The following is a 72,089-nucleotide window of genomic DNA, read 5'->3' as shown; positions in this document are numbered from 1 at the left end:
TATGAACACATTCTCAATTCATTAACTTTCTAATCTTTCCCCACAACTAATATGTACTTTATGGACTCCTCTCAACATAAAAAAATGTAAAGAGGTACCAACTCTTTTGAAGTCTGTTTCTTACATTTTACCCAAGTTTCATTCAAGAATCATTGTCCACAAACAATCATCAAATCCTAAACCTTAAAGTGTTTCTAAAGGACTCTAGATATTAATAAAAATATCTTTAAAGAGAGAGAATAGGAAGATTAAGGATCAAGAATAGACTAGCATAATGCCATCTCTTGTGGCAATAGAAACTATATCAGCACATGAAACTACCCCTGGACAAGCCTTTTCAAGCTCCTCCTTGATGAAATCAATCTTATTGAAAACCCTCAAGGTCTGAAATGGTTTTTATTACAATTGTTGTCATCAAAAAGGACCAAAGCACCACAACCCTGATCAAGAAAATCCCACAAAAAATTAAGACCAACAAATTAGTACCTAAAAATAAATGGCAAGAAATTAGACACCAAAATAAGAACATACAATTTTTTATCATCATCTGGTCATGGAATGTCAGCCAGTGATCTAAATTATGAATGAATGCTGCTCCTCCATCATGTTAGAGAGATAGAAAGGGCCACCAGCCTGTACATAAGAGCACTCCAACAAAAAGAATTACTAAGAGTTGTTCTTTATTGTTAGTTTAACAGAATTTGGAATAAGAAAAGTATTTCATTTTTTTTTTTTTTGGAAATTTTAGACCTGAAAAACCATAACAAAGAAGTTCTTGAAACAACTAGTAAAGGTGTATGTAACAATTTGTGGAAACCAATACAACAAAAATCACTAGGAACATATATTCAATTCATTAAGTTTCTAAGCTTTCCCCACAATCAATATGTAACTTTAGAATCTTATCTAATTGAAAATATAGAGGAAATTAGTCTACTCCTCCAAGCATCCTAGGTAGCACTAGGGTAATTAACACCGCTCTTTAGTAAATAAATAAATAAATAACCACTCTTCATTCAATCCAACCAACAAGATCTTTAATCTGTAAAAGGAAGGTAATATTACAAGGATGTAATAATAATTATAACTGAAATATGTAATAGAATATAACTCGATTATTTGAAGCTGCAACTAAGCTGTGAAGTTGCCCCTTTAAAAAAAAAAAAAAATACATTGACCACAAGATGTATTTAGAATTGCAATGGAGTAGAGAAATTTCTTCTCACACTAGAGCATAAAGCAAGGTCATTAAATGAAATCTGACATAAATAAAGCATTAAAATGTGGTGGTTACATGGCAGTAGCCTATATACTCTCTGGTATGACTATACCTTAAACATAAAAGGTTTCTTTTTTTTTTTTTTTTTTTTTTTTTTTTTTTTATATAAATTTTTTTTTATGCCTTACACATGGATTGTACCATTGTTGTCTTCTCCATGAGTGGCTCCCAGCTAAAGCATGACTTTGGATGTGCGGGCATGATAAGTGTAATTGAATACTAATTGATGACAATAAAACATAATGGCATCTGATTGAAAGCTATGCCTATGAGTCACTTTTATATTCTACTTGGTGATTAAAGAAATAAAGAAAATTATAGACAAATCAATTCTTTGTTTCATGACACAGAATTGTAGACTTTCCTATTTCTGAAGTTCAAACTCAAAAAGAACGAACTAAAATCTCCTTCAAATGATGAATAATCAGCCAAAACTCGTTAGAAACACTGACACCCAATTAAATTAATTTGGATGTTGCAGCATAGATTATGATCTCCCCAAATATTAGTTAACTTTTGGTAACATTCCAAACATTTTAATTCTATATTTCTAAAGAACTCAACAGCCATAACATATTTCATCATTGTGTCTAATGTCTACGCTAAGCCATTGCCTTTATATATAGACTCAAATTAGCATAGGCAAGAAGTTTAAAAGTCAATGCATCTACAATTAAACATTGAACATAAAGAGAAGCTTATATGAAAACATAACGATGTCAAGAGTTCATTATGGTCAAGATTGTCACTTAGGAACTGACAAAAGGCAAGGAGTAGTTGCGTCGGACCTGACCTTGAGATCCAGCCAAAACATTAAGCACTGGCATCTTCATCATTGCCCATGCAAAGTCCAGTCTTGCGGTTGGTTGATCTGTCATCTGAAGCATAGGCCCTTACCAGTCTCGTGGTCTTCTCATTAGCCAGCTACTGCTGATCAGCGAAAAGGGGTCTTCTCCTCTTTTTAATGACTGGCTGTGAATTCATGCAGACTCACTCATTTCCAATGATTACATGGGTTAAGAAGAAGGTTGAGTGGTGGTCCTATTACTGTCTTGGCACCTCATTCTCATGTCAGTGAGGAAATCAGAAGCTATGGTTGGGTCAAGCTGCCCTGTACCCTTGCAGTCATAAAGGTGTTTGTGTATGAACTCACAGCCAATCTTCCCAATTTTGTGTGCACCTTCAGATGATCAAGAAACCAATGCAAACCAAAGTAACATTTTAAACCTTTTTCAATTCCATATAACAAGGGCATAAAATGAGAAAAGGCAGAGAACTAGTAAGTACCTAAAAGATAGACTATTTCTCTTTCATCAAAACCTCTAATGCCAAAAAGGTAAAGTGTTTGTATAATATAATCATCCGGTCATGGAATCTCAGCCAGTGCTTTGTTGAGGTATGAATGAATGCTCAGCCTGTTAACACTGGATAGAAAGGGGCCACAAGCCTGTGATGTCAAGTAAAATAGTTTACATCAGAGAACTCCAATAAAAAGAACAGCAAAATATTGCAAAATAAATAAATAAAGAGAGAACAGAGAGAAGCATAAAATAGCTATCCTCAGCTTGGCTGCTGTGAAGTTGAGGTGAAGGATTTGGAAAGCATAGAAAGCACTATGTTTGGTCCCCCAATAAAGGAGAAAATATTCAACTAAATCAAGTGTAATCTAATTTCTTGGCTGCAAGAAGTTGAAGAATCAATCAAGAACATCAAATTTGTTTGTTTATCCTTTCACCTTTAAAGAAACTGGAATAATGTGGACAGGGATGAATCAACTGGGAACAAAAGATATATAAGGGAATCTCTAATATATATATCATGAGAGAGAGAAAGAGAGAGGAATGGATAGTAAATCATAAAAAGAAAATTATTAAGATTGTGAGAGAATCACTAAAGTATCCCAAGCAGAGAGGAGCCATGTTACTCAAGTGATTATGAAACAAATCAAGGACATTAAGGAAAGTCATTACAAATCAAGGAAGGAATTTTTCCAATGAGAGAGAGAGACAAGAAAGAGAGGTGAGACGAGAGAGAAGAGAAAGAATGTTCAATTCAAAATGAACACTTACCGGCATTTATCTCGCTCATAGCCTTCTTCACATGTTCATCAGGTTCAGTGTCCACAATGACTATTTGAACAATCTCAAATCCATAAGCTGACATGGCCTATGCATGTGAAATTCAAAGATATTATAAAGAAACAGATTTACCTTGTAACTTGACTAATACTAAACCAAATTAGCGGATGGAGAAATACCTTTCAAGTTCCTCTTCCACGGCTATCACAATCTCATTCTTTTGTTCAAAAACAGAATCCAACACCAACTTCGGAACACTTGCACTAATAACTAGAAGAATAGAGACATAAGCCTGTTAGTCTCTCAAAACGATATACAAATAGGTAAAATTGTCTCCAATGGAAATTATGACATAACAAGTATATGCATTGATAGTGACAAAAAACTTGCCCCAACCTCAAAGATATTCAACACAGCAAATTTCATAACCACTATAAGAACTTTTTTTTTTTTCTTTTTTTCGGTTACTATGCACCATTTGTCCTCATAATATTCACATCAGATACATTACCTCCGTGGTCCTCTCCACATGAACATTATTGTTAAAATAATCACTTTTCCAAGTCATGTCTTGCACATAGTTAATCATGATGCTTTAAGCAAATCATAAAGATCATTAAAACATAAAACGATTATCCTATATAGCTGTTTCACTTAGAATAGACATTTCAATTGTTTTTGCATAAACTTCAAAAAATCAATGTCCAGCTACAAAAGAAGTCATCACTTCTCAGCATAAACTTCAAAAAGTCAATATCAAATTAGGAAAGTCCATACTTCTCAGAATTTATTTATTTTCCTAACAGATATGGACCCATGTGACATTATTTAATAAAAAAGGAATTGACTCTTAAATTTCATTATAAGGGCAAACATGGTGACTTTCTTCAAGGTCCAGTTACACACCCATACCATCAAAGACAGAGATAGGATCTGTGCTCTGGTATTGCTGAGTTTGTAAAAAGCATTAGCAGATTTGTCTGTCAAGGCCCAGTATTGAATAGAAGTAACAACAGTAACAAGCACATTATCATGAAAATATATATATATATAGATCAGAAGAGGCCGAAGAATCATGCTTTTAAGCATATAAAATAATTTAAAACAAAAGAATAGTGCTTAGCCTAATATATTCATGCTTTACTGCTTTTAACTGAAAAAAAAAATTAATAAATAAAAAGTTCTAGATAAATTCTGCAATCACTCATGACTTGACAACAATAAAGCAAAATATATCTTCAAACAAACATTTCTTGCAATCTGTATAATACTAATTCTGTCCAATCAGTTTTGGGTTCCCATGCTTCAAACCAAGAAAAGAAGTAAAGACATTTATACTGAGACAAATTGATTGTTTTACTCTCTCTGATTGCTACAAAACAGAAAAATTATTGTAAAATGCAAATTTAAAATGTTGCCTTTGTCTTCCCATATAATATCCAAAGTATATGAATCTTTTTTTCACACAATTACTAATTCAAAAAAATTAAATCCCTCTAAGACTCAATGATACTATGTGGCTATCATATAATACAATAGATTACAAGCATGTTCTAGTTGAATTCCTAAGAAGAAAAAGATATGAGAAATCAAGGAAAAACAAATATGCAACAAACCTTTTGTCTTTGTTTCACATCAAACATCCAGCTGCTGCACGCGCAATGAGGTGGCCAGCTAACTGTTGTCCCAAAACCCAAGGCAAACAGTGGCATCTGGGCCCAAGCACATCATCAAACTTTCCAAGAGTTGTTCTTTACTGTCAGTTTAACAGAATTTGGAATAAGAAAAGTATTTCTCTTTTCTTTCTTTCTTCTTCTTCTTCTTCTTCTTCCTTTTTTTTTTTTTTTTGAATTTTTTGAAATTTTAGACATGAAAAACCATAATTAAAAAATGCTTGAAACAAGTAGTTGGCTAATTAAAGGTGACTAACAATTTGTGGAAACCAAAACAGCAAAAATCACTAGGAACATGTTCTCAATTCATTAACTTTCTAAACTTTCCCCACAACTAATATGTACTTTATAGACTCCTCTCGACATAAAAAATGTAAAGAGGTACCAACTCTTTTAAAGTCTGTTTCTTACATTTTACCAAAGTTTCATTCAAGAATCATTGTCCAGAAACAATCATCAAATCCTAAACCTTAAAGTGTTGCTAAAGGACTCTAGATATTAACAAAAATATCTTTAAAGAGAGAGAGGATAGGAAGATTAAGGATCAAGAACAGACCAGCATAATGCCATCTCTTGTGGCAATAGAAACAATATCAACGTATGAAACTACCCCTGGACAAGCCTTTTCAAGCTCCTCCTTGATGAAATCAATTTTATTGAAACCCTCAAGGTCTGAAATGGTTTTTATTACAATTGTTGTCATCAAAAAGGATCGAAGCACCACAACACTGATCAAGAAAAGCCCACAAAAAATTAAGACCAACAAATTAGTACCTAAAAATAAATGGAAGGAAATTACAACACCAAAAATCAAAACATACAATTTTTTATCATCACCTGGTCATGGAATGTCGGCCAGTGATCTAAACTATGAATGAATGCTATCCCTCCATCCTGTTAGAGAGATAGAAAGGGCCACCAGCCTGTACATCAGGGCACTCCAACAAAAAGAATTACTAAGAGCTGTTCTTTATTGTTAGTTTAACTAAATTTGGAATAAGAAAAGTATTTCATTTTTTTTTTAATTTTTTGAAATTTTAGACCTGAATAACCATAACCAAAAAGTTCCCGGAAACAACTAGTAAAGGTGTATGTAACAATTTGTGGAAACCAAAATAGCAAAAATCACTAGGAACATATATTCAATTCATTAAGTTTCTAAGCTTTCCCCACAATCAATATGTACTTTAGAATCTTATCTAATTGAAAATATAGAGGAAATTAGTCTACTCCTCCGAGCATCCTAGGTAGCACTAGGGTAATTAACACCGCTCTTAAATAAATAAATAAATAACCACTCTTCATGAAATCCAAACAAGAAGATTTTTAATCTGTAAAACGAAGGTAATATTACAAGGATGTAATAATAATAATAATTGAAATATGTAATAGAGTATAACCCAATTATTTGAAGCTGCAACTAAGCAGTGAAGTTGCCCATTTAAAAAAAAAAAAAAAAACCTGACCACAAGATGTAGTTAGAATTGCAATGGAGTAGAGAAATTTCTTCTCACACTAGAGCATAAAGTAGGGTCATTAAATGAAGGTTGACATAAATAAAGCATTAAAATGTAGTGGTTACATAGTAGTAGCCTATGTACTCTCTGGTATGGCTATACCTTAAACATAAAAGCTTCTTTTTTTTTTAAAGGAAGCATAGAAGCTTATGCACCCAGTAACACAAGTAAAAAGCCTCACATTAACACAAGTACAACCATTCCAAACTAACATAAAGGAAATTAAAAATGAAGAATCTTCTTACCAATATAAAGACACAGTTTTAAGGAAGCAAAAAATTATGAAATAGATATTTTCAAATATATTAGCATATAAAAATATACCTAGAATCAGTATTTTTATCCACTAAATTCTTCTTCAATGAGTTTGTCCATGAGCATTCTTCTAGGATCTTTGCAACTTGCTATGTCTTCCTCCGTAAACAATATTCACTAGCCATTTCGGTTTTCCACTTGAGAACACAAGATAACCCAAACCCAATCCAAACATGAATCCACAGCCATACCCCAACAATACAACTTTCCAATGAAACCCATTATCAAATTTGAAATCATCTTCTTGAATGGTTGATGATGGCGATGGTTGTTGTCCCTCATCATTGCCACAAGCTTTTGTCATTGGAAATCCACATAACCCAAGGTTCCCAACGTAAGAATCATTCATAAAGGTATTGAATTGTTTACCTTGGGGTATATGTCCAGAAAGATAATTTTCTGATAGGTTTAAAAATGCTAGCATTGTGAGATCTGCCAATTGCATAGGAATTTCACCCGTGAGCTTGTTTGAGGAGAGATCTAACCATTCAAGATTGGTTAAATTTCCCAACGATTGAGGCATACAACCTATAAGATTATTGTGTGAGAAATTAAGCCCCTTCAATGATCGAAGCTCTCCAATTACCTCTGGAATTTCTCCTTTGAAATTATTGTTGGAGAAATCAATGGTTGTGAATAGACTTTGAATTTTCACCAATTCTATGGAATACCCTTTCATCACCACTGTCACAGAATCTTGATAATAACTATCACCCATATATTTCAATTCACCTTTGTCTACATTCGCATTCATCATCGCTTTTAAATACATGAAAAAGTTTGTTGGCAAAAGACCATGAAACTCGTTGTGAGAGAGGTCTATGATTCGCAAATTAGGGAATGGGAATTTGGTCTTGGGATTGCCTATGGCACCATGAAAGTTGTTTGATCGCAAGATAAGAACCCGCAACTCTAGAAGAGTTTCCAACCAACAAGGAAAGGTGCCAATAATCTTGTTGTTACCAAAATCTAGAATTTCCAACTTTCTACAATGGACCAATGATCGTGGCAATGCCCCTTCCAGTTGGTTCCCATTGAGTTTCAGACTTCTCAAGTGACATCCCTTTGCAAATGTTGTTGGGATAGTGCCATTAAGATTATTACTTTGTAAATTCAAGTCTATGAGATTATCACTGAAGTTTCCCAAACATGGAGGAATCACGTTATTCAAGTGATTATAAGAGAAATCAAGGAATTTGAGGGAACGGAGATTGCAAATCAAGGAAGGGATGTGTCCAGTTAAATTATTCCTTGAGACTGAAAAGTAATACAATGAATCCTTCCCCACCTCCATTACCCAGGATGGAATATTGCCTTTGATATGGTTGTTGGAAAGGTCTAAGTATGCTATATATTCTGCAGTTCCTAAAAACTGTGGAATTTCGGTTATGTTGGAAGAAGACAATTGTAATGAGTGAATTTTGGACAAAATATTGGTGGCAGATGTGAAGGAGTGTAGTGATAGGTGAGGATTGTTTGACATATCAAGAGATTGAAGACTTTTGAGCTTTGAGAATATTTTTGACTCCACATTGCCACTAAAATTATTGAAGGAAACATTTAGAGAAACCAATGAGTTATGCTGAAATTCACCAATATGCCCAGTGAATTTGTTATGATCAAGACGTAAGTAATGTAAAGATGGTATTGTATACACCCAAGATGGTATTGTCCCATTCAGTAAGTTACCAGATAATAAGAGATATTTTAGATTGGAAGGAATCTTGTTGACTAGTTGACTACTAGATGAATTATTTGAAGAGAAAATTTGGGTCAATTTTGTCGTAACTTCCGGAAGTTGCCCTATGAAATTGTTGTAAGAGAGATCTAAGTAAGTCAGTCCTGTATTGTTTAGGAGGGACCATGGACACTGACCACCAAAGTTACCATGTGAAAGGTCCAAATCAGTTATTTGTGTGAGATTTGAAAGAAATGTTGGATATGATGAACCTATGAAATTGCATCCACCGACAAATAATTCTTTTAAGGACATGAGGTTGCTGATTAAATAAGGTAAGTCAATAGAGAATTCAGTTTCAGTGAGATACAAGGCCTTGAGAGGAGTACTCCAATTATACGTTGGAAGGGAACCAGTGAGATTGTAGTTGTGACCTACACGGAGTTTCTGGAGGTTTGGAAGGCGGAATATATTATCTGGAAATTTCCCTTTCAATTGGCAATGATTAAGACGAAGAGATGTTAAAGAAGACGACAAGTTCGTGAGACAATTAGTTGAAACAGAAGACATATCAATCCCATATAAAACAAGTTCAGTTAGATGGGTTAGGTTTTGAATAAGCTGCTTCAAATTAGGCGTTTCTATTCTCATGTCAATATTCCCAGAGAGATCAAGTGAAACTAGTTTGGATAAGTGGGAGATTTCGGATGGGAAATTACCTGCAAAGGAGGAGCCAGCAATAGAGTAGCCAACAAAGGAGGTGCCAGCAACGGCGGAGTAAGTGAGGTTGAGATGTGTCATGTTTGCAAAGCCACCAAACTTAGATGAAATTGTGGAGCCATGGAAATCGTTGTAAGCAAGGTTGAGCCTCTGGAGATGGCGAAGAGAGAAAAGGGTGCTATTGGGATGGATGGGTCCATGAAGCCCACTGCAACTAAGGTCAACACCAATGACATGACCTGTCATTGTGTCACAGGTGACCCCACTCCATCCACAACAATCTGTACCCATTTTCCACGAATTCTTTGGAGGATAAGAATACAAATCACAATAATAACTAGAATAGCCGACATCAAAAGAGTTTCTGAAATGGAGCAAAGCAGAGGATTGGTGTGAATGGCAAAGAGGTGTTGATGAATTAAAAGAAAAAGAAGAGAGAGATGAATTAGGTACAGAAAGGAAGAGGAAGAAAATGAGAAAGAAGAGTACCATAATTGCTCTGGATTTGAGAGAAATGAGAAGGATATATAATATATTTTGGGTGTTTTGGAATTGAGGTGTCGTAGATACATGCATCGATATTTATAGGCGGCACGATTATCAGAAGGGACCATAACAAGGAAAGGATTATGTGGCTCACTCTATTAACTAGCTTTGAAAGTCAAAAAATCAGGATATCCGGGCTATGTATTTATAAAAAACTCTCTATAATTAAGTATAATAATAATCCTATCTACTTTATATTTCAATTCACTCATTCTGACACCTTTAGTGGATAGATTTTTATTAATATATATTATGTATATATATAAATATATATATATATATATATTTTATCTTTTATTATAAGTTTTGTCTTTACCTATTTAGAATCATCAGTTTATGGAAATAATTAACTTATTATGACATTTATGCTACACATTTAGCACATTGTCAAGGACCCAGCAAATAAGTCAAAGGCATCCTCTTGGCATAATTATTAATTAAATCAATGTAATCTAGGCACATGCTAAATGCACAAATAAAAAAGGCCAGTACTCAAGCCATTGGTTTAAAGGGAAGTTTACTTTAGTAGAGTGGAAGCACTTGTGAAAAAACACCCTTAGGAATGAGAAATTATAAGATCCACATGGTGGACAAGTGATGTGGTCCACCATTCCAGTAAAAAACTTCGACCTGTTTAAAATTGTTAGGTAGAAAAAATTTTTAAACAAAAATTAATTACTGACTCAGCAATTTTAAACAAATAGAAGTTTTTTAGTGGAATGGTAGACAAATGACGCGGTCCACTAAAGAACTCTATAATTTCTCCTTAAGAATATTGTGTCCAAGATCACTGTAAAAGCAGAAAATTTCTTAATAATCTTAGCAAAAAAAAAAAAAAAAATCTTAATAAAAGTTGAACATAAAGTGATAAGGTCTAGAGGATCCAATTTGGTATTATATTTCATGCATACAATGGCGTAGCCAACAATCATCTTTCCTATTTTCATTAAGTAGAACTATTTTTTTCTCTTATGTACCTAATGTTATTTCTATTTCTTAATCTTTGATTCCCCTATTACTAAAATTTTAAAGATACTATAAATTGTACTACATTTTTGTTTAGAGTAATAAAGTGTATTGCAAAAAAATGATAAATTGGTAACAAGAATGTAATTGGTGCAACTTAAAAAATACAGTACATGATTGTTTGGATTGATATTTCATAATATGGACTAGCTTTTTCTAAATATGTATACATACATTTCTAATATTATTTTAAGAAGTTACTGGGGGGAGTGGACTTATGGGGAAGACAAAGTCTTCTGAAATAACAAGTAAGAAAGTTTAATTAGTAATTTTATCTCTTAAAATTTTGTGTGGAAGAAAATAATCGTGCCTTTTTTTAAGTCATTGATATGCCAGATACCTTTAATCATGAAAACTTTGTCACCTAGTCTTTGGTCATTGTTCAAAACCTCGAAAGTCTTTTGGTCATTGTTTGAACTTTCAAAAACTTGGAAAGTTATAATCTTAAAATTTTGGACTATATAATAATTGTTTGATGTAGATTGCATAATTGCAGATTAAATGTATGGCAATTATCAAACGTGTAGCAACCTTGTTAACGTCTCACCAAGTCTTTGGTCATTGTTCAAAACTTCCAAAGTCTTTTGGTCATTGTTTGAAACTTTCAAAAACTTGGAAAGTTATAATCTTAAAATTTTGGACTATATAATAATTGTTTGATGCAAACTGCATAATTGCTAACTAAGTGTATGGCAATTATCAAACATATAGCAATCATGATATCCGGGTCAATTTTACGTCATCCATTACTTTTTCGTCAAACAAAATAAAAACAAACTATAATTACATATCTAGTTTTCTACTCATCCACATCCCATGTAGTGATCATGAAATTTGTTTATATATATATAACATATTTACTTAAGTTTAAACTCCAAATTACATCCTCCAACTTTAACTTATTTTCAAATTATTCATTTAAGTTTCATATTTTTTTTTTCAATCTTTAACTTAAATATGTTATCTATTTAGTCATTCCATCATAATTATCCAATCTTGCTATTAGTTTAATATCATCCAATATGGATTGGATGGAAGGTATTCAATGAAAACAAATGAAAGTTAGAGGAATGAAATGAAAAAGAGTGAAACTTAAAGAACCGAATTAAAAACAAGTCAAAGTTAGAGGTGTAATTTGTAAATTAGAGACTTTTTAGAGTAGAATATACATATTAATTAAAATTTGTTCAAGGAAATTTAATCAAACATAAATTGAAAATTATTTAATGTTAGATTGCTTTATTTGAAAAGATAGTGTATTCTAATTAGATATAACTATCATTGGAAAAATCAAGAATCCCAATCTTCCCTCTTTCGTTATAACTATTGAATTAAAAACAAAAAACCAAAAAAAACTTCAAAACATGTGGTACTATTAGAGAAGACTTTAATCCTAATAATGTTGCAAGTCTTTGGTTAGTGTTCGTAAAATATATTTATACTTGGAAAGTAATGGCCACATGGTCCCACAATCGACTAGCGTGACTTTTGAGCTATATAATTTTTTGATGATGTACAACTACTCTTTTCAAGTCATTGATTTTCTAAATTCATTCAAACTTGAAAACCCATGTTATGTGGGAATATACTTCAAAATCTGTGCCAAGATTTTTGTAGCTCAGTTAGTTGACACCTCCTAGTGTCTCCATGATTCAAAGCCTCCCTCCTTTGTTATAACTATCCAATTATCCAAAATATTTCAAAACATGTGGTTCTATTAGAAGACTTTAATCCTAATTACATTGAATGAATCTTTGGTTAGTGTTCAGATGTTCTATTTAGACTTGGAAAGTAATAGAATCATGGTCTAGCTACTAGCTAGCATGACTTTTGGACTATATAACAATTTGCTAAAGATTCATGCTAGAATGAACTAGGAGAAATTGTTTTAATTATCTTGGTATGTTTCAAATTAGTGTTTTAATAAGATATATATGGTGAGCCAAACACAATACTTTCTTTGAAGGGAGGAAACTAAAGCTAATCTCTTTTTTTTTTTTTTTTTTTGGGGGCGGCATATCCAAAACTGCCACTATAAGAGACTAATCTCATTTGGATTTTACTAACTTATGTACTCAGGTGGGACCTTAAACACTTTTTTCTACCACATAATCCTGTATGCAGCAATTGATACATAGGGGGGAGTGGACTTATGAGGAAGATAGTCTTCCAAAATAACAAGTAAGAAAAGTTTACTTAGTAGTTTTATCTCTTTAAATTTGTGTGGGAGAAAATAATCGTGACTCTTTTTATGTCATAGATAGGCTAGAAACCTTTAATCATGAAAACGAGTGACACCATTAGAAGACTTTAATGTTGTTAACGTCTCACCAAATCTTTGGTCATTGTTCAAAACTTCCAAAGTCTTTTGGTCATTGTTTGAAACTTTCAAAAACTTGGAAAGTCATAATCCTAAGATTTTGGACTACATAATAATTGTTTGATGTAAATTGCATAATTGCAAACTAATAGTGTGTCTGTATAAACTATTAGAAAACAATGTTTTGAGTTTAAAATGAGCATTTGTAAAAAAGCTATGAGGAGTAGTGGTTGCAAAATAGCATTTTGGGTTTTTAAAAGAACGTTCTTTTAAACTCCCAAAACACCTAACCAAATGGACCTTAAATGCATGGCAATTATCAAATGTGTAGCATATTTGGGTTAGTTTTACACCATCCATTACTTTTCCCTCAAATAAAATAAAAATAAAAATGGATTAGAATTACATATCTAGTTATCTACTCATCAACATCTTATGTAATGATTAAAAAAAAATATTTTTATATAAAACATTGTAAGGTCACAATTTGGAGCTCGGGCCCAATAGGTATGGGGTCTTGGTCCAAGGAACCTGGAAATAATGAATTTGTAGAGAGTGGGCTATAGAACTAGGCCCCAACGAAGTGGACACTAGCTAAAGTTGGGATACACAACAATTAAAAATAAGCAAATCCTCTTAATGTCCATAGATTCTCAGTCCGAGGAGATGAGATGAATGTATGCGGGTCCTTGTTCAAAGACTATGGTTACTTGTAATGTTCCTCTGTTCTACCTCCCTTTTGTTCCGTCCCCCTCCTCATGAGGACTCCCTTCCTTATATAATCTTTTTGAAGCCATCATGGCCTTACACTTATTGATTATCTGGACCCTCACTTGAGTGCTTGTCCCATCGGACACCCCCTCCATCTTTTTGTGAGTTGTGGTAGCCAAGACAACACTATTCACAGGTCCTCTCCACATTAATGCGGCCAGAAAAGTAGTTGCAACGCATTTAATGTGGCAGCTGCAGTCTCTCCTTATACATCTTACGTTTCCTTCTTTGCCGCGGGTTTGTGGGACTCGTCATTGTTACTAATGTCCGTTGGGGTAGGTCCTTCTAGTAGGCAAAGTGCATGTTTGAGCCATACTCGTCACGTCTGAGGAGACATTTCTCCTCGGACCGCCCTTTAAATGTCTTCATGTCCATGAGAACTGGGCTAGGAGCCCTTTTGGCACCCAAGTCTTCTCTTCGGACGTGGTTGATCTTCCCGTATGGGGCCTAAGGCCCATTGTATGATTTTGGGCCTTTGCCCCTACAATAGCTCCTTAAAATTCCGGTTTTTCCCTCTTATCCGAGGAGAAAAGGTGGGATTTTGATATTTATTGGATAAATTATCACAATTTTTGATTCACGCGTGTGGGAGTATAGTCTCACGTGCCTCATTATTGCTACTGGAATTTCCTAGCCCACGAGGCGCCATTAATTGCACTAGGCGGCTCTATGTTCCCTCGCATCCAACGGTGGGGTGCTTAATCAACGGTAGATGCTCCTCCAATTCTTTGGGCAGGAGTGATCCCGTTTATTTTTTCCTTGCTATATAAGGCTTCTGAGGGAGATTACTTTCCCTTTTTTAGAAAAGACACTCAAGCGTTCCAGAGCACTTCAGCACTTCCTCTCGCAAAACACTTAGAAGTCCATAGCCATTTCTGTAAGGATTCCCAGCAGATCCTTTGAAAGTTCGGGAGATTTAGAACTCGCACTTCCCGTAATTATTCATTTCCCCGTATTCCCTAACTCTCCTTCTTTGTTGTTCTCCTTGGCCTCCTTTCATTAGCAAACCTTTTTCCGTGCCACCTAGGGTTAATAGGATTGGTAAGTTTCAAAACCTAGTAGATTCTCCGGCCGGCATGGAAGGTTTTAGGGCCAAATACCGTATCCCATAAGGAGTGGGTCTAGAATATTGCTCCTCGGACCAAATCCTAACCAAGAGAGAAACGTGGCAGGTCGTCATTCCTATGATCGCTTTTATAGAAGGAGGAATGATGATTCCCATGGGGAGGATAACTAGGGATTACTTATGCAGCCATAGGTTAGCCCTACACCAGTGCGCCGCTAACATGTTTCGAATCCTAGGGTGCGTAGACACTCTAAATGAACAGATGAACCTCGGCCTCTCATGGCACGATGTAGTTCACTTGTACGAGTGCCATTGCCTTAATGAGTCGTATTACCTGAAATCCAGGTCGATGAGGTGAGGCTAATATCTTGCCTTCCTAAGTCCAACAAAGGCTTGAAGGACGATTATTTGATTGTCTCCGAAGCATGGCACAACGGTCTTCGCAGCCCAGTTAGGGTGGGAGCACTAGGTGGGGCACTCTAGGATCAAGTCCCCCGGCGGGGATCTTAGTTTTGAGTTTTCCTTTCACTTGTTTTGGTCTCGGTTTTGATTATTTTCCTTCTCGAACTGACATAACCCTCCCTTTGGATATTTTGCAGACAAAGTACACACTACTCCGAGGATAAGTTTGGTTAGCGTCCAAACTCTCAACTACCTCCTAAGGTCCGAGATCTTTGTTAGCGAGGACGGGCAATTGCGTGCCCCTCACCTCATCTTGGACTACGAGCCTCTCTCTCTCGTGCTTTTGTGGACGTGGGTCAGGCGATAAGGGCTGGGAGTCCCCGATTAGCCCATATTGACGTTTCTAAGCTGGGCTTCCTTGCTCGGAGAGACCTACCACTAGTCCAACCACCCACTCAACGTGTTCTCCAAGAGGTAGCCGTTCCAGGGTAGGGAATTGACTACTTGCACTCGTCCCTCGAAGCTGAAATCGATTATTTCCACTTCAACGAGGAGGGCGAGGTATCAACAAGGCTCGTAGAGCTTTCAGATTCTAGCTCAGATCTTGATCGCTTCTCGGCGGCTCACTCTCTTGGACTAGTAGTTACTCGGCAGGCCTCTTAATGTCCTCTTAAAAATAAGTAAATCCTCTTAATGTCAATAGATTCTCAGTTCGAGGAGATGAGATGAATGTATGCGGGTCCTTGTTCAAAGACTATGGTTACTTGTATTGTTCCTCTGTTCTACCTCCCTTTTGTTCCGTCCCCCTCCTCCTAAGGACTCCCTTCCTTATATAGTTTTCTTGAAGCCATCATGGCCTTACACTTGTTGATTATCTAGACCCTCACTTGAGTGCTTGTCCCATCGGACACCCCCTTCATCTTTCTGTGAGTTGTGGTAGCCAAGGCAGCACTGTTCACAGGTCCTCTTCACATTAAAGTGGCCAGAAAAGTAGCTGCAACGCATTTAATGTGGCAGCTGCAGCCTCTCCTTGTACATCTTACGTTTCCTTCTTTGCCACGGGTCTGTGGGGTCCTTATTACCAATGTCCATTGGGGTGGGTCCTTCTAGTAGGCATAGTGCATATTTAAGCCACACTCGTCACGTCCGAGAAGACATTTCTCCTTAGACCGCCCTTTAAATGTCTTCATGTCCACGAGAACTGGGCTGGGAGCCCTTTTGGCACCCATGTATTCTCCTCGGACGTGGTTGATCTTCCTGTATGGGGCCTAAGGCCCATTGTATGATTTTGGGCCTTTGTCCCTACAAACATATTTATATAAACGTTTAAACTGCAAATTACATCCTCCAACTTTAACTTATTTTCAAATTATTCATTCAAGTTTCATTTGTTTTTTCAATCTTTAACTTAAATATGTTTTTAGTTTAGTCATTCCGTCAATATTGTCCAATCTTTATATTAGCTTAATATCATCCAATATGTATTGGATGGAAGGAATACAATGAAAACAAATGAAAGTTAAAAGAATGAAATGAAAAAGAGTGAAATTTAAAGAACCAAATTAAAAACAAGTTTAAGTTAGAGGTGTAATTTGTAATTTAGCCTTTGTTTAATAAGTATTAATAAAGAATAAGTCAATTAGAGACCTTTTAGAGTAGAGTATACTTATCAATTAAAACTTGTTTAAGGAAATTTATTCAAACCTAAATTAAAATTTATTTACTGTTAAGTTGCTTTATTTGAAAAAAAGTGTATTCTAATTAGATATAACTATCAATGGAGACATCAAGGATTCCAATCTTCCATCCTTCGTTATATCAATTGAATTAAAAAAAAAACAAACTTCAAAACGTGTAGTACTATTAGAAGACTCTAATCCTAATAATGTTGCAATGGGTCTTTGTGTAACGCCCCGAAATCATAGGCAATAAAAGTCTATTTAATCTGAATAATCCATAAAAAATATTAAATAAAAGGAACTAGCAACCTTGAATCTGATTACAAAAGTCAGAGCTCTAATTCACCAAATACAAAACATCCACAAAATAATTCTCCAATACAAAGTTTAATGCCATAAAATAATAATAAAATCCTCAGTTCCACAAAAACAATTTGTAACTTCTGTCTCCCAAGAATCTCTACTCCAGTAATCCACCTAATGTATCTGTAATGGGAAATAAAGGGGGGTGAGATAACTCAATAAGTGGAATTCACTAACATTGGGGTGTGGGAACAAACCTTTCAAATAAATAATTCTTTCAATAGATTCACAACTTATAACTCACCAATATTTTGTCAGCAACTATTTCATGTAAAAGAAAATAATATCTTTATATTGTGAGCCATCATAATATATATATATATATATTGATACCATCACATAAACAATTCCCTAGACTTTTCTCGTGGTCAACGTTTACGCCCCGTTGACAGGGTTGTGCTGTCCCCTTTTTTGGACTGGAACCTCCTTTCATCCCATTTCTCAAGGATGACTCCTTTGGAACCTAAAGGTACACTCCCTTGCTAAGGAGCTTCCTTTTGGATCCTCAATAGTATGCTCCCTTGCTAAGGAGCTATCAAATGTGCACTGTCCCCTTTTGGGACCGTCCCTTGCTAAGGACTAGCTGCAGCATGATTGTCCCTTACTAAGGACTAAATATCATACTGAGCTTCTAATCACGACTTGCCATAGGTTTTCAAAACATATTCAATATGCTCACAAAATAATCCATTCATACTTCTCAAAATATAAAGACATATTCACACATAAAAGTTTAAATAAAATTAGGTTGTCCCACAAGTTTTTCGTAAAACGAATAGCCAATGTGCACATCAAACATTTGTAAAATAATCATTTATATATAGAATATCAACATATTCTTTCATATAAAATAGTTTAATATTTAACACTGTTTTGGGAAAACCCTCAAAATTAGTAAACACCACTTACCTCTTAGTTGCAAAAATAAAGAAAATCAACCTCCCTTGAGTCACAACAATTCAGTAGAATTAGAACCTAGCAATACCAAAAATAGGTTCATCAATACACAAATTCCCACTTAAAAATCTATTTTCACACTTAAAATGGTTTTATCCTAGAAAACATTGATTTATCCAAAATCCTCTATTTATTCACCTAACTATCCAATTTACTTTCAGCTTTGATCAGATTTTTGGACTTAAAAATATTGCTGCCTAATTAGAATATTCATGAAACTTCAATCAATCTCAGAGCCAATAGAGGTATGACTATACATACTATTCATACATAATCAAATTTCAAAGCCTGGACCATACGGCTATATAAACAATTCTTATTATAATATTATAATCATCACTCCAAAGACCCAAAATCTATTACACGGTTGAACTAGTGTGAAAGCAAAATAACCAGTCAACAATTGTGGCTTAGTGTGAATGCAACTAGTGTGAAAGCAAAATAACCAGTCAACAATTGTGGCTTAGTGTGAATGCATAATAACTGGTCAATGGCTTAGTGTGAATGCTTAGTGTGAATGCAATAACAACCGGTCAACAATGGTGGCTTAGTGTGAATGCAATAACATAAGCATTCTTTTCACTTTAACATGGTGACCAAGTCCAAACATATTACTCTATTTGGCTCAATCTCACGTCTGTGTTCCTTCCTGACATATTGACCAAATCTCTATCTAATATAATACAATTATAGGAACCCTTTTTCTATTAGAATAATGATAGTCTAGGTTCATATCAATTGCAAGCTATTTGACTAATCAAACTTCCTAAATCTTGAGCATGAGAAAAATCATACCTGAAGACTCCCACCAACGCCACAGTGGAGAAAGGCAGAATTCAATTGTCGGCTGAAGCAAAAAGAAATCCCATCAGAAAAACACGTGTGACCTAAGAGGAAAAAGGCTAGGGTTTTCAAGGCCCATATATGTACTTATGTCACCTCACTTGGGTTTCATATTCCATAGAATTTATCTTCTTTTTAATACCTTAGGCCCAAATTTATTTAATCCATTTTAATTATAGGCCTCCATTAAAAATTTACGTATAATAATTTAATTGGTATCAAATTATGGGGTGTTACACTTTGATTAGTGTACATAATATAAATTTAGACTTGGAAAGTAATGACCACATGGTCCCACTATCGACTAGCGTGGCTTTTGAACTATATAATTGTATTATAGTGATATATAACTACTCTTATCAAGTTATTAATTCTCTAAATTCATTCAATTGAAAACCTGTGTTATGGGGGAATATACTTCAAAACCAATGCCAAGATTTTTGAAGTTCAATTAGTTGACACCTCCTGGTTTCTCTATGATTCAAATCCTCCCTCCTTTGTTATAACTATAAAATTATCCAAAAGACTTCAAAACATGTGGTTTTGTTAGAAGACTTTGATCCTAATTACATTGAATAAGTCTTTGGTTAGTGTTTAGAAATTCAATTTAGACTTGGAATGTAATGGCATCATGGTCCAATTTAGACTTGGACAATATAACTATTCGCTAAAGATTCATGCTAGATTGAACTAGGAGACATCGCATTTATCTTGGTAAGTGTCAAATTAGATTTTTAATAAGATATCTATGGTGAGCCAAACACAATATTTTCTTTGAAGGAAGGAAACTAACACTAATCTCATTCTTCTTCCACTACAAAAAAAATAAAAAATAAAAAAAGGGTTTGGGCTGCACAAGTCTCATTTTTCTTTGACAACCTCAAATATATATATATATATATATATATATGAGACCACAAGATTACTATTGAAACTTATTGCTGAATGTAGCTTGTGACTAAAATTCATAATACCTACAATGGCATTGTCATAAAGATGACAAACAAGTCGAAAAGGTCTACTCCAAATTAAACTTTGTTGCTATCACCCATCTTTCTCCTTTGTTCCGTAATTTCTTATCACTTTCTCTTTCATTGTAGAATTTCTTAATATCACTACAATGACATTTGGAGTACCTACAACACCTACAATAGCTTGTAACTGAAATTCATAATACCTACATTTGGAGTACCTACAATAGCTTGTAACTGAAATTCATAATACCTACAATGACATTGTCATAAAGATGACAACCAAGTCGAAAAGGTCTACTCTAAATTAAACATTGTTGCTATCACCCATCTTTCTCCTTTGTTCCATAATTTCTTATCACTCTCTCTTTCATTGTTGAATTTCTTAATATCACTAATTTTTTCCCCACATTCTTTGTTGAATCTAAAGCCAACAACCCCTCATCACCAACATCTTTTTCACCCTTATTTAACTCCACCTCCTTAGACGCTAATTTTAAATGCATTTCAGAACCTTTGTTAAAGAGTTTAATTTTGAGCTACGAATCCATCAAATACTCACCAAGTTTTTTTTTTTTTTTAAAAACTAAAATTGTGTATATATATGTGCATGAGAGAGAGAGAGAGAGAGAGAGAGGAGGGCTGAAGCTCAAGTAGTGAACACATACAAACCCATGCCTTCAGAATCCAATTTTGTCATTGGAGTAAAAGAGAAAAGTAATGGTAGTCTTAAACAAAAAAAAAAAAAAAAAAAAAAACCAAAAGTATTTACTACGAGAGACCTATATATTATTTTTTAGGCACAAAGAATTTTTTAGTATTACGCTATTGAATTATTTTATTTGTTTTACACTAGCATGTCCTTTGTTTTTGGTAAATACACTAGCATGTCATTGATCAAGTGCTAACGTTCCTTTATAATTTATCAATGGGACCCCTATTTTTGTCGTAGAGTTTTCCGATTTATCCTAAAATTAGGAATATATAATATCACTTAAATTTAATCATGGGCATGGTTTATTATCCAAAAAAAGGGGGTAAGATAAGCACAAAATAAAGTCAAAATATAGATTTGTTTTTTTTTTTTTTGGATGAAAACAGATTTGTATTTTGTATCATAATAAAAGAATAAAAATGGTTTTTTTAAAAGTATATTAATATTGGCTATAGTTTTTCTTTCTTATAATAATAAAATGTTATAAGAATTATATATTTCTCCTAAAATAAATAATAATGTTCAAATAACACACAATTGTAATTCAATTTATTTATAGCACACCAATGTAATTCATTTTTTTTTTTTTTTGAGAAACAAACACACACACACAAGGGTTACATTCAATTGAATTGAATTGAATGTAATTTAATTTATTTATATAACAAATAAGAGGAAGAAAACAATTACAGATAAAATCATATAAATATATATATAAATATATATATATATATATATATATTTAACTTAGTTTTTTAGATATAAATATGAGTTAGTTATTAATAAAAAAAGGGTAAACTATATATAGTTGGTCTCTATCCTTTAGGTTGTTTGTTAGTTTGGTCTTTTACCTTTTGGTATTGTGTTAAAATGGTTATTATCATTAAGTGTTGGTTAAAAAATGCTGACATTGTTAATGGTGATATTAAAATATTATTTTTATGTCAAATAAGGTGCCACTTGGAATTTTTTGAAAATATAACCAAAAAAGTTAAAACTTTATGAAAATTAAAATCACAAACATATTTTGGGTTTAAAATTTTGGCTAAAGAAAAATTCTTCAAATTTAGGCTTAATATTTTGGAGTTAAAAGAACTCTTAGATTAGATTTTCTTTGCAGCTTCCTCCTTAAGTTCTTTTCATTTAATTTTCCTATCATCTCTGTAGCTAATGGAAGAACCAAAATCAACTATTAGTATATTAACCCAAAAGGGGGGTCTTGCATTCCATGGAATCCCACATCGCCTAGGGAAGCACATGGGAAAGTGTTTATAAGGAATGACCTCCCTTTAATGTGTAAAGGCCTTTACCCCACTGCTGTGTGCTTTGGGGGAGAACAAAACCGTGAGGGGTATGAGGCCCCAAAGCAGACAATATCTACACAAGTGGGGTGGAGTCGTTACAATTAGTCACACCTAAAGCCTTCATGAGTTCTCATAAAAAGAAAAATAAATCTAAATGCAAAGTCCATTGAAAACTCATCTAACATATAGCCTATCTCTACTTGAACTTTGTTACTAGACTTAAGCAGTTGTATAAGCCTTCCAAAATACGCGTACATACATTTTGTAATATTTTAATTAGTTAATAGGGGGAGCAGGCTTATGGGGAAGACAAAGTCTTCCAAAATAACAAGTAAGAAAAGTTTAATTAGTAGCTTTATCTCCTACTTTGTTTGGGAGAAAATAATTGTGACTCTTTTTAAGTCATTAATATGCTAGATACCTTTAATCATGAAAATAGGTGACACCATTATTAGAAGTCTTTAATCTTGTTAACCTCTCACCGAGTCTTTGGTCATTGTTCAATACTTCCAATGTCTTTTGGTCATTGTTTGAAACTTTCAAAGACTTGGAAAGTTATAATCTTAAAATTTTGGACTATTTAACAATTGTTTGATGTAGATTGTATAATTGCAAGACTAAGTGTATGGCAATTATCAAACGTGTAGCAATCATCTGGGTCAATTTTACGTCTTCCATTACTTTTTCATTAGAGGTGTAATTTGTAATTTAGCCTTCGTTTAATAAGTATTAATGAGCAAAAAGGTCAGTTAGAGACCTCTTAGTGTAGAATATACATATTTATTAAAATTGGTTCAAGGAAATTTAATCAAATATCTCTTAAAATTTGTATGTTTGGAGAAAATAATCACATTTTTTTAAGTCATCAATATACTACATCCCTTCAACCATGAAAACAAGTAACACCATTAGAAGACTTTAATCTTGTTAACGTCTCACCAATTCTTTGGTTATTGTTTGAAATTTCCAAAGACTTGGAAAGCTATAGTCTTGAATTTTTAGACTATGTAAAAATTGTTTGATGTAGATTACAGAATTACAAACTAAACGTGTGACAATAATCAAACTTGTAGCAATTATGTTATCATGACCAGTTTTACATCATCCATTACTTTTTCCTCAAATAAATCAAAAATTAAAATTGACTATAATTAAATATCTAATTATCTATTCTTTAGTATGCCATGCAATGATCAAGAAAATTCAAGTTTAAACTCCAAATTACATCGTCGTACCTAAAATTATTTTAAAATCAATCATTTAAATTTTTTTTTTGTTCTTTCATTTCAGTCTCTAACTTCAAATATGTTTTCAAGTTAGTAATTCCAGCGTTCAATCTTGCCATTACTTTAATGTTTTTCATATTCTTAAATGATATTATTTTAGTGAACTTAAGGATGAATTGGATGGAAGGAACTAGCGTATACTGTGGACTATATATAGAATTCAAAGGTCATTCTGTTAACTAGCGTACACTATGGACTATATATAACAGAATTCTTTGATGCAGATTCATTGATTAATAAAAACTTTTTTTTTTAAAAAAAAAAAAAAAAACTAAAAAACTAACTCTAAAAGTCAGAATATCAGGGTGAGATTTATAAAAACTCCTTATAAACAAGTATCATAATATAGAATCCTATCTACTTTACATTTATATTAGCCCATATTGATACCTGTGGTGAATATATTATTATTATTTATGTTTTGTCCCTCTGGCTATAACGAACTGATGACTGTTGTCAAGGACACTGCAAAATAAGAAAAAGGCATCATACTAGCATAATTGTTTAATTAAATTATTTTAATTTAGGCACATGCCAAATGCAAAATTAAAAAAAGACCAACTAATATCTTAGAGGGTTTGGGAATTTCTAATCATTGCTCAGTTCCCATTCATAATGATTATGGTTTTGAAATTCCTAATCATTGCTTACATATGGTGCAGCTCCTGAAGGAAGTTCTTGGCCTCCTGGTTTCCCACATTTTTATTGTACTATGATTTAGTACGCTCATGACCAACATGGGAATGCTCCAATTAATAAAAGTTAGACATAAATGTACTTTTGGTCCATACATTTCAGGCCGTTTTTCTATTTGATCCTTAAATTGATTTTGCTCTTAGGTTAGTCCTTGATTTTTTCGTTTTTAAAATGGTCCTTACCTTCAACCCAGTTACGGAAAATACTGAAATGACAAACGGATTTCACTGTTTGCTGACGTGGCTAATAAATAATATTTAAAAAATACCACGTCAGCATCCATGTCAGCATTTTAATGAAGTCAGCATTTTAATTAATAAAAAAATAAAAATAATTTTAAAAAATTAAACTGAAAAAATTCAAAATCAAAAACAAAAAACAAAAAACTTCTTCAAATCCTCTCTTTCTCAGTGTTTGTGTCTGTATCTTTCTTTCTTCTTCTTTTTTTTTTTTTTTTTGTTTTGTTTTGTTTTGTTTTGTTTTTCATATCCTTTCTTTCTCTATCTCTTGGTGCGTATTTGTGTTTGTATCTTTCTTTGTTCAAGCTTTCAATCCCTCTCTCTCTCTCTTAATCTCTGACATTTTCTCTCTCTCTAAACCTGACTCTCTAATCTCTAGGTTTTTCTAGTTTTCCGTGGGGTGGTCGGTAATGGAGGTGGAGATCGGTGGTCGAGGTGGAGATCAGTAATCCATGGGTCTTGGATTATGGGTTTGGTTGGAGATGGAGATGGCTGGGTTTGGTTGGGGAGGCTGGGTTTTTCTGGGTTTCAGTGGGGGTGGGCTGTGGCCGTGGAGATCGGTGTGGCCGTGGAGAAGGAAACGGTGACGATAGTTGATCACGCTGTTGGTTGTGGGTCTTAAGTGGCACTTCTGAAGAGATGAAAGCCATAAAATGGGTGAGTCCAGACCGAGCTCATTGAAATTGAGTCACGAATGCCATCATTGTTGGCCTTGCAATTCAGTGACTCGGTGTGACGTTTCAGATCTAGCCATTGACGAAGTGGATGACCGAAGCAGAGATTTTGAGGTCTGGGTTTGTTGATGACTGAAATAAGGAGCTGCTTATGGTTTCTGGGTTGTTCATCTCAGTGGGTTTGTTGCTTGATATCTCTATATGTTTATTTCTGGGTTGTAAATTTGCGGGTTTGGTGTAATTTTTCTGGGTTTGTTGTTTGATATTGATTTATGGGTTCGATGTTCACTTCATTTTTTGGATTTCATGTAAATTTATGGGTTTGATGTTCATCTCAATTTATGGGTTTAAGCTGATGAGGTTAACCAAAAACAAAAGCAAAAAGAATTAAAACGATTATAAAAAAGAATTAAAATGATTATAAAAAAGAATTAAAATGATTATGAATTTTTATTTTTTAAGACATGATTTAAGTTTAAATTAGATTTTAAGTTTTTTTTTTTAATTTAATTTAATTTAATTTTTTTAATTTACTTAGCTGGCTTTTTTTATTAATTTAAATGTTGACATGGCATTTAAAAAATGTTAAATATATTTTTTTACTATTATTTTATTAGCACGTCAGCAAACAGTGAAATCTGTTTGCCACTTCAGTATTTTCCGTAATTGGGTTGACGGCAGAGACCATTTTAAAAACGATTTTAAAAAATCAAGGATTAACCTAGAAGCAAAATCAATTTAGGGACCAAATCGAGAAATAATCCAAAATGTAAGGACCAAAAATGTATTTACGCCTAAAAGTTATATATATAATTCGTGTTTTAATTACAAAATTGTGTTTTAAAATCATTATTTTATAATTTAACTGAGATCATTGTTTAAAAGTAGAATTTCAGTTGACGTGATAGAATGTATAAGATGAGTGTGTATTACGGAGTATGTGCGTATTACAGAGTATGTGACGTGTATACTATGGTGGAGCCAACATCATACTCGGTTTCTTTTTGGGAGAAAAAGTAGGGGGGTTTAATTAATGATTAACTATTTACAATTTGATTCAATTAAAAATACTTTAAAATAAATTATAAAATAGAATAATAACAGATGACCATTTCTTTTCTTTTCTTTTTCTTTCTTTCCTTTTGTTATGGAAAAAATTTCATGTCTGATTAATTATAGCTGCAAACTTACATTCTTTTGAGAGTATCCAAAAAACAAAACGTCATATTCAATTTTGAAGATATTTTCCATTCCTTTTTACTAAGGAAATTATATATATGCCAATAAAATTCTTGTGTATTCCAGTTGCATTCTTATCCCTTGTCAATGACACAGTTCTAAATCCTTTCTAGGAAGTTGAATCCAGATCAACTATTGACAAAAATTTAACTGTTGTCACTTTTATTTTGCTTCATGCTAAATCACAAGAGCTACTTTCAAATAGGATGACATTTATATAGATAAAAATATTGTGTTTCCCTTTATAACACACACACATATATATAGATAATTACAACATGCTGCTAGGCATTTTGTACATTGGGAGATGTCAATTGAACTGCAAAACTCTTGGTTAGCTTATAATCTTTTTTAGACTGTAACAAAATTGTTCAATGCATCAAACCATGAGGCATATGCTCATTGCCTACGATGTGCATCTCTGATGTAGGGAAGAAAACAAGGAGGGGACTCTACAGTGCTCAAAGTCTTTTGTTGTTTTTTTTTTTTTTTTTTTTTTTTCATTATGTAAAACTCATATTTCTTGTTGTTTGATAAATAATATGAAGAGATAAATTAGTATTGTTTAAATCTTTTTAAACATCTTTTGATAATTTTGGGTAGAGTGCAAATAATTTTCTTTCATAAATACCCTTAAGTTATTACTATTTGTCATATAATAGACAACCTTTTTTCTAAATATGTATACGGTTTAGGAAAGAGCACCCAGGTCTCTCAGATTCTGCACCGCAGAGGCTAAACCAAGTCTGGAATCATCGGTGTCACTCAGCCTCGTCGAGTCACTGCAGTTTCAGTTGCCAGGTAGAGTTTCGAAGAATTCTTTCTTCAATTGTTAGAATTTGGGTTTTAAAGTTTTATAGTGTTGTTCATTAAAGTTGCCAATGTAAAATCGTTTATGCTCTGTTTGGTTTCTTGGAATGTTGAGGAAATGAAAAGAGATTAGAATTATGAATGTTGCTTTTTCCAATATAATTATTATAAAAAATAAAAAATAAAAAGCCAACAACCTTGAAACTCAATTGATACATTCGGTTGTTTTTAGTAAAAATATCATGGGTTCAAATCCTCCCCCAAGTCCCAACTATCAAATCTTAAAAGAAATGTTTGTTAAATAATTAATTAATTGGATTTTGGTAGTTACAATGCAAAATGAGGAATTTGAACCTTGGATAGCTCTATAGGAAAACACCACTTTATACCAGTTATGCTACAAGACTCTTGGCTTAGTCGTGGTTTCCAATTCGTGTCTTTATACTTCTACTTTTGGATTCCTTAATGTTAAGTATTATTGATCCTCCAAGTTAAAAAAAAAAAAAAAAAAGAATTAAATAATAGACCATTTAAGTTTATTTATTTATTTATTTATTATTTATTTTTGTTACAGGTAACTCAATTGGGAAATTTTTTATCGTCGAATTATAGATGTGGAATTCAAATCCACTTATACCAAAAATTAATTAATGTCTTACTGTGATAACAAGAACAATTATGAAAGACTTGATGCCATAAGTTGAAATTCTATTCTATTTAAAAAAAAAAAGGGAACTCTAGGTTGCAATTACATAAAAAAAATTAATTTGATTTCGTTAATTAATTTTAAGGTGTTACACAGATTATAAAAAAAAAAAAAACTTCTGATTCGTTCAACCCACCGGATTTGGCCTGGTTAATCTAGTCCGTTTAGTTTCCCATTTTCTACTTCTATGTTCATGGTCTTTCTTGTTCCCTCTCAATTCCTGCCTCCAAATGGAAAAAAATCGATAGAATTACTTACGGGCAAGTTCACAGATGAAGAAGAATAAGTTGAAGAAATAAAACCAGAAAACGCGAGAAAAATCAGCTAAAACCCAACTGTATGTAGCTGTTTCAGTACTCTAAGAAGCATTCCTCTGCCACTGCAATCCCTGTTTTTCTTCAATTCCTTCGTATATGTAGATGAAATGAACCTATATGGGACACATTGGGATAGAATTTTTTATTCTTCTTACTGTACATAGAGATTAAAATAGTGGAAGATTAATAGGATAAAGTAATGTGGAAGAAGGTGCATGAGCCTCTATGTATGAAAGGAAACGTTAGAAGAATTGTCATTTTAGTAATTGGATCAGTTGGTCTGATTTTTCCATGCCATTAAACAGAAAATTATATACTGTTTTATCAAAGCAACTAAATTTTAATATTCATTATCATTTGAAAGTAATTTACTTCCTTTGAAAAAATAAGGATAGTGCAGATAGAGAAATCTAATACAAATTTGTGGTTTATATATGCCTTTCATTCTGTGATGTATTTTGATTTCTTCAGTATTATGCCTAACCTGGTGTTTCTTCTCAGTCTTTTTAAATGATTTTGACTGCTTTGTGAACAAGTGAAGTGTAGATTTGGTTTGTTTGCTGGTATATGGTTTTACCTTCTCAGCTCTTTTTGAAAATCTTGGTAGAATCTAACGGATTTTATAATGCTCTGTTACTAGTTTGATATCTGTGGTACAGTGCCCTTTCTGCCTGGATATTATTGGCAATTAAAGGAAAAGAAAAAGGGAATTTTTGGTGCTGTTTGGTTCCTTTTCAATTTTCATTTTCTGTACTCATTTTCTCTTCTCAAATCCTGTATTCATTTTTTGTTATTTCTGTTTGGCACCGATTTTGGTCTAGTTTTTGTTTTTCTCAAATCCTTCTATTTTCTGACAAAACTAACAGTCACTAGAAATGGTTCGTCTCCTTCATCAAACCCAGCCACAACCCCTCATCTTCATAATCCAGAAGTTTGACGCATGACTTGCTAATGGTCAACATTGCAAACTTGGAAGTTCATTTTCTAATGAATCTGTAAAGAAGGTTTCTCATAATAATGGTTTATGGAGTGATACTTGATTTTGACTGGCTATGAGGAGATGTTGAAGGAGATTCTTTAGTGTCATATTGATGTTCCTGACATCTAGAATCTTCTAAGCATGTCTCCATTCCAAAGAAAGCTCAATCTAAAAGGTTGAACTCTGTTACATCTTACCTACAGAAGCACATCCATTTTTTACAGAGGACTTTGTGGTAAAAGTAATCAATTTGAACATCCAAGTTGTAGTTCTGAACATGATTGCTCTTATGTCGTGAAATAGGAGTTCTTTAGCCTTGGAAGTAGTTCTCAAGAAGTTTAGCAGTATTGTTCTGGGGATTGCTTGTAGCAGTTTTGTTGGGATTGATAATGCATCAACGAATGCCTTTTTGGATTTGCATATATTAAGCCAACTCTTAGTTTCTTTTGGCTTAAGTTTACTACTCTATGTAGAGGAAAGATATACCTTCACCACCTATATATTTCAAATTTTAATGTCTTTTCCATCTGTTATGTGTGTTTTGTTATTAGTAAGTTAGACATGAAACATTTCTTAAAAAGAAAAAAAAGAAAAAAGAAAAAAAAAAGTTAGACATGAAACCAATGGATTTTGAAAATCATGTTTTGATTTCCTTCCTTTTTCCATGTTTGTGGTCATGTAGCAAAGTCAGCTACAACCTTGTTGCCTTGGCCTACTGCTTTTTGTGCTATGCACGCAGCAACTTACTGAATTCATAATCACCGTAACCTATGTTATGCTCAAAATAAATGTTGAATTGAAAAGAATATTGATGTTTTAAATTTTTAACAAGTGAATATCTATAAGTAATATAAGTGTATTGATCTTTGCAATTGTTTCATCATACCTTGGGAATAAAATATTTGTCTGTTTTTTGGTTGAAGTGTGTTGTTTACATTGTAAACCTATCATTTTAAGAAAGAAAGCTCCTTCATGAAAAAGAGGAAATAGAAAGGCCTAATTTTTCTAGACAGGATAATGAAAAATCTTCAGATTTCTCTAGTAAGGAGGTCATAATCTCTTTGCTCCTTTTAGTAAGTTAGTAATTGCTGTAGGGGAATATAAGTGCCCCTGAAAAACCCCATAATAATTTGCTTGAGTACATAAAATGGAGAGGATCTGTTCCATTGGGAAGAGCGTAAACATAATTTAAAAAAAAAAATAATAGAAGGACAAAACGAAATTGGCTAGGATCTCTGTTGAATCAAAATGATCAGATATGGTTCTATTTGTTCTTTAAACTTTTGTGCTGGAAGCCAAGGAGATTTAACTCAAATGGAACCTCTTCTCCCAAGTCCCACCTGTGTGCAAAAGAGGCAGGCCCTTGCTTATTTTTTAAAGGCGCAAAACACATCCATTTTGGTAGATGTTGAGTTTGACTCTTAACTGTTGATAGAAAGGGACAATGGAAACTTTAATTTAATCATAATTTCTTTAGTAAGTAAATCAATTTCTATGCTGTTAGTTTTTTACTTCCCTTTTTTATCCCACTTCTTGGGAGTGATCATTGATTTCTATTGTTGATTTTGTTACAGGTTGCTTTAAAGATCATCTCTAGCGCATGGTCTGGAGTTGAGGAAACCACCGAATGGGGTGTTATAGCTATATAGGTGAAAAACTACGCACGACATGCAATATGCTAATCCCATTAACTAATATATCAAACCTTAATTGAGATAATATATCTAGAAGGTAAGACTGGTTGTCATTAGATTCTCTATATTGGACCATTCAATGGCACCAATATGTTTACTGACCAAATTATGAAAATAACTAATGGGGAAGTAAACTTTAACAATAACATTGAGCTTGAACCATGGCTTGATAAGATACAGGAGAATTTCTCTACTTACATAGCTAGTACGATTGTTGTCCAACTGGTCTGTTCCCAAAAACCAAGACCAGTAAAAATTTTGGTCTGTTTTTAAAGCAAACCCACTAAAGGGAACCATTCACAGCTGTTACTAAATTGCATATAACACCAGAGGATGCCGCAAAATTACCCAAATCAACACCATTTCATGCCATAAAAAAGAATATTGCCAATACTATGGCCAAGTTCAACACCATGTATACACACGATACCATTAGTTGCAACTTGCAAGACAATCCCTAGCTCCTATCTTCACTCAAGTAATTAATTCAGAACATAAAGAAGGAGAAAGCACAATGATCCCTAGCTCCTACCTTCACTCAATTTTCTGTTTAGGCCAGATGGAATTTGATAAATAAAAAATAACAATCGCTATGGTACAATTTTGTTTTGTTTTTGTTTTTGTTTTTTTTTTTTTTGTTTTTGTTTTTTTTTTTTTTTTTTTTTTTTTTAATATAGCTGGGTTTTTTTTTAATATTATTTTAATGTGGTGTAATGTTAAAATAGAAGATCTGATGTATAGCGTATTGTAAAATGATGTGCTAAAATTGAAAAAGTAAGTTTTGATGTGGTAAAATAGCTTGATATAACATGCCTGATGCTAGTGCTCTTTTTGGAGTCCTTCTATTAACTATGCTAAATTGAACACGTAGCAATCATGTTTTCTGGTCAGTTTTAACTATGCTAGAGCTAATGCTCCTTTATAATTTATCCATGGGATCACTATTTTTATGATAGAGTTTTCCGATTTATCCTTAAATTAGGAATATTGATACTATCACTAATATTTAATCATATGCAAGGTTTATTATCCAAAAAAAAAGGGGGGCAAGATAAGCACAAAATAGAGTCAAAATATATATTTGTATTTTTTTTTATGAAAATAGATTTTTATTTTGTATCATGATAAAAGAATAATTTTTTTTTTAAAAGTATATTAATATTTGCTATAGTTTTTCTTTCTTATAATAATTAAATGTTATAAGAATTGCATGTTTTTCCTAAAATAAATAATAATGTTCAAATAACACACAAATGTAATTTAATTTATTTTTAGCACACCAATGTAATTCAATTTATTTATTTAACAAATAAGAGGAAGAAAACAATTATAGATAAAATCATATTTACATTTTATTTAGATTTTTAGATATAAATATTAGTTAGTTATTAATATAAAAAAGGGTAAACTATATATAGTTGGTCTCTATCCTTTTGGTTGTTTTTTAATTTAGTCTCTATCCTTTTGGTATTGTGTTAAAATGGTCATGGGCATTAAGTGTTGGATAAAAAATGATGATATAGTTAACGGTAATATTAAAATATTATTTTTATGTCAAATAAGTTGCCACATGGAATTTTTTGAAAAATATAACCAATAAAACTAAAACTTTACGAAAATTAAAATCACAAACATATTTAGGGTTTAAAATTTTAGTAAAAGAAAAATTCTTCAGATTTAATCTTAACGTTTTGGAGCTAAAGTAACTCTTCGGTTAGATTTTCTTTGCAGCTTCCTCCTTAAGTTCTTTTCATTTTTATTTGCCTATCATCTCCGTAGCTAATGGAAGAACCAAAATCAACTATTATTCACACCTAAAGCCTTAATGAGTTCTCAGAATAAAAGAAAAATAAATCTAAATGCAATGTCTATTGAAAACTCATCTAACATATAGTCTATCTCTACTTGAACTTTGTTACTAGATTTAAGTAGCTGTATGAGCCTTCCAAAATATGTGTACATATATTTTGTAATATTTTAATAAGTTAAGGGGGGGGGGGGGAGTAGACTTATGGGGAAGACAGCATCTTTCAAAATAACAAGTAAGAAAAGTTTAATTAGTAGTTTTATCTCCTTAAATTTGTGTGGGAGAAATTAATTGTGACTTTTTTTTAACTCATTGAAAACGAGTGACACCATTAGAAGTCTTTAATCTTGTTAACGTCTCACTCAATCTTTGGTCATTGTTCAAAACTTCCAAAGTCTTTTGGTCATTGTTTGAAACTTTCAGAGACTTGAAAAGTTATAATCTTAAAATTTTGAACTATATAATAATTGTTTGATGCAAATTGCATAATTGCAGACTAAGTGTATGGCAATTATCAAACGTGTAGCAATAATGATAACAAAGTATATTCAATAATATTTCATTGAAAACAAATTCATAAATGATTCCTGTGTAAAAATTTATCAAGTCTCTTTGCAAGAAAAAAAAAATCGGTTGAAGTTGGAGTACTTTTCTTTTATTTGGTGCTTTGTGCTATTATCTCTCTCCACGATACATGCTTCAAATCCACCCATAAACCTTGAATATCCCACATACAAAATATCTTGGCCTATGATGTACTCTACGCTCTTCCCTATTATCATCATCATCATCATCATTATTATTATTATTATTTGTGAGAAACAAATGCATAGAAATGATGGAATAAGATTTAAATACAAAGACATACTACAAACTTCACTCAAAAGTCGTAGTAACTTAAGAGAGAATTATTCTTCTCTCATTAATATATTAAATTAGTTGAATTAGTTCTAGATTAATGTAAACAATTTAACGTTATAGAAAAAAATAAAATACCACAAAATTTAACGAGCGTAATTTACATTTTAGACTAGATGTAATTATAGGAAGTATATGTAATTACCTCCTTTTCTCCCAAACTGTGGAGATATGGGTTTCATTGGGATTCTTATACAATTCACTTGGGTTGCTGTGGTATTATTTGAATTGACAGCCGCAGCAGTAGCATTTCCAATAGTTCTAGATTAATGTAAACAATTTAACGTTATAGAAAAAAATAAAATACCACAAAATTTAACGAGCGTAATTTACATTTTAGACTAGATGTAATTATAGGAAGTATATGTAATTACCTCCTTTTCTCCCAAACTGTGGAGATATGGGTTTCATTGGGATTCTTATACAATTCACTTGGGTTGCTGTGGAATTATTTGAATTGACAGCCGCAGCAGTAGCATTTCCAATAGCGCTGCCCAACTGCCTTCCGAATGTGAAAGCACTAAGTACATAGTCAACAGCTCTTGCTCTGGTGTTGGGTGTTGCGAGGTAGATATTCCTATTGGGTTAAGCAATATTAGTATCAAGCTCAATTTTGAACTATTATCAAGCTCAATATTAGATGCTGTCTTCCCCATAGACTTATGGGGAAGTCAGCATCTTTCAAAATAACAAGTAAGAAAAGTTTAATTAGTAGTTTTATCTCCTTAAATTTGTGTGGGAGAAATTAATCGTGACTTTTTTTTTAACTCATTGAAAATGAGTGACACCATTAGAAGTCTTTAATCTTGTTAACGTCTCACTCAGTCTTTGGTCATTGTTCAAAACTTCCAAAGTCTTTTGGTCATTGTTTGAAACTTTCAGAGATTTGGAAAGTTATAATCTTAAAATTTTGAACTATATAATAATTGTTTGATGCAAATTGCATAATTGCAGACTAAGTGTATGACAATTATCAAACGTGTAGCAATAATGATAACAAAGTATATTCAATAATATTTCATTGAAAACAAATTCATAAATGATTCCTGTGTAAAAATTTATCAAGTCTCTTTGCAAGAAAAAAAAAAAAATCGGTTGAAGCTGGAGTACTTTTCTTTTATTCGGTGCTTTGTGCTATTATCTCTCTCCACGATACATGCTTCAAATCCACCCATAAACCTTGAATATCCCACATTCAAAATATCCTGGCCTATGATGTACTCTGCGCTCTTCCCTATTATCATCATCATCATCATCATTATTATTATTATTATTTGTGAGAAACAAACGCATAGAAATGATGGAATAAGATTTAAATACAAAGACATACTACAAACTTCACTCAAAAGTCGTAGTAACTTAAGAGAGGATTATTCTCCTCTCATTAATATATTAAATTAGTTGAATTAGTTCTAGATTAATGTAAACAATTTAACGTTATAGAAAAAAATAAAATACCACAAAATTTAACGAGCGTAATTTACATTTTAGACTAGATTTAATTATAGGAAGTATATGTAATTACCTCCTTTTCTCCCAAACTGTGGAGATATGGGTTTCATTGGGATTCTTATACAATTCACTTGGGTTGCTGTGGTATTATTTGAATTGACAGCCGCAGCAGTAGCATTTCCAATAGCGCTGCCCAACTGCCTTCCGAATGTGAAAGCACTAAGTACATAGTCAACAGCTCTTGCTCTGGTGTTGGGTGTTGCGAGGTAGATATTCCTAATGGGTTAAGGAATATTAGTATCAAGCTCAATTCTATAAATAATTACACAAAAGTAGAGAGTTTCAATCCTTGTGGCCATGCGTTTATTAGCAAACAAGGCACGTTCACTTTCTCCATTGATTCCCTTCGCACTCTACGGGAAATAGAAGTGATATGCCAATGGTTCTTGATTGGGCGATCGGTACTGAGACATGTAATGATGTTACCAACAAATCGAGTTACATATGTGGAGGTAGCACGTGTATTGATTCCTAATGGAACCCATACCTCCGCCGTGGTTGTCAAGGTAATAATTCATGTATCTATGTTAATTTCTCGATAATAATAGTAATTATTATTATTTCTTCTATTTTAACCTAATTTCAATTGAGTCCTTTAATATATATATATATATATATATATATCAATTTTGTCATTTAAATTTTATTAATTAATATATAATGTAATTCTTTTGTCCACCTCTGTATTGGACTATTTAATCCTCAAAGGAATGTGGGTTTGGGAAGTGAAAAAAACTCATAAACAATAACATGATTGGATGGAATTAGAAAGAAAGATTAAATTGAAAAGAGATTAATATTGAAGGACTGAAATGAAGATACAAAATAAAATTTAACGAATTGAACTGAAAATTAACAGATAGAAACTCTTTAAAACTTCTTATGTTGCAATACTTTGTCATTTCATTTTAACAATATGTTACTGCTTTTCTCTCAGCAAAAAGAATAAAGTCCTTGTTTAATTGTTTTACTTTTTGTTTGTTTTGGTTTTTTTGTTTATTTTTGTTTTTAAATCTTGGTCTTGAATATGTCATTGCTTTATATTTACTATATTTATTTTAAGTCACTTAACGATGGGCTTTACATCTACAGACATTGACGAGTGTGAAAATGATGATAACTGTAAGGCCCCGGGAGAACAGTGTATGAACGTACTAGGGAAATTTACGCGTTCTTGCATCGAGGGGTACCATTTGGACCGAAGTGCAGGAGTAGACGTCCTTTGTGTTATCAATCAACCATCGCTACAAGTTAAACTTTTTGTTGGTAAGTATACTCAAGAGTCCATTTGAGAATAGGTTATTTAGTTGAAACTAAGATTTAGTTTTTAAATAAGAGGCTTTACTAGTTAGACTAATTGGAACCTATCTTTAACTTTTAGAGTTAAATAGTATTATTTCACTCGTTAAGCTTACATTTAGTTTGGTTTCATCTCAAAACTATTAAAAATGTTATACTTTGTCCTCTTCAGTCTACTTAACTTTTTATCCATCTTAAATTTCCAGACTCATAGTCTGGTTTCTCAAAAAAAAAAAAAAAAATTATCCATCTTATTTAATAGAATGTCTAGAGATACTATTTAATGATTATTTCATATTAGTTCATTTGATTTAGAGCACTAATTAATATCTGTAAGCATTAGTTAATAGGAAAATTATTAGGAGCTATTAGAGGCTCTAGAATACAGTGATATGGTACTCTCTTCTCTCACATTCATGATGAATCTTACCATAAATTTTAATTTGTGGGATCCAAGTCAAATTAACTAATATAATACTTACCTGAAAGAAAAAAAGAAGTTTTAACAGCTTAGCACAAAAATGGAAATTCATGCAAATTTTAAGAGTGGAAAAAAGAATTGCCATAAAAATTCTTATGAATTTAAATCTAACCAGCAACCTGTATCATGTCCAAAAGAAAAATATAAAAAATGACTCTTTGAAAAATTGTAATCCATCTCCCCCTTGGGCCCTCTAAGAATGGTATAAAAAGTCCATTAATAATGTTTATTTCTATGGGCATATGCTTCATCGTTTTGCTTCTTAGTAGCTCCTAGATGTACTTGATAGAGATTAGCAAGCTAATATTCTATTTCTTTCAAATGTAGGTGTTGGCATAAGCTTCATAGAAGTGCTTCTGTAGTTCTTGGCTGTACTTGATAGTTAAGCAAAGAAGGTTAATCAAGCTTGAACAAAGGTTCTTTGAACAAAAGAGGGGGGGGGGGGGGTGTTTAATTTTACAACAAAAACTCTCCAAACAAGAAAATTCAACTGCAATAGCCAAAATTTTCAACGAAGAAGAGTTGCAAAAGGCTACCAACAATTACGATGAGACTTTAATTATTGGCCGAGGAGGTTTTGGTATAGTTTATAAAGGAATTTTACCAGATAATAGGATTGTGGCCATCAAGAAGTCCAAAACTGTCGATGAAAACCAAATTAAGCAATTCATAAATGAGGTACTTGTACTTTCTGAAATTAACCACAGGAATGTAGTTAAACTATTGGATTGTTGTTTGGAGACACAGGTTCCTTTACTACTTTACGAATGCATACCCAATGGTACTCTTTTTTAGTACATTCATCATGAAAGCCAGGCATCCACCATATCATGGGAGACTCGTCTTAGGATAGCTGCAAAAACTGCAGAAGCACTATCATATTTGCACTTTGCAGCTTTTCCACCTATAATCCATAGAGATGTTAAGTCTTCAAACATATTGCTAGATAATACTCACACAGCAAAGGTATCAGATTTTGGAGCTTCAAGATTAGTTCCACTAGACCAAACACAATTAGCTACAATGGTGCAAGGAACTTTGGGATACTTGGACCCTGAATACATGCAAACAAGTCAATTGACAGAGAAAAGTGATGTTTATAGCTTTGGAGTGGTCCTTGTAGAGTTATTAACAGGAAAAATGGCTCTTTCATTTGATAGATTAGAGGAGGAAAGAAGTCTAGCTATATATTTTATATTTTTTTCGAAAGATAATAGATTATTTGAAATTCTTGAGAAACATATAGCGAAAGAAGGAAAGGCGGAGCAACTGAAGGAAGTGGCAATCTTGCAAAGAGGTGCTTAAGATTGAAAGGGGAAGATAGACCTACTATGAAGGAAGTAGCAACCAAATTGGAGGGTTTAAAAAAAGGTGGAGATGCATTTGTGGGTCAATGTTGATTCCAACTCATAAGAAACCAAATTCTTGGTGAGACATCAGATTCTTACAAATATAATGCTAGTAATAAAAGTACTAATGTGTACCATAGTGTGAGAGACCAAGTAATATTTGACTTAGATGATGGGAGATGAACTTAGTTTTATAGCATATTTTTAGTAGATGCCATATTGTGGAAACCAAAACAGCAAAAATCACTAGGAACATATTCTCAATTCATTAACTTTCTAAACTTTCCCCACAACTAATATGTACTTTATAGACTCCTCTCGACAAAAAAAATGTAAAGAGGTACCAACTCTTTTAAAGTTTGTTTCTTACATTTTACCCACGTTTCATTCAAGAATCATTGTCCACAAACAATCATCAAATCCTAAACCTTAAAGTGTTTCTAAAGGACTCTGGATATTAATAAAAATATCTTTAAAGAGAGAGAGAGAGAATAGGAAGATTAAGGATCAAGAACAGACCAGCATAATGCCATCTCTTATGGCAATAGAAACAATATCAGCACATGAAACTACCCTTGGACAAGCCTTTTCAAGCTCCTCCTTGATGAAATCAATCTTATTGAAAACCCTCAAGGTTTGAAATGGTTTTTGTTACAATTGTTGTCATCAAAAAGGACCAAAGCACCACAGCCCTGATCAAGAAAATCCCACAAAAAATTAAGACCAACAAATTAGTACCTAAAAATAAATGGCAAGAAATTAGACACCAAAAATAAGAACATACAATTTTTTATCATCATCTAGTCATGGAATGTCAGCCAGTGATCTAAATTATGAATGAATGCTATCCCTCCATCACGTTAGCCACCAGCCTATACATAAGAGCACTCCAACAAAAAGAATTACTAAGAGTTGTTCTTTATTGTTAGTTTAACAGAATTTGGAATAAGAAAAGTATTTCATTTTTTTTTTTTTTGAAATTTTAGACCTGAAAAACCATAACAAAGAAGTTCTTGAAACAACTAGTAAAGGTGTATGTAACAATTTATGGAAACCAATACAGAAAAAATCACTAGGAACATATATTCAATTCATTAAGTTTCTAAGCTTTCCCCACAATCAATATGTAACTTTAGAATCTTATCTTATTGAAAATATAGAGGAAATTAGTCTACTCCTCCAAGCATTCTAGGTAGCACTAGGGTAATTAACACCGCTCTTTAGTAAATACATGAATAACCACTCTTCATTCAATCCAACCAACAAGATCTTTAATCTGTAAAAGGAAGGTAATATTACAAGGATGTAATAATAATAATAACTGAAATATGTAATAGAATATAACCCGATTATTTGAAGCTGCAACTAAGCTGTGAAGTTGCCCCTTTAAAAAAAAAAAAAAAAAAAAATATACACTGACCACAAGATGTATTTAGAATTGCAATGGAGTAGAGAAATTTCTTCTCACACTAGAGCATAAAGCAAGGTCATTAAATGAAGTCTGACATAAATAAAGCATTAAAATGTGGTGGTTACATAGCAGTAGCCTATATACTCTCTGGTATGACTATACCTTAAACATAAAAGGTTTTTTTATTTTATTTTATTTTTTTTATGCCTTACACATGGATTGTACCATTGTTGTCTTCTCCATGAGTGGCTCCCAGCTAAAGCATGACTTTGGATGTGCGGGCATGATAAGTGTAATTGAATACTAACTGATGACAATAAAACATAATGGCATCTGATTGAAAGCTATGCCTATGAGTCACTTTTATATTCTACTTGGTGATTAAAGAAATAAAGAAAATTATAGACAAATCAATTTCTTTGTTTCATGACACAGAATTGTAGACTTTCCTATTTCTGAAGTTCAAACTCAAAAAGAACGAACTAAAATCTCATTCAGATGATGAATAATCAGCCAAAACTTGTTAGAAACACTGACACCCAATTAAATTAATTTGGATGCTGCAGCACAGATTATGATCTCCCCAAATATTAGTTAACTTTTGGTAACATTCCAAACATTTTAATTCTATATTTCTAAAGAACTCAACAGCCATAACATATTTCATCATTGTGTCTAATGTCTACGCTAAGCCATTGCCTTTATATATAGACTCAAATTAGCATAGGCAAGAAGTTTAAAAGTCACTGCATCTACAATCAAACATTGAACATAAAGAGAAGCTTATATGAAAACATAACAATGTCAAGAGTTCATTATGGTCAAGATTGTCACTTAGGAACTGACAAAAGGCGAGGAGTAGTTGCGTTGGACCTGACCTTGAGATCCAGCCAAAACATTAAGCACTGGCATCTTCATCATTGCCCATGCAAAGTCCAGTCTTGCGGTTGGTTGATCTGTCATCTGAAGCATAGGCCCTTACCAGTCTTGTGGTCTTCTCATTAGCTAGCTATTGCTGATCAGCAAAAAGGGGTCTTCTCCCCTTTCTAATGACTGGCTGTGAATTCATGCAGACTCACTCATTTCCAATGATTACATGGGTTAAGAAGAAGGCTGAGTGTTGGTCCTATTACTGTCTTGGCACCTCATTCTCATGTCAGTGAGGAAATCAGAAGCTATGGTTGGGTCAGGCTGCCCTGTACCCTTGCAGTCATAAAGGTGTTTGTGTATGAACTCAGCCAATCTTCCCAATTTTGTGTGCACCTTCAGATGATCAAGAAACCAATGCAAACCAAAGTAACATTTTAAACCTTTTTCAATTCCATATAACAAGGGCATAAAATGAGAAAAGGCAGAGAACTAGTAAGTACCTAAAAGATAGACTATTTCTCTTTCATCAAAACCTCTAATGCCAAAAAGGTAAAGTGTCTGTATAATATAATCATCCGGTCATGGAATCTTAGGCAGTGCTTTGTTGAGGTATGAAGGAATGCTGGCCTGTTAACACTGGATAGAAAGGGGCCACAAGCCTGTGATGTCAAGTAAAACAGTTTACATCAAAGAACTCCAATAAAAAGAACAGCAAAATATTGTAAAATAAATAAATAAAGAGAGAACAGAGAGAAGCATAAAATAGCTATCCTCAGCTTGGCTGCTGTGAAGTTGAGGTGAAGGATTTGGAAAGCATAGAAAGTACTATGTTTGGTCCCCCAATAAAGGAGAAAATATTCAACTAAACCAAGTGTAATCTAATTTATTGGCTGCAAGAAGTTGAAGAATCAATCAAGAACATCAAATTTGTTTGTTTATCTTTTCACCTTCAAAGAAACTGGAATAATGTGGACAGGGATGAATCAAGTGGGAACAAAAGATATATAAGGGAATCACTAATATATGTTATATATATATATATATATCATGAGAGAGAGAAAGAGAGAGGAATGGACTGTAAATCATAAAAAGAAAATTATTAAGATTGTGAGAGAATCACTAAAGTTTCCCAAGCAGAGAGGAGCCATGTTACTCAAGTGATTATGAAACAAATCAAGGACATTAAGGAAAGTCATTACAAATCAAGGAAGGAATTTTTCCAATGAGAGAGAGAGACAAGAAAGAAAGATGAGACGAGAGAGAAGAGAAACAATGTTCAATTGAAAATGAACACTTACCCGCATTTACCTCGCTTATAGCCTTCTTCACATGTTCATCAGGTTCAGTGTCCACAATGAGCGTTTGAACAATCTCAAATCCATAAGCTGACATGGCCTATGCATGTGAAATTCAAAGATATTATAAAGAAACAAATTTACCTTGTAACTTGACTAATACTAAACCAAATTTGCAGACGGAGAAATACCTTTCAAGTTCCTCTTCCACGGCTATCACAATCTCATTCTTTTGTTCAAAAATAGAATCCAACACCAACTTCGGAACACTTAATAACTAGAAGAATAGAGACATAAGCCTGTCAGTCTCTCAAAACGATATACAAATAGGTAAAATTGTCTCCAATGGAAATTATGACATAACAAGTATATGCATTGATAGTGACAAAAAACTTGCCCCAACCTCAAAGATATTCAACACAGCAAATTTCATAACCACTATAAGAACTTTTTTTCTCTTTTCCGGTCACTATGCACCATTTGTCCTCATAATATTCACATAAGATACATTACCTCCATGGTCCTCTCCACATGAACATTATTGTTAAAATAATCACTTTTCCAAGGCTTGTCATGCACATAGTTAATCATGATGCTTTAAGAAAATCATAAAGATCATTAAAACATAAAACGATTATCCTATATAGCTGTTTCACAAAGAATAGACCTTTTAATTGTTTTTGCATAAACTTCAAAAAATCAATGTCTAGCTAGAAAAAGAAGTCCTCACTTCTCAGCATAAACTTCAAAAAGTCAATATCAAATTAGGAAAGTCCATACTTCTTAGAATTTATTTATTTTCCTAACAAATATAGACCCAAGTGACATTATTTAATAAAAAAGGAATTGACTCTTAAATTTCATTATAAGGGCAAACATGGTGACTTTCAACTTCAAGGTCCAGTTACACACCCATACCATCAAAGACAGAGATAGGATCTGTGCTCTGGTATTGCTGAGTTTGTAAAAAGCATTAGCAGATTTGTCTGACAAGGCCTGGTATTGAATAGAAGTAACAACAGTAACAAGCACATTATCATGAAAATATATATATATATATATATTTATATAAAAAATATATATAGATCAGAAGAGGCCGAAGAATCATGCTTTTAAGCATATAAAATAATTTAAAACAAAAGAATAGTGCTTAGCCTAGTATATTCATGCTTTACTGCTTTTAACTGAAAAAAAAAATAATAAATAAAAAGTTCTAGATAAATTCTGCAATCACTCATGACTTGACAACAATAAAGCAAAACATATCTTCAAACAAACATTTCTTGCGATCTGTATAATATTAATTCTGTCCAATCAGTTTTGGCTTCCCATGCTTCAAACCAAGAAAAGAAGTAAAGACATTTATACTGAGACAAATTGATTGTTTTACTCTCTCTGATTGCTACAAAACAGAAAAATTATTGTAAAATGCAAATTTAAAATGTTGCCTTTGTCTTCCCATATAATATCCAAAGTATATGAAACTTTTTTTCACACAATTACTAATTCAAAAAAAATAAATCCCTCTAAGACCCAATGATACTATGCGGCTATCAAATAATACAATAGATTACAAGCATGTTCCAGTTGAATTCCTAAGAAGAAAAAGATATGAGAAATCAAGGAAAAACAAATATGCAACAAACCTTTTGTCTTTGTTTCACATCAAACATCCAGCTGCTGCACGCACAATGAGGTGGCCAGCTAACTACTGTCCCAAAACCCAAGGCAAACAGTGGCATCTGGGCCCAAGCACATCATCAAACTTTCCAAGAGTTGTTCTTTACTGTCAGTTTAACAGAATTTAGAATAAGAAAAGTATTTCTCTTTTCTTTCTTTCTTCTTCTTCCTTTTTTTTTTTTGAATTTTTTGAAATTTTAGACCTGAAAAACCATAATTAAAAAATGCTTGAAACAAGTAGTTGGCTAATTAAAGGTGACTAACAATTTGTGGAAACCAAAACAGCAAAAATCACTAGGAACATATTCTCAATTCATTAACTTTCTAAACTTTCTTCACAACTAATATGTACTTTATAGACTCATCTCGACATAAAAAAATGTAAAGAGGTACCAACTCTTTTAAAGTCTGTTTCTTACATTTTACCAAAGTTTCATTCAAGAATCATTGTCCAGAAACAATCATCAAATCCGAAACCTTAAAGTGTTGCTAAAGGACTCTAGATGTTAACAAAAATATCTTTAAAGAGAGAGAGGATAGGAAGATTAAGGATCAAGAACAGACCAACATAATGCCATCTCTTGTGGCAATAGAAACAATATCAACGTATGAAACTACCCCTGGACAAGCCTTTTCAAGCTCCTCCTTGATGAAATCAATTTTATTGAAACCCTCAAGGTCTGAAATGGTTTTTATTACAATTGTTGTCATCAAAAAGGATCGAAGCACCACAACGCTGATCAAGAAAAGCCCACAAAAAATTAAGACCAACAAATTAGTACCTAAAAATAAATGGAAGGAAATTACAACGCCAAAAATCAAAACATACAATTTTTTATCATCACGTGGTCATGGAATGTCGGCCAGTGATCTAAACTATGAATGAATGATGTCCCTCCATCCTGTTAGAGAGATAGAAAGGGCCACCAGCCTGCACATCAGGGCACTCCAACAAAAAGAATTACTAAGAGCTGTTCTTTATTGTTAGTTTAACTAAATTTGGAATAAGAAAAGTATTTCAATTTTTTTTTTTTTAATTTTTTGAAATTTTAAACCTGAATAACCATAACCAAAAAGTTCCCGGAAACAACTAGTAAAGGTGTATGTATCAATTTGTGGAAACCAAAATAGCAAAAATCACTAGGAACATATATTCAATTCATTAAGTTTCTAAGCTTTCCCCACAATCAATATGTACTTTAGAATCTTATCTAATTGAAAATATAGAGGAAATTAGTCTACTCCTCCAAGCATCCTAGGTAGCACTAGGGTAATTAACACCGCTCTTCAATAAATAAATAAATAACCACTCTTCATGAAATCCAACCAACAAGATTTTTAATCTGTAAAACGAAGGTAATATTATAAGGATGTAATAATAATTGAAATATGCAATAGAATATAACCTGATTATTTGAAGCTGCAACTAAGCAGTGAAGTTACCCATTAAAAAAAAAAAAAAAAATTACCTTGACCACAAGATGTAGTTAGAATTGCAATGGAGTAGAAAAATTTCTTCTCACACTAGAGCATAAAGCAGGGTCATTAAATGAAGTCTGACATAAATAAAGCATTAAAATGTGGTGGTTACATGGTAGTAGCCTATGTACTCTCTGGTATGGCTATACCTTAAATATAAAAGCTTTTTTTTTTTTTTTTTTTTTTAAAGGAAGCATAGAAGCTTATGCACCTAGTAACACTAGTAATAAGCCTCACATTAACACAAGTACAACCATTCCAAACTAGCATAAAGGAAATTTAAAATGAAGAATCTTCTTACCAATATAAAGACACAGTTTTAAGGAAGCAAAAAATTATGAAATAGATATTTTCAAATATACTAGTATATAAAAATATACCTAGAATCAGTATTTGTATCCACTAAATTCTTCTTCAATGAGTTCGTCCACGAGCATTCTCCTAGGATCTTTGTAACTTGTTATGTCTTCCTCCATAAACAATATTCACTAGCCATTTCGGTTTTCCACTTGAGAACACAAGATAATCCAAACCCAATCCAAACATGAATCCACAGCCATACCCCAACAATACAACTTTCCAATGAAACCCATTTTCAAATTCGAAATCATCTTCTTGAATGGTTGATGATGGCGATGGTTGTTGTCCCTCATCATTGCCACAAGCTTTTGTCATTGGAAATCCACATAACCCAAGGTTCCCATAGTAAGAATCATTCATAAAGGTATTGAATTGTTTACCTTGGGGTATATGTCCAAAAAGATAATTTTCTGATAGGTTTAAAAATGCTAGCATTGTCAGATCTGCCAATTGTATAGGAATTTCACCTGTGAGCTTGTTTGAGGAGAGATCTAGCCATTCAAGATTGGTTAAATTTCCCAACGATGGAGGTACGTGACCTGAAAGATTATTGTGTGAAAAATTAAGCCCCTTCAGTGACCGAAGCTCTACAATTGCCTTTGGAATTTCTCCTTTGAAATTATTGTTGGAAAAATCAATGGTTGTGAATAGACTTTGGATTTTTACCAATTCAATGGAAAGCCCTTTCATCACCACTGTCACAGAATCTTGATAATAATCATCACCCATATATTTCAATTCACCTTTGTCTGCACTCACATTCATCATGGCTTTTAAATACATGAAAAATTTTGTTGGCAAAAGACCATGGAACTTGTTGTGAGAGAGGTCTATGATTCGCAAATTAGGGAACGGGAATTTGGTCTTGGGATTGCCTATGGCACCATGAAAGTTGTTTGATCGCAAGACAAGAACGCACAACTTTGAAAGACTTTCCAACCAACAAGGAAAGGTTCCATTAATCTTGTTGTTACCAAAATCCAGAACTTCCAACTTTCTACAATGGACCAATGATTGTGGCAATGCCCCTTCCAATTGGTTGCCATTGAGTTTCAGACTTCTCAATTGACATCCCTTTGCAAATGTTGCTGGGACAGTGCCATTAAGATTGTTCCTTTGTAAATTCAAGTCATTGAGATTATCACTTAACTTTCCCAAACATGGAGGAATCATGTTATTCAAGTGATTATAAGAGAAATCAAGGAATTTGAGGGAACTGAGATTGCAAATCAAGGAAGGGATGTGTCCAGTTAAATTATTCCTTGAGAGTGAAAAGTAAAACAATGAATCCTTCCCCAGCTCCATTACCCAGGATGGAATATTGCCTTTGATATGGTTGTTGGAAAGGTCTAAGTATTCTATATATTCTGCAGTTCGTAAAAACTGTGGAATTTCGGTTATGTTGGAAGAAGACAATTTTAATGAGTGAATTTTGGACAAAATATTGGTGGCGGATGTGAAGGAGTGTAGTGATAGGTGAGGATTATTTGACATATCAAGATATTGAAGACTTTTGAGCTTTGAGAATATTTTTGACTCCACATTGCCACTAAAATTATTGAAGGAAACATTTAGAGAAATTAATGAGTTATGCTGGAATTCAACAATATGCCCAGTGAATTGGTTAGAATCAAGATGTAAGAAACGCAAAGATGGTATTGTATACACCCAAGATGGTATTGTCCCATTCAATAAGTTACCAGATAAGTAGAGATATTCTAGATTGGAAGGAATCTTGTTGACTAGTTGACTATTAGATGAATTATTTGAAGAGAAGTCCGGAAGTTGCCCTATGAAATTGTTGTATGAGAGATCCAAGTAAGTAAGTCCTGTAATGTTTAGGAGGGACCATGGACACTGACCACCAAAGTTACTATATGAAAGGTCCAAATCAGTTATCTGTGTGAGATTTGAAAGAAATGTTGGATACGATGAACCTATGAAATTGCATCCACCAACAAACAACTCTTTTAAGGACTTGAGGTTGCTGATTAAATAAGGTAAGTCAATTGAGAATTTGGTTTCAGAGAGAACTAAGAACTTGAGAGAAGTACTCCAGTTATACGTTGGAAAGGAACCAGTGAGATTGTAGTTGTAACCTACACGGAGTATCTGGAGGTTTGGAAGGTGGAATATATTATCTGGAAATTTCCCTTTCAATTGGCAATAACTAAGACGAAGAGATGTTAAAGAAGACGACAAATTCGTGAGACAATTAGTTGAAACAGAAGACATATCAATCCCATATAAAAACAAGTTCAGTTAGATGGGTTAGGTTTTGAATTAGACTTTTCAAATTAGGCGTTTCTATTCTCATGTCATTATTCGAAGAGAGATCAAGTGAAACTAGTTTGGATAAGTGGGAGATTTCGGAAGGGACATTACCAGCAAAGGAGGAGCCAGGAACGGAGAAGCCAGGAACGTAGGAGCCAGAAACGGAGGAGCCCGCAACGGAGAAGCCAGCGAGGTTGAGATGCGTCATGTTTGCAAAGCCACCAAATTTAGATGAAATTGTGGAGCCATGGAAATCGTTGTAAGCAAGGTTGAGCCTCTGGAGATGGCGAAGAGAGAAAAGGGTGCTATTGGGATGGATGGGACCTTGAAGCCCACTGCAACTGAGGTCGAGACCAATGACATGACCTGTCATCGTATCACAGGTGACCCCATCCCACCCACAACAATCTGTACCCATTTTCCACGAATTCTTCGGAGGATAATAAGAATCGTCACAACGAGAAACGCCGACAGAAAAAGAGTTTATGAAATGGAGCAAAGCAGAGCTTTGGTCTGAATGGCAAAGAGGTGTAGATGAATTGAGAGAAAAAGAAGAGAGAGATGAATTAGGTATAGAAAGGAAGAGGAAGAAAATGAGAAAGAAGAGTACCATATTTGCTCTGGCTTTGAGAGAAATGAGAAGGATATATATTTTGGGTGTTTTGGAATTGAGGTGTCATAGATACATGCATCTATATTTATAGGCAGCCACGATTATCAGAAGGGACCATAACCAGGAAAGGCTTATGTGGCTCACTCCACTAACTAGCTTTGAAAGTCAAAAAATCAGGATATCCGGGTTAGGTATATATAAAAAACTCCCTACAATTAAGTATAATAATAATCCTATCTACTTTATATTTCAATTCACTCATTCTGATACCTCTAGTGGATAGATTTTTATTAATATATATTATGTATATATAATATATATATATATATATATTTATCTTTTACTAGAAGTTTTGTATTTACCTATTTATAATCATCAGTTTATGGAAATAATTAACTTATTATGACATTTATGCTACACATTTAGCACATTATCAAGGACCCAGCAAATAAGTGAAAGGCATCCTCCCGGCATAATTATTAATTAAATCAATGTAATCTAGGTACATGCCAAATGCACTAATAAAAAAAGGCCAGTACTCAAGCTGTTGGTTTAAAGGGAAGTTCACTTTAGTAGAGTGGAAGCACTTGCGAAAAACTCCCTTAGGAATATTTATCCAAGATCACTGTAAAAGCAGAAAATTTCTTGATAATCTAAGGAGAAAAAAAAAATCTTAATAAAAGTTGAACATAAAGTGATAAGGTCTAGAGGATCCGATTTGGTATTGTATTTCATGCATACAATGGTGAAGCCAACAATCATCTTTCCTATTTTCATTAAGTAGAACTGTTTTTTTTTCTTATGTACCTAATGTTATTTCTATTTCTTAATCTTTGATTCCCCTATTACTAAAATTTTAAAGATACTATAAATTGTTCTACATTTTTGTTTAGAATAATAAAGTGTATTGCAAAAAAATGATAAACTAGTAACAAGAATGTAATTGGTGCAACTTAAACAATATAATACATGATTGTTTGGATTAATATTTCATAATATGGACTTGCTTTTTCTAAATATGTATACATATATTTCTAATATTATTTTAAGAAGTTACTGGGGGGGGGGGGGGGTGGACTTGTGGGGAAGACAAAATCTTCCAAAATAATAGGTAAGAAAAGTTTAATTAGTAATTTTATCTCTTAAAATTTCGTATGGAAGAAAATAATTGCACCTCTGTTTAAGTCATTGATATGCCAAATACCTTTAATCAAGAAAACTTTGTCACCTAGTCTTTGGTCATTGTTCAAAACCTCCAAAATCTTTTGGTCATTGTTTGAAACTTTCAAAAACTTGGAAAGTTATAATCTTAAAATTTTGGACTATATAATAATTGTTTGATGTAGATTGCATAATTGCATATTAAATGCATGGCAATTATCAAATGTGTAGCAATCATGATATCTAGGTTAGTTTTACATCATCGATTACTTTTTCCTCAAATGAAATAAAAATAAAAATGGACTATAATTACATATCTATTTATCTACTCATCAACATCCCATGTAATGATCAAGAAATTTTATTTTTACATAAAACATATTTATTTAAGTTTAACTACTCCAAATTACATCCTCCAACTTGAACTTATTTTCAAATTAGTCATTTAAGTTTCATTTGTTTTTTCAATCCTAAACTTAAATATGTTTTTAGTTTAGTAATTCCATCAGTATTGTCCAATTTTACTATTAGCTTAATATTGTCCAATGTGGATTGGATAGAAGGAATACAATGAAAACAAATGAAAGTTAAGGGATTGAAATGAAAAAGAGTGAAATCTAAAAAACTGAATTAAAAACAAGTTAAAGTTAGAGGTGTAATTTGTAATTTAGCCTTCGTTTAATAAGTTTTAATATATAAAAAGTCAATTAGAGAACTTTTAGAGTATAATATGCCTATTAATTAAAATTTGTTCAAGGAAATTTAATTGAACCTAAATTAAAATTTATTTACTGTTAGGTTGCTTTATTTTAAAAGATACTATATTATAATTAGATATAACTATTAATGGAGACATCAAGGATTCTAATCTTCTCTCCCCCGTTACAACTATTAAATTTTAAAAAAATAAATTAAAAAAACTTCAAAATGGGTGGTACTATTAGAAGACTTTAATTCTAATATTGTTGCAATGAGTCTTTGGTTAACATTCATAAAAATAAAACAAATAAAAAAAATAATAATCTTAGAAAGTAATGGCCAAATGGTTCCACTATCGACTAGCGTGACTTTTGAACTATATAATTGTTTGATGATATACAACTACAGACTTTAAGTCATTGATTCTCTAAATTCATTCATACTTGAAAACCCGTGTTACAGGGGAATATACTTCAAAACTTGTGCCAAAATGTTTGTAGAGTTGACACCTCTCAGAGTCTCCATTATTCAAATTCCCCCTCCTTTGTTACATGGTTTTTATACCCGAACTGGACCATATGGTCCAACCGGGCTAACCATGAACCGTTCATGAAAATATTTTTTATATACAAGAACCGGGCATGTAAACAATATGAGAGAACTACTTAAACCGAGGTCTAACCTGGAAAATCGTTTAAACCATAAATCAGTTCAACTGTATGTCTGTGAAGAAATTTGCTTTTCGATTTGAAATTCTGGAGTGAGAATAAAACATAATAAAAAGAGAGAATGTTTTTTTTTTTTTTTTTAATTATTATTGAGAATCAGTCAGAATGTAATAATGAGATTAAAATTGAAAACGAACCCTCTTCTCAAGTTTTGAAAAATGCAAATAGTCAAATACCCCATGGTTTTTTTTGATGAACATCAATTACCCCATTGTACTAGTACACTAGTAGTATTACTTTATTTACTAAAAGTCCTGAGTTTTTACTCGCTTTTTTTCCTTCTTTTTATTTTTATTTTTAAATCTCATCATCTCAACTCTTATTTAGTTTTTTTTTTTTTTTTTTTTTTTTTTTTTTTTTTTTTTTAACATTATAGGTAATTCAATAATTTATATCATTTAGGTATAATAAGAACAAGTAATAATCTTATATTTGAAAGTTTGTTTCAATTTTTAAAGATATTTTAGTCAAAATTGCTAATATTTACAAATTTAACATCTTTATATTTATTTTATTTTATTATTAAATTAATTATGATGTCATCATGGTTCAACCTTGGTCGAACCTCGGTTGAACCTTTAAAACCTTGAACCTCTCCCTTTAATGGTTCTTTGAACAGTCTGGGTCTGAAAACCATGAAGGGGAGGGAAAAGGAATAGACTAGAGTAGTATAGTTTTGGCCCAAAATTAGTCTATTTTCAACTAACTCTACTCTATTCCCCCTCATTCGATTCTCAATCCAAACAGACCCTTAATTTAGTAACTTTGCCTCTATCCCTTAAAATTTGTGTGGGACAAAATAACAGCACTGCTATTTTGAAAGTCATTGATTTGCCAGATTCTTTCATGCTTTGGAAATGTGTTTCACTACTACAAGACTTTAACAAGCTTGGTTTTGGACTATAATTTGTTGACATTTAACTTGCGAAGACTTGGAAAGTCATATATTTTCTATAGGGTCCGTCTATTATTACCTACCTTGAATATTTGTCTATAGAATTGTTTGTTCAGATTGTTGAGTCGTTGCAGATTGAAGTTGTAGCAAGCAATCTTTAAATGCATACCAATCATATTGTCTAGGTGTCTGAATTAACCATGCTAGATTGAACTTGTAGAAATGGTATTGTCAGGGACTGTTTAGTGTCATCTTTTCTTTTTCTTTTTTCTTTTTTTTTTCTTTTTTTTTGCTCAAATCATTTTTATTTTTAACAAAAACAAAATGGATAATTACATGGAGAAAATTTTAATAAGAACGTTATATGTATTACAAATTATATCCTCTAATTTTATTTCATTTTGTTTCTTTAATTTCAATACTTTTTTATTTCATTTTCATTTTTTTTTCAATTTAGTCATTTCATCAGTTTTGTGTCCAATTTTAACTTTATTTCTTTATTTATATTTGGCAAAAACACCATTTTGGTCCCTACATTTTGGTCTAACAGTCAATTTGGTCCTTACATTTTGGTAGCAGTCAATTTGGTCCCTATTATTTTTCCTTTGCAATCAATTTGGTCCCTGCTGTTAATTCACTAACAGAAAATGCATACATGGCAAACGTTTTGCATTGTTGGCGCACATGCGGCTAAAATAATAATATAAAATAAAATAATTAAATATTAAAAAAATCCACATATGCATTTAATAAAAAAGAAAATTCCACGTCAAACAAAAAAATATGAAAAAATTAATTGAAAGAAACAAATAAAGAATATAATTTTTTTTTTAAATCCACAATAGAAAAATAAAAGAAATTGTTCCTGCACCGTCCTCTGGTTCTTTCCGCCGCCACCTCCACCGTCCTCTTCCTGTACTCCTTCCCCACCGTGTGCACGAACACTCCCGATACCACCACATGAAAGTAGTTATTGCCGAACGGCAAGCTCCGGACGTCGCCTTCTTTGCACGTCACGTACTCTCCTACTCCCTCAATCTTCGCGGTGTGTAGCATCTTCAACATCATCGTTTTGTTCCAGTCCAACCCGACGACCCGACCCGAACTCCCTTCTTTCTTCAGCTGCGTTGCCACGGCGTTGGGAGGATTCCACGGCCACAGCCCAGGTCAAGGGCATGTTTGACCGTTGACCAATCGCTAACCGTGCTGACCATCCAGAGCGGCATGTCATGGTGGAGCGGGAAGGCCGAGTAGAAGAAGTTCGCAGCGGTGAAGAAGAGGCACACGGTGGAGATAGCAGTTACGAAGCCGGTGAAGCCAGCGGCGAATCTAGTAGCGCCACCTGGGAGAGTTTCGCCGGTGATAGAAAACAACGACTCAAAGAAAGTGCCCATTGCATCGAAGTAGACTATGAAGAATAGAAAAAGAAAATAAAAGAAATTGTGGATTAAAAAAAAATCATTTTCTTTATTTGTTTCTTTCAATTAATTTTTTCAGAATTTTTTATTTGATGTGGAAATTTTTTTATTAAAATGCATACATGGATTTTTTTAATATTTAATTATTTGATTTTATATTATTATTTTAGCCACATGTGCGCCAACAATATAAAACGTTTGCCACGTATGCATTTTCTATTAGTGAATCAATGACAGAGACCAAATTGATTGCAAGTGAAAAATAACAGGGACCAAATTGACTGCTACTAAAATGTAGGGACCAAATTGATTGTTACACCAAAATGTAGGGATCAAAATGGTGTTTTCGCCTTTATATTTTTCACTTTTCAAAAAAATATTGTTTTATTGGACTTCACAAATGGGGATTGGATGCCAAGAGCCTTATAGTTCAATTAGTTGACCACCTCTTGGTATTTTTAAGACAACCAACATTCAAATCAGTTAACCTAAATGACTATCTTTCGCTTATGCTAAGTAAATATATTAATTATTACCAAAATATTAAGATACTTATTAATTTTTAAGGTGTTTATTTCATGTAAAACTCTAGTACCTAAGCTTTAATAAATTTAATATTCCATTACACCTAAAGTTCATTTATTAAAAATTTTATAAAATAAAATTTAATACATATTTTTTTATCAACTATTATAGTTTTGTGTTTTAAATAATTTATTTCAAATGAAACTTTACTACCAAAATATTAAGTTGCTTATAATCGTTAAAATGTTTATTCCATGTAAAACTCTACTACCTAAGCTTTAATAAATTTAATATTCAATTGGACCTAAAGTTCATTTCTGAAAAATTAAAAGATAAATAAAATAAAATTTCATACTTATTGTTTGATCATCTATTATAGTTTTGTGTTTTAATGTAGTAAACTACATATTACATGTCAGCTGAGTTTTTGTCATGTGACTAACTAACTATTAAGATAGTTAATTTACTCATGACTCAGTAATTATTAAAATGGTTTTGATAGTAATAGTAAAATGTTTTCTTTCATTTCAATAAATTTTAATTTGTGGCAGAAGAATCCTACTAGAATACATAAAATTAAATAATACTATAAGAGAGAGAGAGAGAGAGAGAGAGAGAGAGAGTATTTAGGGGATAATAAAACAAATATTCAAGATAATCAATAAATAAGATATTATACATTAAATAATTTAAATGAATATGTACATTTTACGCAAGATATGGTGGGATGAGCAAAATCTGTCCCATCCATTTGCCTATTTTAATGGGAAAAATTTGCATAGAATAGAACACACAAAATGGATCAAACAACGCCGAGACTGTCAATGTAACAACTAAAAAAAGTTTAATTATTGGCTTTATCTCTTAAAATTAGTACGAGAAGAAATATATATATATATATATATATAATTGTTGTTTTTTGGAGTCTTTGATCTACCACGTACATTCAATCTTGAAAACGTGTCGGACAGAGGTATAAAATCGTGAAGAACGTTTCACCATGTCTTTTGTAATGATTTTTTGGAATTCTGAAGACTTGGAAAGTTTTTTTGGTATTTTTTATTTCTTTTTTCTAGAAGTAAAGACTTAGAAAGTTATTTGTTGTAGTCCTCCTTCTATTAACCAGCGTGAAGTTTGGACTATAAAATAGTTTATTTCAAATTGCTAAGTTGCAAACTGAAGATGTAGGAATCATGTTATCTGGGTCCGGTATTGACCCAACAATCATGTTATCAATTTATCATGTTCATGTGGCAATCATGTTATCATATAGCAATCATGTTATACGGATCTCTATTTCTTTTCTTTTTAGTCAATGTAAATAGTAATGTTCAAATAAACACAAATGTAATTCAATTTATTTATATAACAAATAAGAGGGGGGAAGGACAAAATTGTAGATTAAATCATATTTACATTTAATTTAGTTTTTCTTAGATATGAAAATAAGTAAGATAGTTATTAATATAAAAATTAAAATGGGAAATATCATTTCCGTTATACTTATCTCACTTACCCTATACAAGCTATAGATGAACTTTTTGGATTCAAGTTTTAGTTTTTTTATTTTTTATTAGAGAGATTCAAGCTAACTGGCCCATGGGTTCAAGTTTTAGTTCATCGATTCATTATATATATATATATATATATATATGTGTGTGTGTGTGTGTTTCGTAATAAATTAGTTTCTAACCAGCCCAACCTAGTGGGAGACCATAACCACGATTATCAGCCACAAGTCAGAAATCTAGTCCCTAGTGTTAGCGTATTTAATGGGTTGGGTGCTTTAATTTTCTTTACCTTCTCATTTTCTTAAATGACTTTAATTTTGTAAAAGTCTTTGGCCAATGAGATGGAAAATTAAGGTATTGTGTCTCCTCAAAATGAGAAAAATTAAGGTCTTGTGGGTTCACTCTGTTAACTATAGCGTGAATTGATCAATGGAAATGTTGTCACTTGTTAAAGACATGAAAAATTAATCTCTTTAGGATTACTCTATTATTTATTAATTATTTATTTTTACTGGATGGGTTACTCTATTTTGTTTATTTATAAGAACAAGTTTTGCAACTGAAAAAAAAAAAAAAAATTATCAGATTATCCGCATCAGATTTTAAAATTTTAAAACTAATCTCATATACTTTAGTTCTAGATTCACTCATATTGATACCTTTAGTGGACATATTTTTTTATTTTTTTAATTACAATCAGCTTAAAAAAATAATAAACCTATGACATTTATGCTAGACATTTAGCACATTATAAAGGACCCAAGCACCCAGCAAATAAGAAATAAGGCATCCTCCTGGCATAATTGTTGAATTGCTTAGTTCTCATTTGCTATAGAAAAGAGGTAAAATGACATGTCCAATTAATAAAAGTTGAATTCCAAGTTATTTCTATTTCTTACATATATCCTAGATACCCTTATTACTATTTCTTATATATTTTTAATTTTTTATTACCATCAGCTTATAAAAATAATTGTTGAATTCCTCAGTTCTCATTTGCAATAGAAAAGAGTCAAAAGACCTGTCTATGTTTCTACCCAAAGTCCTCTTTTTAAAGTCATTAATCTGCTACGAGATTCCTTCATCCTTTGGAAACGTATTTCACCATTACAAGAATTTAACCAGCCTGAATTTTGGATTATAATGTGTTGACGTTTAACGTGAAAAGACTTGGGAAGTCATGTTTTTCTGTGGGATCCATCTATTATTACCTACCCTAAATTTTGGACTATAGAATTGTTTGTTCAGACCACTGAGTCGTTGCAAATTGAACATGTAGCAAGCAATCAATAAAAGCCTAGCAATATTGTTTGGGTGTCTAAATTAACCATGCTAGATATGGTATTAGTAGGGACTATTTAATGTCATATATTTCTTTTTGATCAAATCATTGTTATTTTTAACAAAAACAAAATTGATAATTACATGAAGAAAATTTTATTAAAAAAATTATATATATTACAAATTATATCCTCTAATTTTATGTCATTTTGTTTCTTTAATTTTAATATTTTTTATTTCATTTTCATTTTTTTTTTTTACAATTTAGTCATTTCATCAGTTCAGTGTCCAATTTTAACTTTTTATTTATTTATTTTATATTTTTCACTTTTCAAAAGGATGTTGTTTTAATGGACTTGACAAATGGAGATTGGATGCTAAGAGCCTTGTAGTTCAATTGGTTGATACCTCCTAATATTTTTAAAACATCCAAAGTGATAGTTTTTAAACCCCTTAAAACCACAATCAGATTAACCTAGGTAATTAGCCAAGTGATTGTTTAGTCAAATTAACAAATCTAGGTTAACAAAAATATATCATATCAATGTATAGCAGTAGAAAATAAAAAACATAACGATATGATAACCTAAGAAAACCAAACCAGTAAAAAAACCTAGGGAGGATTTAACCTAGCTATCCTCAAGGTAAAAAGCAAATCCATTAGAAAGAATAGAAGTTTTACAATAGGACTTAGACCGCTAACATCTTATTGCTGCCCACCAGTAGAAACTTACTGACACAACCACGTGCAAGCTCCGAGACCACGGACTCTTTCTTTCTTTAGCTTTTGCAAAACACAAACACCCACGTTTGTAACTTTGAAATCCCACTCAAAGGTTTAGCAACACAAAATCTTCTGTTTGTGACTCCAAGACTACCTTTGAAGGTTTAGATCATCTGCACCTTTGATGACTAGAGAAGGCAGCAACTTCCACAACATCAGATCTTGAGATTCTTCAAGTAATAACACCAGTAGAAGATATGAGAGAGATTTTTAGGAACAAAACCCTAAATACAAAAGAGGCACTCCCTTCTCTCTCTGAAAAGCCTTATAAAAACGTGCTTAGGGTTTCCTTTATATACGGGAAGAAGTAGATCTGAAACCCTAATCCATAATAGGCTTGAACTGCTGTTTGGGCTTAATTTAAATTCTGCAGATACGACTTTCGATCGATCGAGCATGTCTTTCGATTGATCGAACCAGACCGATTATGAAATCTTCTTCCTGCAGCTTCTATGTTCTTAAATCTTGACTTGAATCACCTTGAGCATTGTCTAATAATACCTATAGACTCTAAGATCTATATTTAAACAAGTTTGTGTTCACAATTTGCCAATTGTTCTAAACTTTTAGAACCTAACACAAAGTTCAAATCTCCTCACCGGAGTGACTATCTTTTGCTTATGCTAAGTAGATATATTAATTATTACCAAAATATTAAGTTGCTTATTAATTGTTAAGATGTTTATTCCAAGTAAAGTCTATTACCTAAGCTTTAATAAATTTAATATTCTATTACACCTAAAATTCATATATTAAAAATTTTGTGTTTTAATAGTCCCTAGTGTTAGCGTATTTAATGGGTTGGGTGCTTTAATTTTCTTTACCTTCTCATTTTCTTAAATGACTTTAATTCTGTAAAAGCCTTTGGCCAATGAGATGGAGAATTAAGGTCTTGTGTCTCCTCAAAATGAGAAAAATTAAGGTCTTGTGGGTTCACTCTGTTAACTATAGCGTGAATTGATCAGTGGAAATGTTGTCACTTGTTAAAGACATGGAAAATTAATCTCTTTAGGATTACTCTATTATTTATTTATTATTTATTTTTACTGGATGGGTTACTCTATTTTGTTTATTTATAAGAACAAGTTTTGAAACTATAAAAAAAAAAAAAAAAATCAGATTATCTGAATCAGATTTTAAAAATTTAAAACTAATCTCATATACTTTAGATCTAGATTCACTCATATTGATACCTTTAGTGGACATATTTTTAATTTTTTTAATTACAATCAGCTTATAAAAATAATAAACCTATGACATTTATGCTAGACATTTAGCACATTGTAAAGGACCCAAGCACCCAGCAAATAAGAAATAAGGCATCCTCTTGGCATAATTGTTGAATTGCTCAGTTCTCATTTGCTATAGAAAAGAGGCAAAAAAGACTTGTCCATTTAATAAAAGTTTAATTCCAAGTTATTTCTATTTCTTACATATATCCTAGATACCCTTATTACTATTTCTTATATATTTTTATTTTTTTATTACCATCAGCTTAAAAAAATAATTGTTGAATTCCTCAGTTCTCATTTGCTACAGAAAAGAGTCAAAAGACCTGTCTATGTTTCTACCCAAAGTCCTCTTTTTAAAGTCATTAATCTGCTGCGAGATTCCTTCATCCTTTGGAAACATATTTCACCATTACAAGAATTTAACCAGCCTGAATTTTGGATTATAATGTGTTGACGTTTAACGTGAAAAGACTTGGGAAGTCATGTTTTTCTGTGGGATCCATCTATTATTACCAACCCTAAATTTTGGACTATAGAATTGTTTGTTCAGACCACTGAGTCGTTGCAAATTGAACATGTAGCAAGCAATCATTAAACGCCTAGCAATATTGTTTGGGTGTCTGACTTAACCATGCTAGATATGGTATTATTAAGGACTGTTTAATGTCATATATTTCTTCTTGCTCAAATCATTGTTATTTTCAACAAAAACAAAATTGATAATTACATGAAGAAAATTTTATTAAAAAAATTATATATATTACAAATTATATCCTCTAATTTTATGTCATTTTGTTTCTTTAATTTTAATATTTTTTTATTTAATTTTTTTTTTTTTTTACAATTTAGTCATTTCATCAGTTTAGTGTCCAATTTTAATTTTTTTTTTGTTTATTTTATTTTATTTTATATTTTTCACTTTTCAAAAGGATGTTGTTTTAATGGACTTGACAAATGGAGATTGGATGCCAAGAGCCTTGTAGTTCAATTGGTTGACACCTTCTAATATTTTTAAAACATCCGAAGTTCAAATTTCCTCACCGGAGTGACTATCTTTTGCTTATGCTAAGTAGATATATTAATTATTACCAAAATATTAAGGTGCTTATTAATTGTTAAGATGTTTATTCCAAGTAAAGTCTATTACCTAAGCTTTAATAAATTTAATATTCTATTACACCTAAAATTCATATATTAAAATTTTTAAAAATAGAATTTATTACTTACTTTTTGATCATCTATTATAGTTTTGTGTTTTAATGTAGTAAACTATATATTACAAGTCGTGCTCAAGCCGAGTGACTCAAGATATATTGTACGTAAAATTAAAGAGTTTTTGTCATGTGACTAACTAATTATTAAGATACTTAATTTACTCATGACTCAATAATTATTAAAATGGTTTTGATAGTAATAGTAAAATGTTTTCTTTCTTTTCATTAAATTTTAATTTGTGGCGGAAGAATCCTACTAGAATACATAAAATTAAATAATACTATAAGAGAGAGAGAGAGAGAGAGAGAGTATTTAGGGGATAATAAAACAAATATTCAAGATAATCAATAAATAAGATATTATACATTAAATAATTTAAATGAAAATGTACATTTTATGCAAGATATGGTGGGACGAGCAATATCTGTCCCATCCATTTGCCTATTTTAATGGGAAAATTTTGCATAGAATAGAACACACAAAATGGATCAAACAGCACCAGGACAGTCAATGTAACAACTAAGTAAAGTTTAATTATTGGCTTTATCTCTTAAAATTAGTATGAGAAGAAATATATATATATATATATATATCATTGTTTTTTTTTTTTTGAGTCTTTGATCTACCACATACATCCAATCTTGAAAACGTGTAGGACAGAGGTATATGTAACAACTAAGAAAAGTTTAAGCATTGGCTTTATCTCTTAAAATTAGTATGAGAAAAAAAAAAAAAAAAATATATATATATATATATATATATAAATATATAAATATATATCACTATTGTTTTTTTGAGTCTTTGATCTACCACATACATTCAATCTTGAAAACGTGTAGGACAGAGGTATACGTGTGGGACAGAGGTATAAAATCGTGAAAAACGTTTCACCATGTCTTTTGTAATGATTTTTTGGAATTCTGAAGACGTGGAGAGTTTTTTTGGTGTTTTTTATTTCTTTTTTCTAGAAGCAAAGACTTAGAAAGTTATGTGTTATAGTCTTCCTTCTATTAACCAACGTGAAGTTTGGACTATAAAATAGTTTATTTCAAATTGCAAAGTTGCAAATTGAAGATGTAGGAATCATGTTATCTGGGTCCGGTATTGACCCAAAAATCATGTTATCAATTTATCATGTTCATGTGGCAATCATGTTATCACATAGCAATCATGTTATACGGATCTCTATTTCTTTTCTTTTTACTCAAAGTAAATAGTAATGTCTAAATAAACACAAATTTAATTCAATTTATTTATATAACAAATAAGACGGAGGAAGGACAAAATTGTAGATTAAATTATATTTAAATTTAATTTAGTTTTTTATAGATATGAAAATAAGTAAGATAGTAATTAATATAAAAATTAAAATGGGAATTATCATTTCTATTATACTTATCTCACTTACCCTATACAAGCTTTATATGAACTTTTTGGATTCATGTTTTAGTTTTTTTATTTTTTTATTTTTTTTATTAGAGAGTTTCAAGCTAATTGGCCCATGGGTTCAAGTTTTAGTTCATTGATTCATTATATATATATATATATGTGTGTGTGTGTTTTTCATAATAAATTAGTTTCTAACCAGCTCAACCTTGTGGGAGACCATAACCACGATTATCAGTCACAAGTCAGAATTCTAATCCCTAGTGTTAGCATATTTAATGGGTTGAGTGCTTTAATTTTCTTTACCTTCTCATTTTCTTAAAAGAATTTAATTCTGTAAAAGTCTTTGGCCAATGAAATGGAAAATTAAGGTCTTGTGTCTCCTCAAAATGAGAAAAATTAAGGTCTTGTGGGTTCACTCTGTTAACTATAGCGTGAATTGGTTAGTGGAAATGTTGTCACTTGTTAAAGACATGGAAAATTAATCTCTTTAGGATTAATCAATTATTTATTAATTAATTATTTTTACTGGATGGGTTACTCTATTTTGTTTATTGATAAGAACTAGTTTTGAAACTGAAAAAAAAAAAAAGGGTCAGATTATCGGCGTTAGATTTTTAAAATTTTAAACTAATCTCATATACTTTAGATCTAGATTCACTCATATTGATACCTGTGTGGCCCGGCCCAAAATAATGGGCTAATTAAACTACGGGCCCGTCCGAGAAGAATCCTGTCCGAGGAGAAGTCATAGCCCAAACATTATTTAAGCCCAATTGCGGTAAAAGAAACCTGTCCGAGGAGTAACTCCTCCTCGGACATTACGAAGTCCGGATCAAGAGCTCGCTCCAACCATTGCAGTTCATCCTCCAAGCATATAAAAAAGAATAAAACCCAAAATATCTCATGGAAAGCTGCCACCACCACATTAAATGCGTTACAACCACTCTCTTGGCCGCATTAATGAGGAAAAGACCCCTGAACAGTGCTATCTTGGCCACTGCAACTCACAAGGGAGTGATGAGGGTGTCTGATAGGATAGGTGCTCAAGTGGGGGCTTAGATGATCAACAAGTGTAAGGTTCAGATAAGAATGAAAGACCTATATAATGTAGTGGAGTCCCTCAAAGAGGGGGACGAAAAAATGTATTATCTGTACCTAGGAAATAGAATCTTCTGCTGGATATCCATTCTTGCGTTTTTGTTTCTGCAATAACATTGTCCATGCATCAGACCGACCCAGTTTACTGAGGCTAAGTTCTTTGACCCATCCTCTACAAAGATTTATTGTGTGTTGCGCCTTGGGCCAAGGCCTGATCAGTAGGATTTGGACCAGGAAAACCGTGCAACTACAATTGGTGCCGTCTGTGGGAAGAACTAGGGTATCAGCTAGCACAACGGTCGAGCATGGCAGAACTAGGTCCACACCAGGAGAATCCTCACCAGGCTAACTCCCAACAGACACAACCCGTTGAGTCCTAAAGGCAAAATAACCCTGCCAACCCAGGTGGCAGAGGGAATCGTGAGGGAAGTGTGCATACTATCCGGACGAGCCAGAGTCACACTCAGACAGGTAGTCACGTGTCCCAGAGGCGAAATAGTCATCAGGCCATGCAGCGAGAGATAGATGACCTGAAAAGGAAGTTGCGATGTGTGCAGCGAAAACGATCTCCCTCTGGCTCAGACGAGTCCTCTAATGCGGAGGATGCGAGTTACCGACGGAGGTTGAGGACCCCCCCAAGTGAAACCTTTTCTTACGAAAGGGAACCACGCCCTGTACGGAAATATGAGCGCCCATCTAGCAAGGGTTCGGGAAACGATGCTATGAAGAGGGCGCTAGACCAGGTTTCAAGGTCACCCTTCACGTATAGAATCGAAGGGGCTAAGCTGCCTCGACGCTTCAACCAACCGGCGTCCGCCATCTATAACGGCCGAGCAGACCCGGTAGAGCACGTGAGTCAGTTTAACCAAAAAATGGCGATCTACTCGCAGAATGAAGCCCTAATGTGCAAAATCTTCCCATCCAGCTTAGGATCAATGGCGATGAGGTGGTTCAACAGCCTGAAGACAAATTCCATAGGCTCATACAAGTAGCTCACTCAGGCCTTCTGCTCCCGCTTTATTACAAACACCAGAGTCCCTCGACCCCTCAGTTCGCTATTGTCCTTATCCATGCACGAAGGAGAGACCCTGAAAGCATATTCGGATAGATATTGGGAGGTGTATAACGAGTTAGATGACAATCATGATGATGTTGCTATCAGCACATTCAAAAGCGGTCTCCCCACCGAGCATGGCTTAAGGAAATCCCTCACTGGTAAACTGGTTGCCAACGTTCATCAGTTGATGGATAGGATCGACAAGTACAAAAGGGTGGAGGAAGATCAGCTGCAAGGAAGGGGAAAGGGGAAGATCACTCCTCCCAAAGCAAATGATTTTAGGTCGGAACGATACAACCACAGCCAGCCGAGGAGAGATTTTTCACGACAGGCTGGACAGAGCAACCCGCAGACAGTGAACGCCGTATTCAGGGGGCCAGTACAACAGGTGTTGGAGAAAGTAAGGAACGAGCCCTATTTCAGATGGCCGGGAAAGATGGCTGGAAACCCTTCCAAACGTAACCAGAACCTGTACTACCACTATCATCAGGACCATGGGCATACCATTGAGGATTGCAGGAATCTATGGAATCACCTAGATCAGTTGGTTCGAGAAGGGAAGTTACGTCACCTTCTGCACCCCTCGAGCGGCCATCCCAGTCAAGCAATACAAGAGTCTCGAAAGGATGTGTCCTTAAGACCCCCCACCGGAACGATACATGTCATCCTCGCCGCACTAGGAAGAACTGGGCCACCCCTCCCCAGGGTACTGGCTGTTGATCGGCTCCCCTCCGAGGACAGGCAAAGGGAACCCAAAAGGTCAAAAAAGGGAAGCTCTTTGATACTGGGATTCTCAGACGAGGATAAGAGAGGAACTATTCAACCTCACGACGATGCCTTAGTGGTTACGTTAAGAATTGGAGGCTTCGATGTGAAAAGGGTGTTAGTAGACTCAGGAAGTGCGGTAGAGATAATGTACCCTGATCTATACAAGGGGCTGAACTTGAAGCCGGAAGATTTGGCAGCTTATGACTCCCCCCTTCTCAGCTTCGAAGGGAGGATTGTTACGCCAAAGGGGCAGATCCGACTACCTATACAGATTAGGTTGGAGGTGGTGGAGGTAAATTTTATCGTGGTCGACGCTTACTCACCCTACACCGCGATAGTTGCCAGGCCATGGATCCACGCCCTAGGAGCCGTATCCTCCACACTCCACCAAAAAGTAAAATACCCATCCAGAGGACAAGTAGAAGAGATCCGAGGAGATCAGGCCATGGCCAGGCAGTGTATGGTGGCCGCCATCTTACATCGGCCCCGTGCTGAGTCCTCGGCCCCTGAGAGCTTATAGCAACCAGCCGCCTCGGCAGGGCAAGGCGATGAACTAGCCAAGGAGATAAGGTGTGAAAGTTTAGATAAATTCGCTGTCAACAGCGACCCGGAGAAGTTTTTTCAGGTCGGCTTCGAGTTACCTTCTCAAGAAAAAGAGGAACTGGTCAGATTTCTCAGAGGAAATGTCGATGTGTTTGCATGGGACGCCTACGACGCCCCGGGAGTTGATCCTAGCCTTATTTGTCACCACCTGAACGTTAACCCCTCTTCCACTTCGAAGAAGCAGCCACCCCGACGCCCCTCAAAGGAACATGCTAGTGCCGTAAGAGACGAGGTGGCAAAACTGAAAAAAGCAGGGGCTATCAAAGAGGTCTTTTACCCCGAATGGTTGGCAAACACAGTGGTGGTAAGGAAGAAGACAGGGAAGTGGAGAGTCTGCGTGGACTTCACGAACCTGAACAAGGCGTGCCCAAAGGACCCATTTCCTTTACCCAGAATCGACCAATTAGTGGACGCAACCGTGGGTCACCCTCGAATGAGTTTCCTGGACGCCTTCCAGGGCTATCACCAGATACCCCTTGCGTTAGAAGACCAGGAGAAGACAGCTTTCATGACGCCCGTCGGAAATTATCACTATAAGGTGATGCCGTTCAGACTGAAGAACGCGGGGTCAACCTACCAAAGGATGATGACCAGGATGTTCGAGCCACAGCTGAGCAAAATAATTGAGGTCTACATAGATGATATGGTCGTAAAGAGTAAAGTGGTGTCCGAGCACGTAAAAGACCTCGAAACAATCTTTGCTGTCCTAAGGGAGCACAAGCTGCGGCTCAATGCTTCCAAATGTTCATTTGGGGTCGGGTCTGGGAAATTCTTGGGGTACATGGTAACCCACAGGGGGATAGAAGTAAGTCCCGATCAGATCAAAGCAATTAACAGCCTGCATGCTCCTCGAAATCCGAAAGAAGTGCAGAAGCTCACAGGCATGATCGCAGCGTTAAACAGGTTCATATCACGATCAGCGGATCGATGTCGACCTTTCTACCTCTTGATAAATAAGTGGAAAGGGTTTGAATGGTCGGAGGATTGTGTTCGGGCCTTCCAGCAGTTTAAGGAATACCTATCACGACCACCCATCATGTCCAGCCCTAAGGCAGATGAGGTACTGTTTGCATACGTCGTTGTAGCCCCCCATGCTATCAGCCTGGTACTGATACGGGATGATAATGGGGTGCAGCGACCGGTTTACTATGTGAGCAAGTCATTACATGAGGCTGAGGTGCGATACCTACCCTTGGAAAAAGCAATTCTGGCGATAGTGCACGCCACACAGAAGCTCCCTCACTACTTTCAGGCGCATACGGTCATCGTTCTAACTCAGCTCCCCCTTCGAGCGGTGCTTCGAAGCGCCGACTACACAGGAAGGATCGCCATGTGGAGTGCGCTTTTGGGGGCCTTTGATATTAAATATATGCCCAGATCCTCCGTCAAAGGTCAGGTCCTCGCAGACTTGGTCGCGGAGTTTGCTGAACCTTCTATAGAAACAATAACCGAGAAGAAAGACATGGATGGAAAATCGGTTGGCACAATTTCAGCAGGGGGGACCTTGCATTGGAAGGTCTACGTGGATGGCGCGGCCAACCAGAGAGGATCTGGAGTTGGGATAGTTTTAATATCACTAGACGGTGCTGCCATTGAAAAATCACTGAGGCTCGGGTTCTCGACTACGAACAATGAAGCTGAATATGAAGCCTTACTTCAAGGGATGATGATGGTTCAAAAATTGGGCAGAAGAGTAATAGAAGCATTCTCGGACTCCAGGTTGGTCGTCGGCCAAGTGATGGGTGAGTTGGAAGCCAGAGATGCTAGGATGTAAGAGTATCTAGGACAAGTTAAACGCTTACAGACGAGTTTTGAATCCTTCAATCTGACGCACATTTCCAGGAGTGTAAACACCCATGCAGACTCGCTGGCCACCCTCGCCACGTCCTCGGCGCATAATCTACCGCGAATGATCCTTGTCGAAGATCTAGTCCAAGCAAGTCCTATTAGAAGAAACCCGGCCCAGGTCCATTAGATCAGAAAGAGCCCCAGCTGGATGGATCCCACAAAGAACTTCCTCCAAGACGACATCCTACCAGAGGGAAAATTGGAGGCCGAGAAGGTACGGAGGAATGCTCCTCGGTTCTGGCTATCGGAGGACTACAAGTTATATCGGCGCTCCTACTCTGGGCCATACCTACTCTACATACATCCAGAAGAGTCTGAGTCTTTACTTGAAGAGTTACACGAGGGGATTTGTGGAAGTCACACCGGAGGAAGGTCGCTAGCACACAGGGCACTCACCTAAGGATACTGGTGGCCGAACACGCAAAGAGAGGCCCAAGAGTACGCCAAGAAGTGTGATCAGTGCCAAAGATTCGCCCCGAATATCCACCAACCCGGAGGAGTCCTCAACCCCTCTCTAGCCCCTGGCCGTTTACACAATGGGGTCTTGATATTGTCAGCCCCTTCCCCAAAGCTGCGGGAAACAAGTGATACATAATAGTTGGAACCGATTACTTCACCAAATGGGTGGAGGCTGAACCTTTGGCCAACATTAGGGACGTGGATGCCCAGAAATTCATCTGGAAGAACATTATCACCCGCTTCGGAACTCCACACACACTCATCTCGGACAACGGTCTCCAGTTCGACAGCAAGAACTTAAGGGAGTATTGCCGCGAGTTTGGTATCATTAACCGATACTCCACTCCCGCCTACCCCCAGGGAAATGGGCAGGTCGAGGCCGTGAACAAGGTCATAGTGTGCGGACTGAAGAAAAGACTGGATGAGGCAAAGGGGAGATGGGTAGAAGAGCTCCCACACATCTTATGGACCTATCGGACAACGCCGCGACGGTCAACCGGTGAAACCCCCTTTTCGATGACTTATGGGGCTGAGGCCGTGCTCCCAATCGAGAACAACTTTCCCACACTGAGGTCTAGCTCATTCACCCAAAACAGTAACGACGAGCTATTGGGAAGAAGTCTAGACCTAGCCGAGGAAAGAAGGGAAAAAGCAACGATCCATATGGCCTATTATCATCAGAAGCTAAGACAAGGATATGATGCCAATGTTAAACTGTGACCTTTAAATCCGGGTGATCTCGTAATGAGAAAAATTCTCGGCAGTGCAAAAAACCTCTCTTGGGGCAAGCTGGGGCCCAATTGGGAAGAACCGTATCGCATCACATCCGTGGCCGGGATAGGCGCTTATTATCTAGAAGATCTGGATGAAAAAACTATACCTCAACCATGGAATGTAAATAACCTAAGAAGATACTATTATTAATGAAAATGGCTTTGCCCATGTTTTGTTTTGTGATTATCCTGTGCCCACCGGTCTATTTACAACTATTCATAGTTTTAAACAAAACCTAAGTCCTGCATGGCTCCTCGGACCACAGACTTAGGGGAAATTATTACTTATGACAATTTATCCAAGTTTTAAACAGAACCTAAGTCCTGCATGGCTCCTCGGACCACAGACTTAGGGGAAATTATTACTTATGACAATTTATCCAAGTTTTAAACAGAACCTAAGTCCTGCATGGCTCCTCGGACCACAGACTTAGGGGAAATTATTACTTATGGCAACTATTCATAGTTTTAAACAGAACCTAAGTCCGGCATGGCTCCTCGGACCACAGACTTAGGGAAATTATTACTTATGACAATTTATCCAAGTTTTAAATAGAACCTAAGTCCTGCATGGCTCTTCGGACCACAGACTTGGGGGAAATTATTACTTATGGCAACTATTCATAGTTTTAAACAGAACCTAAGTCCTGCATGGCTCCTCGGACCACAGACTTATGGGAAATTATTACTTATGACAATTTATCCACGTTTTAAACAGAACCTAAGTCCTGCATGGCTCCTCGGACCACAAACTTAGGGGAAATTATTACTTATGACAATTTATCCAAGTTTAAAACAGAACCTAAGTCCTGAATGGCTCCTCGGACCACAGACTTAGGGGAAATTATTACTTCTGGCAACTATTCATAGTTTTAAACAGAACCTAAGTCCGGCATGGCTCCTCGGACCACAAACTTAGGGGAAATTATTACTTATGACAATTTATCCAAGTTTTAAACAGAACCTAAGTCCTGCATGGCTCCTCGGACCACAGACTTGGGGGAAATTATTACTTATGACAACTATTCATAGTTTTAAACAGAATCTAAGTCCTGCATGGCTCCTTGGACCACAGACTTATGGGAAATTATTACTTATGACAATTTATCCACGTTTTAAACAGAACCTAAGTCCTGCATGGCTCCTCGGACCACAGACTTAGGGGAAATTATTACTTATGACAATTTATCCAAGTTTAAAATAGAACCTAAGTCCTGCATGGCTCCTCGGACCACAGACTTAGGAGAAATTATTACTTATGACAATTTATCCAAGTTTAAAATAGAACCTAAGTCCTGCATGGCTCCTCGGACCACAGACTTGGGGGAAATTATTACTTATGGCAACTATTCATAGTTTTAAACAGAACCTAAGTCCTGCATGGCTCCTCGGATCACAGACTTAGGGGAAATTATTACTTATGACAATTTATCCAAGTTTTAAACAGAACCTAAGTCCTGTATGGCTCCTCAGACCACAGACTTAGGGGAAATTATTACTTATGGCAACTATTCATAGTTTTAAACAGAACTTAAGTCTTGCATGGCTCCTCGGACCACAGACTTGGGGGAAATTATTACTTATGACAACTATTCATAGTTTTAAACAGAACCTAAGTCCTGCATGGCTCCTCGGACCACAGACTTAGGGGAAATTATTACTTATGGCAACTATTCATAGTTTTAAACAGAACCTAAATCCTGCATGGCTCCTCGGACCACAGACTTAGGGGAGATTATTACTTAAGGAAAATCATTTCAAGGTGTGCGCGTAGTCTAGCATCATTGCAACCCTTATTCAAATTCGCTACATGACATCCTTTTTACCTTGACCGTTTATATCATTGCAAGCGTTAAATAAAGGGATGGTACCAGCATAAATCCATAGAAAACGAAGGAAACATTCTATATTAATATTCCGAGGTCAATACAAAGAGAGGTCCTTACAAAAGAACACCAAAAACAGGACAACTCTCATTCAAAAAAAAAAAGGGAAGTACAAAAATTAAAAGCCTAAGTGCTAAGCCTTAGCAGGAGGATCCTTCTTCTGCTCTGGCTGAGGAGGAGGAGCCTCGGAGATAGAGTCCACGGCGGGATCTTTCGCTCTGTCAGGCACGGGGACGGCATCAGGCACCGCCAAATCCTGCTCAGAAGATGCTTGGTCGCCATCAGGATTCTCTCGAATCTCTTGAGGGTAAAAGACGTTCTCAGGCAGTCTCAGCGCCGAATCCGCAGGAATTCCTGCAGCATCAAGGGCGCGAGCCCATGAAATGTTGCAGTATTCCCTACACACCTCAGGGATCTCCTCGGATAACCTGGCCTCCGTTTCTTGGACCCCGAGCTGATGATGAGCTTTCTTTTCAGCCTCTGCAGCCTCTCGGATCAGTTGGGCCTCTTCTTTAACCCGCCTCATCTCATCCTGAGCTTTCTGCAGAGCGGCCTTGAGATCCAGTACATTCTGCTGCTCAGTAGCGAGACTGGTTTCAGTTACGTACAATTTCTGGCGCTGATCCTCTGCTTGCGTTTCAGCACTCTTCAGGCTAGCCTCTGCGCTCTTGTGCTATTTCTCTGACTCTTTGAACTTCTCCGTTAGTTCAAAGATTTCTTGCTTGAGGGACCCCACGGTCTTCTCCACCTCAGCCCGAGATTGAACCTCAGCTTCAGCCAAGTTGCGGTTGCTGCGGCAAAACTCCTCAGCCACAAACACCTGCTGGGTGATCTGCCAACAAAATAAAACCAGAATTAGGACAGAATGCAACAATGTCGATGGCTTGATAAAAGGGTGCAAGAATGGCTTACCATCGCAAGGTCCCTCTTAAGGGACAGAAAAAGCTCGGGCTGGGAGAACCGCCTGTAAGCCTTCATATCCCGAGGAAGGAGCACTGGCTGCTCCAGGGCCTCAGCTATGTAGCCCGCTCTGCCCCTGTTGTACTCGCGAACAGAGGCAGTATAGGGGATAGCAACCTCGTTTAGCTCCATCTTCGGACTCCATGCGCGGGGATTAACGAGCACCTCAGCTCGGTTCTCCTCATCCCGGCTCTCCGTGGAGTTAGCCCTCTTACTCCTCTGTCCCCGAGTTGCCTTTTGCTGCTTGGCCGGGCAGGGGGCCACTTCACCCTCCTCAGGAATGTCAGCCGGCCTCTTCTTTTTTAGGTCAGGGTTAACCTTGAGGCCAGGGTCAGAAGGAACCTGAGGGGCGATTGGAGGAGGGTCCTGGGTTTGTGCCTTGGCAGGCACCTTTGAGGACTGACCCTTTCCTCGGTTGGACATCAGTTCTCGCAAAGACTTTCCCTTACCAGCCATATCACCTACTTCCCCGTCCGAAGAGTCGTCTGAGCAAGTTATAATGATTGGACCGCCAGCCACGGAGTTGCGGTCCTGCTCTCCTTCAGGGTCCGAAAGCTCAACTACGGGGGCTTTGTCAACCTCCTCCTCAAAATAAAACTCGTCTATTTCCTCCTTAAGGGAAAGACGAGATGATTCGGCCTCTTCCTCAGCTGGCACGGCGACTTCAAAATCTTCTGGAGGCGGTTGCACGACCGGTGGAGGATCCCGAACTCCAGGTAGCACGACTGGTTTAAGATCTACTCGGGCCAAACACCCAGGCTTGGACACGTCAATCCTAGCTAACCGGGGACTACCAGCTCTAATGGCGTGGCCAACGGGTTGGAAAGCACGGGTTAGTGGTTGATAGCCCAAAACCAAATGACACGCATGCAGCTGCCCGTCCTCGTGGACGTAAATTTCTGACCTTAAGAGATAATTTAGGGCCGGAACGTTCACGTGGCTCAGCTTGGGAGCAACCAACGCTTTATTTACAATACAGCCGAGAAGAAAATTAGAATTAAACTAAAAGATTTATGATAAGCGGAAAAGAGAGTAAGTCCGAGGAGCTAAGCCCCTCCCCTAAAGGATTGGGCCTAAAGGCACCGCACCTGGGGTTCCTGCTTGAGTAGGACAATGAAGACCATCACTCCGTTCTCCTGAGGCAATGAGGAAATCATCCTTCATAGTCTTATTGGAAATGGGGAGACAGGAGATTAGCCTAACCATCTCGGATCGGGATTTAAGGTAATACCCTCCATTCTCGACGTAGTGACACTCGTACATGCGTACCACGTCATGCCAAGTCAGACCCAGACCCATTCGCTCGTTCAAGACGTCTATGCAGCCTAATACCCTGAACATGTTTGGAGCGCACTGGTGTGGTGTCAACCTATGGTGGAACAAGTAGTCCCGGGTAATCCTACGCATGGGGAGCGTCATTCCCCCTTGAATAAAGGCAATCATGGGAATGACTACTTCACCCATTCCTCTATCTAACAGTACTCCTTCTGGGGGACAGTACCGCAGAACCACCCCCGGCGGGATATGGTATTTTGCCCTAAAAACCTCCATGGCAGCCGGAGTGTCTACTAGTTTTTTGAATCTACCC

At 34.5% G+C, this 72,089-nt stretch overlaps 3 protein-coding genes and 2 pseudogenes across 45 annotated transcripts in view; 1 reads left to right on the top strand and 4 right to left on the bottom strand.

Moving 5' to 3' along the window:
• Positions 1 to 9,880, bottom strand: part of LOC126720613 (receptor-like protein 35) — a 15,000-nt gene extending 5,120 nt beyond the window's left edge. For 16 of the 43 annotated variants that reach the window (XM_050423274.1, XM_050423293.1, XM_050423273.1 and 13 more), the window contains exons 1-10: positions 6,872 to 9,253; positions 5,868 to 5,953; positions 5,587 to 5,758; positions 4,974 to 5,188; positions 3,537 to 3,627; positions 3,349 to 3,445; positions 2,567 to 2,726; positions 2,073 to 2,459; positions 532 to 633; positions 1 to 440 (exon numbers count right to left, since the gene is read on the bottom strand). The exon at positions 1 to 440 is cut by the window's left edge. In XM_050423274.1, the coding sequence (XP_050279231.1) occupies positions 6,933 to 9,191 (2,259 nt within the window). In that variant the 5' untranslated portion in view covers positions 9,192 to 9,253 and the 3' untranslated portion in view covers positions 1 to 440; positions 532 to 633; positions 2,073 to 2,459; ... (5 more) ...; positions 5,868 to 5,953; positions 6,872 to 6,932. The other 27 variants (XM_050423278.1, XM_050423282.1, XM_050423295.1 and 24 more) reach the window with 18 other exon arrangements.
• A 26,293-nt stretch (positions 9,881 to 36,173) lies between these two features.
• LOC126721410 (wall-associated receptor kinase 3-like) lies at positions 36,174 to 38,439 on the top strand (annotated as a pseudogene).
• Positions 38,440 to 39,758: 1,319 nt separating this feature from the next.
• On the bottom strand, positions 39,759 to 47,566 carry LOC126720616 (receptor-like protein 34). The gene is made up of 8 exons (XM_050423304.1): positions 45,345 to 47,566; positions 44,315 to 44,416; positions 44,050 to 44,221; positions 43,452 to 43,688; positions 41,997 to 42,082; positions 41,809 to 41,905; positions 41,011 to 41,169; positions 39,759 to 40,903 (listed from the first exon to the last, which is right to left on the bottom strand). The coding sequence occupies exon 1, from the start codon at positions 47,557 to 47,559 to the stop codon at positions 45,406 to 45,408; it is 2,154 nt and encodes a 717-aa protein (XP_050279261.1). The 5' UTR covers positions 47,560 to 47,566; the 3' UTR covers positions 39,759 to 40,903; positions 41,011 to 41,169; positions 41,809 to 41,905; positions 41,997 to 42,082; positions 43,452 to 43,688; positions 44,050 to 44,221; positions 44,315 to 44,416; positions 45,345 to 45,405.
• Positions 40,742 to 44,196, bottom strand: LOC126721409 (peroxidase 43-like). The gene is made up of 5 exons (XM_050424443.1): positions 44,050 to 44,196; positions 42,724 to 42,801; positions 41,987 to 42,082; positions 41,819 to 41,905; positions 40,742 to 40,903 (listed from the first exon to the last, which is right to left on the bottom strand). Exons 1-5 carry the CDS (start codon positions 44,194 to 44,196, stop codon positions 40,742 to 40,744), a joined length of 570 nt encoding a protein of 189 aa, XP_050280400.1.
• Positions 47,567 to 50,732: 3,166 nt separating the features above from the next.
• Positions 50,733 to 53,088, bottom strand: LOC126721407 (uncharacterized; annotated as a pseudogene).
• Positions 53,089 to 72,089: the final 19,001 nt, after the last annotated feature.

Source organism: Quercus robur, chromosome 4 (assembly GCF_932294415.1).
Source record: "Quercus robur chromosome 4, dhQueRobu3.1, whole genome shotgun sequence".
Lineage (NCBI taxonomy): Eukaryota > Viridiplantae > Streptophyta > Magnoliopsida > Fagales > Fagaceae > Quercus > Quercus robur.
This window is presented reverse-complemented; position numbering and strand designations above follow the sequence as displayed.

Excerpts from the sequence above, each read along its gene's own strand:
- LOC126721409 (XM_050424443.1), bottom strand. The coding sequence starts at position 44,196 with ATGACAACAATTGTAATAAAAACCATTTCAGACCTTGAGGGTTTCAAT. Across the intron at positions 42,802-44,049 it reads CAAGAGATGGCATTATGTTG|GCCTTGTCAGACAAATCTGC; the intron begins GTCTGTTCTTGA and ends ATTCAATACCAG. Across the intron at positions 40,904-41,818 it reads TGAAGAAGGCTATAAGCGAG|GTGCACACAAAATTGGGAAG; the intron begins GTAAATGCGGGT and ends GATCATCTGAAG.
- LOC126720616 (XM_050423304.1), bottom strand. The coding sequence starts at position 47,559 with ATGTCTTCTGTTTCAACTAATTGTCTCACGAATTTGTCGTCTTCTTTA.